The sequence below is a fragment of the Leptonotus elevatus genome, chromosome 21 (assembly GCF_054856555.1).
Source record: "Leptonotus elevatus isolate MCC_2025b chromosome 21, RoL_Lele_1.0, whole genome shotgun sequence".
Lineage (NCBI taxonomy): Eukaryota > Metazoa > Chordata > Actinopteri > Syngnathiformes > Syngnathidae > Leptonotus > Leptonotus elevatus.
In genome coordinates, this window is record NC_141259.1 from 6,802,430 (window position 1) to 6,863,377 (window position 60,948).

Genomic DNA, 60,948 nt, shown 5'->3' on the forward strand with positions numbered 1-60,948 from the left:
ATAGGGCATTGAGTGAAATACTTAGATTACTTCAGAATATTGTAGTACAATTCCAATGAAGTTGAGAACGTAAATAAAAACACAAATCATTTTCACTTTTCACGTTTTGTCACAAATTTTAAATGGGAAACAGGTCTGGACTGCTGGCGGGCAATTATAGGGATACTTGACTCATTGAGCTATTTTCAGCAGTAACCAAAAAGTTCAACTTTTGTCCAGAATTAATTTGATAACTCCATTATTTTTCATGTACAATGAACTGTTTTAATCAGTTTTTTTCCCTCAGACATATAAAAATAAAAATCAGGTGTCATTGATAGCCTTTTCCAGTAATCAATAATAATAATAATAATATTCATAATAATAATATAGACACATCGGTACATATGTTGGGACGAGTTGAGGAAGCCATCTTCTTCTCAAGGTGCAACCAGGAAGTAAACAGCTCTGGTCGTGTGATAATTTATCTCAAACATGTGCAAAAGCATACATTTCATACAAACAATGTATTCTGACAATATATACTGAGAATATTTTGAAAGATTACCCAGTAACATTTTTAGAGCCCTGTAAATGTGTGACTGGTGGGTTAAATTAATACCTTTTGAAAACAATTTTTTCACATGTGCTGAGGAAATAGGTAACGACCAATCCTGGCTCATCTGTTTTCTGGGTTTGGTCAGCAAACTGAGCCACGATTGGTCGTTACCTGTTTCCTCAGCACATGTGATGTCATCTTCAAAAAAAATAGTTTTTAAACAGAGGTGGCAAATCCAAATCCAGAAAGTAAAAACCCTGCCACAGTTTGTCTTTAGCCCCAGGTGCTAGCTAGCTAGCTCCTCGGGTGCGCCTTTACTTGCTAGCTAGGTAGCACAAGGGGCTAAAGCCAAACTGTATTCGTATGCTACGTGCAGTTTGTAAACTCAAATTGTTGTATGTTGGGAGTCGAAAACCACATGACTCAAACTAACATTATTCTTTTTGCTGACACATTTCAGAGCTATACTCTGCTCTATATCTTCTACAGAGTTTTATTGAAATATTAAACAATTAAAACGTTTGGAGTGTTGAAAAATCCTTTCGGATCTGTTCTCCTTAATCGTAATCGCTGACTTCCCAAGCGTATGGCTTGTTCTCAGCGCCTCCTCCACACATGCAGAGTGAATTAAAGGAAGTGTGGGACGCGTTGTCCAACTGCAGCGGCCTACACTGGGCATGGCTGCTCGGCGAGCTAAGAAACACTCAACCCCAAAACCGCATTTGGCAAGTGGGAGTGATGACATCACTGTGTCCACATTGCACTGCTTTGAGTTGCTAATGCACGGCCACTGGGAAATAGACATATCCAAGCTTACGGCAATAACAATGCAGTTAAAACAGAGAGCAGGAAGAGGATAGAAGTGGTGACCTTTTGTGACACGGAGCAGGTGCTGTTGAGTCTACGGCCAAATACTTTCAAACAAAAGTTCCCCACAGAGCTCCATTTGTGCTTTTGAGTGTCCGTTTTCTTTTCCAATTTGTTCTTTGTCTTATCGTGTGCTGCACCCTATCAGAATGCTTTGTTCTGTGTTCAACCCTCGCATGCTGGGATGTAATGTAATCATATATTAGCAGACACATGATATGCTTGTAAACGGTCAATACAATAAAAGATAATCATCACATTGATCAGGGGTCAGCAACCTTTTCTGTCAAAAGAGCCATTTTAGGCCAAATGAATAACCAAAATCTGTGTGGAGCTGTAAACCATTTGAAGATGTGATAAGGGAAACAGTATGTTCATGTTAGTCTATTGTAATGGCCCTCTCTCTCTCTTTATCTCGCTCTCTCTCTGTCGCTTTTTTTGTAATGATCCTTCTAGACCTTTCTCTCAAATTTTTGACAATTTTATGGATATATTATGGTCATTTTCGGTCTCTCTTCTTTTATTGGACATTTTTCTGACTTTTTTTTTTGCTAATTTTTTTTTTGACATTGTCCAATTTTGTGGACATTTTATGGTAATTTTGGGGATTTGTTCTTTTGTTTTGGGGACATTTTATATGGTTACTTTTTGAATGTTTTTTTCTGCCTTTTATTTAGTCCATTCTCTGACATTTTAGGCAATTTCATGGACATTTACGGCCGTTTTCTGCCTCTCCTTCCTTTTTGGACATTTTTCTGACATTTTTCTCTGTCGTTTTTGCTATCATTTTTATTTAATTTATTGCATATTTTGAAATTTGATGGACGTTTTATGGTAATTTTTGGGTTTTATTTTTTTGTTTTTTGGACATTTCATATGGTTATTTTGGAACGTTTCAAATCTCTGACATTTTGGACAAATTCATTGACATTTTCTGCTGATTTTCTGTTTCTCCTTTTCCTTTACCTCCTTTACCTTCCCTTTCCTCTACCTTTTTGGACATTTTGGGTATTTTTAAAAAACGTTTCCATCTACATTTCATCTCTTTTTTTGACAACTTAAAAATTTGTACTCTGATATTTTTAATATCTAATTATTCCTCTTTTTTTACATGATAATTAATTTATTTTAAGAATATTTAATCTACAAAATAAAAATAAATATGTAAAAAAAAAAAAATTGTACTTTCTTTGTTTTTGTTTTTTGGGACAGAACATTTTACAGAGTAGATTGAATTCAAAGGGGAATACTGAAATAATTTCTACTTTACAGGCTTGATCTGACAGCACCTTTCTTTGCTTTCAGGGGAATGCATTCATATGTAACATCTGTGTCAATATTATGGAGGTGTAGGGTCTTGGTCTTTTTAAGAGCTGGATAGGGAGTACAAGTGTCAACGTTGGACGTGTAAAATAAGGGTTTGGACGATCTTCAATGAGAGTACCAAAACAACATAAAATAGACAGTGTGCTGATGAAAGAAGTCACGCTTCACAAATTATAGATTTATGACAAGAACATTTCCCAAACTAAATGCAGAATTGATTTTTAATATGGAATAAATCATACTGACAAGGACACAGCCACAGCAACAATATGTAAACAGCAGAAAGGGTCCGGGAGAGGAACTTGTGAATTCTTAAAAGATGTCACAGTTGATTAATTCTGTTATGTAATACATATTGCATGCCGACATACACTCAGCGGCCACAATGTTGGGTACACCGTTGCATCACGGTGAGATCCATTTTGGTGCAGATGTGTGCTGAATCCAGTGGTGGCTGGCATAAACAATATAAGAAGCATTGACCTACATTTACCACCTAAATTGTATTATTTGTTCCAGGAAATTGTGTTAATTCATCATGTTATATATATATTTTTTGTCAAACCAGATTTATGTGTTGCCATGGCAGTCTGATCTGCCCAGGACCTTCGGAATCATTCGTGCTAGCCACTGTTATTTGACTATTAGCATTGGGATTGTTTCGTTAACCAATCATATTTTAAATGTGCCATCAGTATTTTTCCGTCCTGTGACTCATGGTTGGTTGGCGCAAAACCTGTTGGTCAATTAAAAATAAATAAATCTGTAGCAATCTTAACAGATTAATATATCTAATAATCAGAATCTCTGGTAAGTATATTGAGATTTATTGATGAGTTTATGCTTTCTTTATGTTGTATAACACACATTGATAATGAGCTGCTCCATAACGAGTGGCACAATTGTGTGTCATTAGAGTACAGTGGAAGGTTTGCAATTGCAACAAGTTGCCAGTAATTTACTTTTTTTTTTTTATTAGATATGGCTGTGGCTTGACTAAATGAAGCTCCGCCTCCTCCCTTCAATTTAATACCAATTTTATATATCAGAGCTGTCAAAATTAATTGAATAATCGACAAGTAATCGATTATTAAATTAATCGACAACTATTGTAATAATCGAGTAAATGTTTGGAGCCATTTTTTTATTTTAAATTGTCCAAATCCTCTGATTTCAGCATATCATCAGTAATTTTTCACTGATTTCCATAGTCCTTCATGAAAGAAGACTGATTATCATCTGTGTTTAATCAAAATAAGGCATTTGCAAACTTGTGTTTTTATTTTTACAAAACAATGACCGAACTGGTAATTTAGTACAACCTCAACCCTACTTTATTTTTTTTAATAACTATGAATTCGAAATATGAAATAACAACCAATCACTGGCTATTAAGTGCTATTTGGGGGGGGTATACTTAATGCAAAATAAATATATACATTTTTGCCAAACAGATATGCTTTGGGAAGTGAATAGGCGAGTTTTTTGGCGAATAACTTAGGGGTTTGCTTAATTGATATTTTTGTTTCGTTTTGTTGGTTATAGGCTTAATAGTCGTAAACGCAGCGTTTTTTCATCCAGGTTGTATACTAGTGTGCAGCTACCTTTTGATTGGCTACAGTAGTTTCACGGTCAAGGATGTGTGGAGGTTAATTATTCATTAACCGCTGCTGGTCTCCAAAGATCTCCCAGACGAGCTGTGAATCGATCTTTATACTACAGTAGCTGGAAAAAAAAGGTTAACAACGTCTAAACAGTTGCAGCATGGATAGATGAGGTGAAACGCTGAGTGTACAGTCATTGACATTAACAGTTGATCGCGGCCGCATCCATCCAGCTGCCTGCCCACTGGAGCGGAGGCGGGATGCTCCCTCGGTGCTGTGCTCCGTTCGTCGTGAGGGGGCTGTTCCTTCCCTTCCCTCCGCACTTCCGAGCTCGCTCATTCCGTCCGGAGCAGCGGCAGGGATGAGAGCTTGGCACCGAGGCGCCTGCAGCGCGACGACACGCTCCTCAGGTAAACACACACACGCCAAAGAAAAAACGAAAAAAAAAAAGTGCAGCCTTTCGTTGCGTTACATCATTTTTGTTGTTGTTTTGTGCGTGCTTGGGAGAGACGAGAGGCGTTCGGAGGCTGAGTCGCATCCGCGCGCCAGGCAACATTTCCAGCCGGTCCCTTCAACTTCCAATCCAGCCGCCTCCGCGCTCTCATGCCCGGCTGCGTCTGCATCTCGGAGAGGGGGGGGCGGACGTTCGGTTCAGTTTTTGGGTCACTTTTCGGACTCGACATAACGAGGCGAATGTGGAAGAGCACAACCTGTATTTATTGGATTACTAACTTGAGGAGTGACGGGCGGTGTGTTGTATTTTTATTTTTTTTTATTTTTTTAAGGGTACGCGCTCTTTTCCTATCAGCTGAAGGTTAAAGATTGCTGATGGAGCTAGCCAGGCTAACGTTAGCTCATCTGTTCCATGGAGGAGAGGCCAAAATTAGGCAATTTTCACTGTCCTAACACCCCGGCATAATACATAATGAAGGTATTTGACGAAATTAATGCCACACAACACTAATCCAATTTCGGTCTTGTGCATCCCCAGATATTGCTTCTGAACCTGTAGAAGTTGTACAATTGCATACGTGATATTTCATCCACGGTGGGTGGGCGACATGAGAGTTAAATCAACTGAGCCGTCAGTCACGTGTCTCCCGAATTGAACCAAGGACACCACCGATTAGTTTAACATCTACAATCTACGTCACGCTTTCCATGCATTCCAACCAGGCATCAATGAAAGTCAAAATAGCCAGACGCTGAAGGGAGTCTGGCGTGCGCGCGTGTGTTATAGTAGCAACCTGAGAAGGTGCCTGTCAGTCCATTTCATAACATAACAGTCACAACACACGGATTCGTGCATGTGCTGCTCCAGAAGCGACAAATGCATGAAATGGAGCTTGGCTGATGACAAATGGTGGCTTTTTGATGCTTGCGTGTTGTCACTTGGTCTCACCTGCAAGCACGCTGGCATTGATGACCTTCCTTCTCATGCAGCCTATTGAAATTAAACTAGAATTTATGTGTGGTTTCATTTCATAGTCAATTCATTTAAGTGTGATGGATCTGCACTTTGCTCTTTTGCCTGCCGTTAAATCATATGTTTGCATGTGCTGTTTCAATTTGAGAAGGTCTTGCACATACTGTAAGTTGTCTGGGACCTCTACAGACCATATTGTCACAGTCAATATGTTTAATTTTAGCGCATGTCTGTGTACAGAGTAACTCTAAACCTGTGGTTCTTAACCTTGTTGGAGGTAATGAACAACCACCAATTTCCATTTACCGAACCCTTATTTATTGAAAAATTATGTTTTTTTTTTCCTTCTTCAAATTCAAGACATAAGTATAAGTTGTTCTGGTGAACAAAATGAACAGGCAGAGTAGACTTTCATAGTAAATTCTGTAGAGTAAATTTTACACTTGGAAAACAGTTTTTTTTCTAAATCTATCTAAAATCAAAAAAAAAAAAACAGTTTAAAAAAGTCACTCAAGGGTTGAGGAACAAAACCAAAACTTCTATTGCCTGAGCCATGCCGCTCTTATTGTTTGTTAGTATATCCCTCGTGTCAAGTGGATTTTTCGTACCACCAACAGTAGGAGTGGCGTAACTCAGGTGGTAGAGTTAAGGTCGTGAGTTTGTTCTTCAACCCATGTGTGACTTTATTTGTTGTTTTTAAAAGAAACTAGTAAAATGTACAACCAAAAAATCCTTCTAAAATGTCCTTAGAATTTCTGAGTTAAAAAACTTTTACGAGGTTTTTGTCATGGGATAGATCAATTCTCTCATACACAATAAATATACTATGAGTAAAATTGACTCTGAATATTTTACCCTCTTCCAAGTGTAAATTTTACTCTGTTTAGAGTGTTACCAAATAGACTCTGTTTCGAAGTTACATTTACTCTACAAAATTTACCGTGCATTAAGAACCTCTTCTCGATACTGTATGCAAAGTGTAGTCAGTTACATTGTTGCAAATATAACGTCTTTCCCGGGTTAGTCATCCATGGCCTCAGGTCTGATTATTTTCAGTGGTGTTGTTTATATAGTATTTATGGTATTGCCCTAGAGCAATGTCTGTTGGTTTTTGACCTTTCATAGCTCAGTGAGTGCGCATTAAAAGCTAGTTAGTAAATGTCAGCAAATGTTCCAAGACTAGCTAAAAGGGAGAAAGAAATCACAAGTATGGTTCTGTAGGCATTCGTGTTGGTCTTTCACACATCCCTGATATTGGTCTGGCGTGTGAAGGCCCTGCTGGAAGTCCTCAGGGGGTGAGTATGGTGAGTTTGGGGAGGGGGGGGGGGAGTATTAAGTAGGAAGTAGCTCATTAATTCCTTCCAGCAGCGGAGGAAAGGTTTGCTCAGCGTATTTGGAGGGGCCCTTCACAGCTCCAAAATGAGTCGAACTTTTATGAGTGGGCCAAACCCAAGCCATTGATAAGCGTTCGGTGGGCGAGCCTCATACTTTTTTTTTTTTTGCAAGGCAGTGTGATATCCCTGAACTTCCCCTTCCCTTGGATTATTACTTTTCCTTGGTTCATTGAGCATGTTCTGACAGAATATCAATCCCCCACCCCCCTCCCCCCGCCTCACTTTGCCCATCTTCAGCATTATTTCAAGGCCGAGTGCACGAAGAATATTAGTCTGGCCATTGGCTGGCCGAAACCGTAGCCTTTTTGAAAGTCATCGGATGTTTGCCTAGCTACAGGGATCCCCTCGGAGCTCCTGCCTGATGTCACGTGTGATGTCAGAGCAGCGGTGACGCAGGCAGGCAGGCAGGATGAGGCGCATGCATGTCGCCGAGCAGAAACATGTGAACGCGACTGACATCTGCCAGCGCGCCTCTTGAGAGTGAGAAGCGAGAGCCGCGGCATGAAATGTGAAACGTTTGGTGTGTATATTGTTCCATTCTGATTGGATGCCGGCCATATGTTTGGGCCATCTGCCTGCTCCGCGCTTCCTGAGCGCCAATTAATTCCAATGTGGCAATCAAGCTCTGGTGAGATAAAACCTCACTACTGTATTTGTTTTCACTTGTTTACATCGCAGTTTTCCACAGCCATGCCTCATGATTGTGTGAGAATCCTTTCATCCCACCTGTTATCTGGTTCACATTGAAATTTATGCACCGAGCGACTAATGCAGTGTGGTCTCTTTAAGTAACATGCAGTGGAATCTCAAAAATGGGGACATGAAAATTACAAGTCACAAAAAAATAGCTCGGCAGCAAAAAATTACATTTAAAAAAAGCCTCAGCAAATCTTTCATTTTTTTACTATTTTTACTGTTTTTGCACTGGTAATGGCAAAGAAAAAAGTCAATACGTACTAGGCAGAGGTGGCATATCCAGGTCCAGAAAGTAAAAACCCTTTGATGCTAGCTAGCTAGCTCCCTAGCAAGTAAACGAGCACCATGGGAGCTAGCTAGCTAGCACCTGGAGCTAAAACTGTACATGCATCGGTGGTGACTCAAATTGTGATGCGAATTTGCCGTTAAAAACAATGCCGAATCAGATTTTTGGATTTGAGCCCATCTAGGCTGTGTATTAGCGCCAATGTCCTTACTTCGTTGTTGGCCTCTGACGACGTCCAAGCACGAAGGAAGCTTGCAATATGGACACATGGGTTAGTTTAGCGCTAGCTAGCTGCTACGACAATGCCGAATCCGAATTTTAGTAAGCCCAAGTAGGCTGTGTATCAACACTTTTGTCGTTACTTGGCTGTTGGCCTCTGACGACATCCTAGCATGAAGGTAGCTAGCTAATTTGGACACAGGGGTTAGTTTAGCTCTAGCTAGCTGCTACGACAATGCAGAATCTGAATTTTTAGATTCGAGTAAGCTAGGCTGTGTATCAACACCCTTGTCGTTACTTGGCTGTTGGCCTCTGACGACATCCTAGCATGAAGGAAGCTAGCTAATTTGGACACAGGGGTTAGCTTAGTGCTAGTTAGCTGCTATGACAGACACGACATGGATGGATTTAAAACTTTACTAAATCAGTGCATGGCGAGGAACCCTGGAGGTTAAAGTAAGTTATTTTAAACTAAAAAGGAAAACCTTTCCAATCCATAGGTTTTCAAAAAAGTGAATATGAGGCTATAAAACACTTTAGATAGCATTTGGTGTTGATAAAGCGCTATATAAGTACACACATTTAGTATTTATTTAAAATTATGATCAAATTGGAGTTTTTATTTTTTTGGACTGTGACGTGTTTTTCGGCCAAAGCACAATTAGTAACCCATTTAAATGGATTTGTGATTTATTGGTTAAATGGAGTACATCGTACATATAGTGACCATAGAACCGCATCACCTCCACTTCTTCTTTATTGATGACAGCTACCGCTACTAGAAATATGCACAGACACACACAAGCATGTCCTTGTCCTATAATAAAACACAAAAACAAAAAAACAGCAACAAGAAATAATTCAAAGTTTAAAAAACATTAGTGCTCCTCCCGCTCGCTCATGCATGGGCAAGTGTGTTCGTGTTATGATGACTAATGTGATCGCTCCCCCCGGCCAATTGTTAATGATAGCAGTCACTTGCACAATAGAAATAAATGTAATGTAGCGTTGTATAATGAATGAATGTTTAAAGAGGCAGGCCGGCAGGGGACAGAAGAAGGAGGGGGAATCGTACCGCCTTATTGCCATGTGGCGCTATCATACATAGCCTCAAGGAATGGACACAATAATCGATTAAACATTGAATTGCTTGTCAAATATTTTGTTGATTGTTTTGAGTTGTTTTGATTAATCATGATCTTGAAGCAATTCTGAAGAAAAATGGGGTGCACTACTTAGCTGCAACCAGCAGGGGCCCTGCACATGCTGAGAGAGAGAGAGTATCTCAAAATAAATAAATAAATAAAATCAATATATCTAATTTAAATTTCCCCCTTAGTCGAGAAATGGAAATAATAACAGATCATGTCCACATTTTTCTGTCCTGACTGTGCAGTACATAATTGCTGAGTTGTCAATGAAGTCTATCAGTGTTCCTTACCGGACCGTGTTGGACCTTTAACGTTTCTTGCATTGACCTTATCAAGCAAGGTTATTTGTTGTTCACCTTACCTTCTGTATTACTGGGCAAGAGCCACGCAGAGTCCGCTTCTGATTAGCAAAAGGCCATAGCATGCTAGCCCTTTGATCAGCCTGCTTCTGGCTGCTAAACATGCCACTGTCATCTCCAGCAAGCCCTGGACCTTGACAGACACTAATTAGGACACGGCATGGATTGAGAATAGCTAAGTGCAGGTGAAGCCTACTGTGGAGCAGAACAGTGTGTCCGTGGATTAGCGTGCCTAATGACCTTGCCTTTATCTTTGCCCCCCCCCATTTTAAAATGCTGGCTGCAGTGCAAATGCTCAGCTTTTTACATGTGAGTGCATTCAGCTGAAAATCTCCTGACGTCCATTGGCTGATGAGGTCAGCAATGTAAAATTAGTTCATTGATATGTTAGAAGTTGTTGTGCAGCTTTGCGCTCGGCTCTTGTCATACATTAAGCAAGGAGGACAGTTACTTGGCTGGCTCAAGTACAAAAATAATCAGGGCCAGGCCATAATGTTGTATCGTGTGATGTATTGGTGAAATTAAACCAATAAAATAGACTCCCGTCTTTAATTTTGCTGCCAGCGGAGTCCGACTGAAATAAGTTCTGAATTGAGGCAACAAGGGGGGAATATTTTAGCCGCCCACGCATGAGCTAGCACAAAACAACTGCTGCCATGGGACATGATTAACAAAATAATTGAAGTGTATGTCTTTTGGCCAATCTTTTTTCATGAGCTAACTGACTTACAATGCGCAGGGCGACGAAGGCCAACATGCAAGAAAAAGCACATTGGGCTTTGTTATGTAGTGTTGTTGTTATTGCATATCATTGTCATTCACACGACTGTACAATCTGCGCCTCTCCTAGCGGCACGTAGCTTACTGTTTCTCAATGGATTGAACTTGCTCGGGACTGTTTAGCAATCCAAACACGCAATGAACTATTCGACATTTTGTGAAAGTAGACCACAGACAAAAACAAGTATTGAAGCCGTAAGGATGACATGGAATTGGAAGAAGATCATAGCATTTACCAAAGCCACGTTTCCACCAAGTAGTGTTCAGAAATAAAGGATGGATCCTTACATGCAGATCAGATTTGAGTTTCCAGCACATGTAGGCGCAGAGTATAATTTTCCAGTAGTAATGTCCCATTAAATTGCACTAGTCTCGCGTCCTGTTGCCTGATAGATTTTCCAGATAATTATTAAAGATATTTGAACTTTTTATAACCCACTCGCATATCTTTGTGCTCTCTCTGTAATACCCGAAGATGCCCCAAAATGGCGCCAATGCCCTGTCTCGTAGGAAACTATCAATTAGTGTCAAGGAATTATGTTGAAGTGGTACAGCTCTACTGATTAGGATCTTTTTATGACAGGGAGGAGCCAAGTTTAGTCTGGGTTGACCCCCATTCATTGCAAATAGCAGGGCTTCGCTGTTGTTTACTCCCTCGTCTGCATACCAAACCTTCTTCCTGTTTACATTTTTGAGACATGTGGATGGTTGTGGTGCATTTTGGTTTGCTTGTATTTTTTTAACATGGGAAAACAAAACTGGGGAAGCGTTACCAAACACATCAACTGTTTTGGACCAGGGGACTCTAATAACAGCTCGTCCCCGAGTTACGACGTACTCGAACCTATGACGTTTCGACTTTATGACGCCCGTGCCTCATTTGTTTCGTTAACATTTCCCACAGTAATCATGTCATTTTAAAGTTATTTACAGTTGTGTTGTTGTTACCTCCAGCGAAACACGAAATATTGGTTCGGGCAACTTCCGAGTGCCGCAAATATGTTTCTTAAAAATTACATTATAATGTCTTTTTTAAAGTCAATTTCGGCTTTAGCAGTGAAATCCGATTTACGCGAAAAATTCGGGCTATGTCGCCAGCGTAGAAATGGAATTCGCTCGTAACTCGAGGACTCCCAGTATCGATTTTGACAGTGGGCAAATTGTCCATCACAGTGGCCAGCCCGCCATTCCGTCGTCCGTCATTATTTCAGACCGGCCCAATCAATTCTAGGACCATCAGTAAACATCTGTTTACAAGGGTTAACAGTTTGTTCATTTAAAAACAGTTTGAACCAATTTACACAAAAAATATCAGTCAATGTTTCAACGTTTTGTCTGTCGTCAGTTTGCCAGCAAAAACGGACCTTCTGTCGGTATGGACTGCCCACCACTGGATTTTGAAAGCATACCAACTGACCAAAGGGATTTGTTTTGTTGCCAGACCTGAACTGCTCATTGGTGCTCATTTACATGCTTTGTGAGGACTGCTTGCATGAGTCAGCAATTAGTTTGTAGCATCTTCATGCAGTGTCTGAAGGAACTGCAATGTCAAGCTAGCTGATTTTGTAGATCCATTTAAGAGAGTGGTTTTCATTAAGGTAGCAGGTTAAATCATAGACACGTGACTCCTAACCCAGAGGGGTTTTGGTAATGGATGGTGGATACTTGCTAGGTATGTCAACGCTTCTGAGTTAATGTGCACCTGTACCGGAGGTCAACATTTGTAAAATAAAGCCTAAAGTTTGCCTGGTTGTTTGTTCATCGGGCCCGTGTCGAAAACATGCCTCTGACATGTTTTCACTGGACAAACAGAAGCCTGCAGAGAGACTGATTGGAAACATTTGGGACACAGTCGGCGCTTCTCCATTCCTTCAGCGGCGCACTTCCTCAGGAAAAGAAGGGCCTTTCAATGAACACGGTGTTGTCACATAGATAAACAATCTTCAGATCTTTGCTGTTTGTTGAGTGTGATGGGCTGTCCTCCCCAAGAAGGGCCTGTGTGTACACAGTCCAAACAGATGCAGAACCAGAGAACAGCCAAGTACACACCCAGCTCGGGACTCTCTTCTTAGAACCGAGGAGACTGGGAACAATGTGGAGAGGTGCGGCTCTTGTGGAATATTTTTAGTAAACATGAAAAATGTGATTGTCTTTTTGGTTCAGTGTATTAGACTTCCTTGGATGCTTTATATTATTTTCCGTTTGGATGTTTTCTATTGTTTAATCACATCTTCAGGCAACATTAATCACTTTTACTCAATTTGTTTTGACCACAGAGCAGACAGTTTGCTGTGTCCGTACACAACCGCAACTGCTTACTACCCATTTTGGGGAGTCTTGTTTTTTGTATTTTGTTTTTTTATGTCAGACTAACACTTGTGACCAGTGCTGTGCACATGTGGGTGTTAATTCGGATATTTGTTCGAATGGGTGTGGCAAATTAATTTGCGGACTCGGATCACATGGTGTGCCGTCACCGGAACATGTGTTTTGTTTACATGGTAACTGCAAGTCCACTTTCTATGTGTATGGAGTCCATACACATGAAATCATTCCTGATCTTCTGTTCTTTTGACATTGCGCTGAATTTTTTCACGGCACCCTACAAATCTTCGCCGGCGTCTTGACGTAAAGCAAACACAAATGCTTGTGTTGATCCCGGGGCTTTTTTTCCAGCCTGGTTGTTAGTTTGAATGTTCGAAAGTGTGCAATAATCGACCCAGATTTATACTTTGGTAAACCATTTTAAACTTACAAAATTTTCTGTAGTTGTGGCAGAAATTAAAATTAGAATACAATTTCAAATAATTGAATTGCTCTGTAAAGTGCTATACATCTTCTCCATTTGCTATTTAGGTCAAATTTAATTCATTTTCGGGGTAATACGTATTTTTTTACGAAACCAACCAGAGTTCGTTCGCTGACGTCGGCACGATTATCGAATCAGGATTTTAGGAGCGAGTCCAACCCCTACCTGTGACATGGACAATTTAACAACCACACCATTGAGAATTTTGTGCCACCCTTGCTCTCCCTCATCTTAGTTTGCCCATAAATCCAGTAAGGAGGTGACACCAAACTGTCAACCTGCAAGCCGTCATGCTCCTACAGCCAGTCATCTGTGCACCGTCATTTCCCTGCCAAAATGTTTGTCATTGTTTTTAATAAACCAAGCCTGGCCTAGATGTTGGTTCATATGACCTCAAAAGCGTACACATTGTATCTTTGACTGCGTAGCGAGTAAAAATGAAGTGGCTGATGAGAAGAGAACACGTGGGGGTGGTGCGAGGGTCGTCTGTGGGGAAATGCCAGCCCTCATGTGGTTCTGTTTATTTTTAGCTCGCTTAGCAGTGTATGTTATCCATATAAACTATTTCATTAATGTCCCCCTTTCTGAGAGAGCGCCTTCAACAAAAATACAGCAGATCTGCACTTTTTTTCTTTCCAGTTTCCGTATTCAAGCAACCACAATGACATCCATTTTCCACACAAGAGCGCATTGTCACGGAACACAATGTTTTTGTGTAGTGGGGGGATGAACGCCGGCCATTGTTGCTCAGCGTTCCTTCAATCCAAGGTTTTATTTGATATAAAATGAGTAATTCCGTTGCGTAACAGCATTAGCAGTATTTAAATGCAGCTTGTCATGGGGAAGGAACAGTAAGGGCGGGGACTGTATGCAGGCAGATCATTTTACGGGAGGAAATCCTCACTTTAATTGATGATGGAGATAATCCTTATTTACTGGTGTCACTGAGAGCAATTGCCTCAGATTAGGGATTAAGTTGGATCAGATAGCATATGGATGTCCACTTAAAACAGGTTTATATGCAAATAGAATATTATCATAAGGTAAAGTGGATTATCATTTTAATTATCTTGGCCCTTGACCTAAATTTAATTACGGAGAAAAGAACACTGATACAACTCACACTGATTTCTGAGTTTGATAAATTATTCAGTGGAATCCCACCAGTTGCCTCTTCTCATTCACTGAACCCTTCTTTATTGACACCCCCCCCCCCCAAGTTTAAGATAAAGCTAAAGGGTTAACTGGTGAAAAAAATAAACAGGAAGAGTAGCCTTTTCATCGAATCAGGCCCTCTTCACCTATCTGAAAACAGCAGAGGCCCCAGAATTGAACCCTGTGGAACACCATACATCCCATTACAATGCATATTCACTTTCGTTTTTTGCTCAACATAGTACGACGGGATTAAAGATAGTAAAGAAATCGCACGACGTCAAAGTCGCGTGTCGACTACTAAATGCACCAACTTGCCTGCAGCACAGATAGGCCAAGCAATGTAGCGTGATCACCTGCAGCTAACGATGGCCAAGCGGGGCGTATCATCACGAATTAAATGAGTCGGGTGTGCGAAACCCTGGGGTTCGATCGAACCCATGTTAAAAACCACTGCGTTAGATGTTTTTAAAACCTGTGTCTAATCACAAAAGACAACAGAAATATTCATACACAGCCTTAAGTTTTATGAATCTATGCATACATAGTTCTGTTAATAATCCTAGTCTCAGTGTATTTACAACCTCAAGCGATAGCCTGATTTTCATAAACAGCCATAAATGGAGCTTGACATGCTTTAATTAGCTTATTTACATATAAAATTTGCTCTTAGTATTCTTTTAGTCTTAACATTGAAAATGAAGGACAGCGTTCGAGCGAGTGTTACATTATATTGAACTATTAAATGAAACATGCAAATATGATCTAGATTGTAAGGTGTCATTTTTACCGTTTCGTCTGTGAATCGTGATCTTCAAACAGACAAGGGTTGGGCAAACAAACAAGAGACATACAAAAAAAAGAAGAAGATTTTTGTCATTGTTTTGACATTGCTCACCACCGAACCTAACAATCTTCCAGCTCGTCTCCCCTTGAGGAGATTACGCAAATGGAAGGAGTGAAACTTAACTAAAGTATTAACTGGGTATGAGCCAAGAGTCAATCCGCCAAAGCTAACAGGTTTAAGGGTTTAAATGAAAAATAAAAATAATCTTATTAAGGAGCCATACATACAAAGAGCGGCATTTCACGGTCTTGGATCCTGTTAATCACTTCCTAGTAGGCTTTGCTGAGGTTCAGGTACAAGGAGCAGGAGAAGGGCCAAGGACATATAGTGATGCTGTAAATCCTTGTTTTTCATCTCTGTGCCACTATCGTGGCAAAACAAATGCTAAGATGCAAAACAAATGTGAATCTGTTGCAGATTAATCAATTTTTGGCTTGTGTGGAAACGAGTGATTTGGCCCTGCCGTTCAAAGTGCGATTGGCTTTTAAACTGTCTGAACAGCATTTGATTTTTGCGACAAGTCTCTTACTGCTGTTGCTGAATTTTTATTTATTTTTTTATGACGGAAAAGCCACATTGTTGGCAGTCTGCTCCACGAGAGAGTATCAATGGGCTGCAGCATCTGTTTTGTTTACAAGGCATCAAGTATGACTTCATCAAGGGCATTACATCATATCGGAAGCATCCTGGGTATTATCAGTTGGACTCTTCATTGAGCCTTGACACACATAAATAGTCATTGATTATGGGCAGAAATTAGATCTCTAGATTTCTGTGTGCCTTCACTAGTCTAAACACGCATTCTGATTAACATTGTGTTTGTGGAATAGGAACTAAGCAGAAAAATCCACCCATTTTTATCCATTTCAGGGGGCGGCCATTTTGACGCTTTCTATCGACTGACAATGACATCACAGTTGTTCAAGTAACAACCAATCACGACTCACCTGTTTTCTGAAGCTGAGCCGGGATTGGTTGTTACCTGAGCCCTGAGCAATTGTGATGTCATTTTCAGTTGACAGCAAGGGACAAAATGGCCGCCCACTGATATGGATAAAAACGGGTGGATTTTGCTGATCCTAACCCTAACCCTGAGCCAATAAACGTCAAAAATTCATTTGAACTATTTTTATTAGTTATACATTTTTTTTTCGAGAGTGAAAACCTAGACATTTTGTTTTTATTAATATTTTTTTCCCATTGAGTTGTACAAGTTAACCTGCAAGTTTTAGGGCTGCAAGTAACAATTATTTAAGTAATCAATCAATCTGTCAATGGCCAGTCTTGTGCCATTTTATGATCAGGAACTATAATGCTATATCTAGTTTTTTTTTAATTATCTGTCATTTTCTTTGGGTACATTTTAGGAAACTAACATAAACTACCAGGGCAAATCCTATTGTGCCAGATGGAGGATTGGTCTGAAAAAAAAATGCTAAACGAACATCCTTCATTTTTTTTACATCACCAAAAAAGCAAGTGGGGTGGCAAGCATGCCTTCACTATGCTGCTCAGTGCTCACATTTGCATGGTGTCTTGGGATTGCTGTGAAGTTCTAGCCAGCGTTAGAGTCCTCAGTTAATTTCTTTCTTCCACATTTCAGTTCGGTGACTGCATTTCCCGGCACTCGCTTGTAATTTCTTGGGGAATTCCACTTTTTAGTTTTAAAATATGCTGCTTATCCTCTCAGATGGAGGAAATGCTTTTGAGATGCAAAAGAGAGGCCGAGAGTGAGGATGAGGATGTGGAACAGAGTGGAATGCGATCCCTCATTTGTGGTCGTGATATACAGAAGTGCCGGTTTCATCCTTGACATTTCGCATCCTGCAGTTTGCTGACAATGGTGTTCCTTTGAAGGCTGTTTGTTTACTTCTTCGTCCACCAGAGTTTTGTATGTAGACAATTTTGGTGCTGGCGCGAATCAAGACGGATAAGAGAAGGGAGGGAAAGATTATTGATAATAGGGGTGTTAAAATTAAAAAAAATATTTAAAAAATAAAATAAAATTAAAAAAATAAATAAAATCTATTCTTACTTGGAGTTAGGGTTCACACTTTAAGCATGGAAGAATGTTATATTAATGGAACATTAAGCCATAATATTTTATTTCAATGTTGTTCAAACATGTAACAGATTGCAATCTGGTAAATACAGTGGCTCACAGTTGTAAGCCTGAAGTTTCAGATAAATATACAAATCTTACAGTGTACATGTACACGTTTGATTAGTAGTGATGGGGAAAAATGAAGCTTCATGAACCTTCATGATGCATTTGCATTTTTTTTTTTTTACTCCTTTAGATGGTGCTCTTGGCTTAAAGATAATGGCGATGGAAATTCATTATATTCCCACTGCATTTTTTTTAAACCAAGAGTGCCATTTATAGGAATAAAAAAAATATTAAAAGTGCTTCATGAAGCTTCATCTGTCTGTCTGTCTGGTTAGTTGTTTAGCTAGCTAGCTAGCTAGCTGGGACCTTTAAACCAAAAGTGCCATCTATAGGAGTAAAAAAAAATATATATCACAGGTGCTTCATATAGCTTCATTTGTCTGTCTTAGTTGTTTAGCTAGCTAGCACTTTTAAACCAAGAGTGCCATCTAGAGGAGTCAAAAAATGTCACAAGTGCTTCATGAAACTTCATTTGTCTATCACTAATGATGAGTATTTTCAAAATTTTGATAAAAAAAACAAAACAATAATTGATTTATAGATTTGTATCGTGATTAATCGGTATTGAATCGAATCGTGACCTATGAAGGTGTATATGGATCAAATCGCCAGGTACTAGGCAATTCACACCCCTAATTGATAAGATGTCAACTTGGACCCTTGACATCTTCCTCTTTCTGTTCTACTCAGTGATGGCTGCACAGTTGTGCCGGTGATCCTGCCGCTGCACACAGGGAAGAAGCAGAGACGCCTTGACAACCGACCTACCTTTCTCTCCCCCCAAAAAGTGGAAAAACGGAGAGGGGGGGAAAGAGGAAACACACCAGCATAATCAAATGCGAACATGTACAGCGTGGAGGACCTCCTCATTTCTCATGGATATAAGCTACCCAAGCATACCGCGGCCTCCACCACCCCGACCCCAACTCCTGCGTCCACATCCCGCCAGGCGCCCTCCTCTTCACCTCCATCTTACAGTAAACACCACGAGAGTTTGGGGAGCAGGCCCAGTAGCAGGACGTTGAACGGCTATGAACGAGGGTCGAGAGTGACTTACGGGAACAACTGTGGAAGCAGACACCCTCAAGTGTACGTGGCTGGAACTGGTTGCCCCAACAACGTCGAACCCAGGGAAAGGAGCCAATCCAGGCAGGAGGGTGAAATCCAGGGCCAAATTGAAACGCCTTCTTTTGGAGAGTCGCTGACCTCAGACAGCGGGTAAGATAAATTCTGTTTTGTGACATTAGTACGGTAATTTGCAGACCGATTGTACCATTTAGTAGGGATGTAACGATATCCAAACGTCATGAAATAAACATGATCAATTGCATGTGAATGTCTCGTCCATACAAAGCTAATGCTAACAAATAATTCAAATAGTACAAGTAACATTAACAGCCTTTATTCATTACCATGTCGAGAGGTAATAAAAATTTAAATACAATTGTTGTTCATGCTTTTTTTTTCTTTCTTTTTTTTTTTTTACATACAACGTTGTACAAAGAAGTCACTATAATACAATTTACAATAATACATAAAAAATATATGTTGTAGTTTACAATGAACACATTGGGCTGTCGTCCACGAGTTGCTTCATATTCCAAGTACCGGTCGTTCTGAATTTGAAAAGGAAAATATGCTGTTCCTGTCACAAGCGTCCAACATAAAACACTAATGCCAACCTGTGGCAATTTTTTTTTTTACCTCAACAAAAATCTATGACTCAACGTTTCACACTCCTTTTAACCATAACTGCTAACTGTAACGTCATGAATTACTAACTATACAATTACTGAATCAATGAGCTAAAAAAAAATACAACCACATTTGTATGTGGTAACCATATGTGTCAATTTTTATGTTAATAAAAAAAAGTATGAAAAACTTGAAACGTTATTTTGTTGTACATTTAGAATTAAAACAGATATCATGTGATTAATTACGAATAAAACAAATTAATCGACTGACAGCCCTAATATATCAACAGGATATGCATATATGTATGTTTTAATGTATATTTGTGCCTGTGTATATACAGTACAACGTGGGCATTAAATTAGTTTAAAGTTGTATTAAAAAGCAATAAATTAAATTCAACAATACCTGCTAAAACCCTGATTAACCTCAATGTACATAAATGACATACAATCACTAATAACACATAATATTGAGGCACTTGCTAATGCACGCATTGTAAATCAAGTCAATTTGAGGAGAAACTCAAATGTGTTAGGTTCCTCTTGATCTGGTGATTAGCATGTGTCTTAAACATCGGTGGCCAAAACATGCCTAATGAAAATTAAACTGCACTAATAAACTCTCCACCAGAGGGTGCTGGAACTGCACAAATGGAAAACAAGATGTGCTGCTTTTAATATTGTAACATGACGACAATGTCGTGGCAATTTGAATATCGCAATATTGCCGTTAGCGTTACATCCCTAACTTTTAGTGAATAATGATAGAGCATTATTTGCTGCACCAGATCCATGGCATTGTTTTTCCCCCTCCCCCTTTGAGTGTCCTTCGTCCTTTGTTTACTTCTTTTTTTTCTTCTTTTTTTAATACTTTTCACAACTCAATATTAGTGATTAAGAGGTGGTGAGACAATGTGTGCCAGAATCCTAATAGGCCACATTGGACCTTAGAGTCATAATCAAAACAGCTCAGGGGCAAGTTTGTGTGCTCCATTTAAGCAAGCCCCATGCCAAGTATTACACACACAGAGCCCTCTAGTCTATATATAACCAACTGTTTTATACTAAAACTCCCAGAATTCCACCTAATTATAGATTACACAGCCCATCAATAATACAGCATCTATATAGGGTTTAATACATAATGCATATGGAGAATGGGCTATATTTAGCTTAGTCTGGTGTTATGTAATTGAGGCCCTAGATTGTATGATAGGTCCACAGTACAAATAATGCTTTTTTCCTTTTTTTTTTAACAGAACAGTTTTGTTTTCCTATTTGCACTACCTAGTGTGTTGTAACTGACACAAAGTCAATACAGCTGCTCCTATGCCCAAACAATACGATGGTTTTGTTCATATTTGTTGTTCCTTAGGCTTTGTTTGCCATTTTTCAAATCCCCACCTGCCAATATAATGATCACATCTTTGACTTAAGTAGCAGTTTTGATTATCTGTTTTTTTTTGGGACTAATCGGAATATTCATATCACTACTTTGGCCAGTGGGAACCTAGGAATTGTTCTGCTCATCCGAATCATTTTTTCCTGGCCGCTTCAGTTTGGATAATAAATGTGCTCTCCTATTAGACAGTGACACAATTAGACTAATGATTGTAACTGATAATAAATATTATGCCAGTTTATTTAGCAGATTGGCATGGATCTCGCCGCCTTTTACGCAGCATACATCTCTGACCAGTGATGATCATAAATTGAAATGTCAAGTGCGGTCAATGGTCTCAGCCTTGGGGGGCGTGGACATATACATGCATCTTGTTTATGGTGTTGGTCGGTCAGTTATTTTGAAAACAGCTCAAATCAGACTCCATGGAGTTGCCACTGTGTCAGCCATTCAACCATCCTCACATGGATGTAATAGTAATTTGTAATATTGTGGAATGTTGAAATATTTAATCAGTTATGTTAAGTATAAATGTCCTAATTGTGGGTAAGTTTAACATGTTCTTTACAGGGCACCTCATTGAAAATAATTTTTCATGGTCATCTGTCTCCATCTAGTGGAAGGCGGATCCAACTTTTGTCATGAAAACGTTCTGTGTTAGAATAGTTTTTCCTTATTATCAGCAGTGCTACAGGTCAAGGTGTTTTGATATAGCACATTTAAAATAATGCTCAAGCATTCCCCCATATCTTATTGTGATTTTTACTCTCCACACTTTTTTGCCGTGTAACAAATCTAACATAATACTTCCGATTTACACTGTTCAAATTCGCTTGCTTCAAAAATTCACGCCTCTCGGGGTATATATCGTCTGATTCCACATTACTTTGTATTACTTTTAGTAATAGCACAATCTAACATTAAATATAAACTTTTCCCTATTTATTTTCAATGGGACAGACATTGAACTTTTTCTAAGTATTACTTTCCACGCTCACTTCCATACATATAACTTATCAGTGTCTGATGCTGCTCGGTGGCACAGTTGGCAAAGTGCATTGTCCAGTAACCACGAGGTCATAATTAATTTACTTCATAAGCATTCCACATGCATTCAAATCTTCGCACTCAGCTAATAGCATTTAGCTTTCAGCATTCCCACGCAATTTCTCCAGAAAGTTTAAAAATAACACTATAATAAAAATATATAAAAAACTGAGAAGGAAAAATACACAATAATACAATAAAATGATGCACAGAAAAATGTCTTCCAGGAATTTAATCAATGCTTATTTAATTAATTTAATTTTAAATGGTATAGTAAAAGACACGAGGAACCAATGAAATAACTGCCATGTAGGAGTAATGAGCAGAAGAATGGATAAAGCATCCAGGACATCTGAAATGAGATCTGTAGATCTGTATATCGTCATCAAAACAGTGAAAGAAAATTTGATATTTTCAAAAATTTTTTAGCCGAGTGTACACATAAGGAAAACAAAGTTGGGCCTAGTATAGAGCCTTGGGGTACTCCACTTGTGAGGCATGCTTTGGCAGACAAAAAAAGGGCCAATGCTCACAGAAAAATGTCTTCCAAGAATTTAATCAGTGCTGCTAATTACATTTATTTAATTTTGAATGGAATCCTAAAAGACACGGGGAACCAATGAAGTAACTGTGAGTAATGTGGTTAAAACTCTTTCTTCCTGTCAGGCGGTGAGCAGAAGAATGGATAAAGCATCCAGGACATCTGATCTGAGATCTGTCTATCTGTATCTCGTCATCAAAACAGTGAAAGGAAATTTGATATTTTATAAAAATTGAGCCGAGTAGAAACGTAAGGAAAACAAAACTGGGCCGAGTATAGAGCCTTGGGGTACTCCACTTGTGAGGCATGCTTTGGCTGACGAAAAAAGGGCTAATGCTCACAGAAAACGTCCTCCAGCAATTGATCACAATCTTCTTCATAATTCTCATTGTTGTGTTGTGCAAAAATTAGCATGGTTTAGCATAGTTGGCATGGGAAGTTTAACTCCAGATGTGACGTTTCCTCTTAGGTTCTGTGATGGCACCAGAGGTCAGCAGATGCAGTCCAAGGATGTCTCCTTCTGGAGGAGGAGAGGCCAGGACTTTACCGTGCTGCTGGACTATGCTGACCACAGAGAGTGCCGCGCTGGGGCACACGGGGAATATAACAGACCAGAGGGACCTCAACAAGCAAGAGGTCAAGAGTTGCCCGTCGAGGAGCGTCAGAGAGTAGCCCAGGAACGGCAACGCTGGGCAGCCCAGGTACAGGCTCGTGCTAAAGAGAGGGAGGCAGCTCTCAAGCAATGGAGGATGGCCACCGAGAGGAAGTGCCAGAGCCTGGGGACGGATGAGTGGCGTCCAGCTGTCAGTTTCAGTCGCCAGATGTCGCAGAGTGAGGGCGAACGTTGGGCACAGGAGCAGCAGCGGCTCCACGCCAGGACACCAGAGGGAATGGTAGTCCACCCCAGGACCAAAGCCAAATCCCAGTCCATGCCCAGGATGCTGCGACCTGAGAGGCTGCAATATGTGGACATGGATGTGTACAGGCGGGTTAACGGCCACCCTCTGTCACACCATGACCATTACAGGGCACCCCGCTGGCCGGAGAATGGCCGGCCAGCGAGTGCCAACCAGTTATCATTAACGCCAAAGCCCCGCTTCACTCGACCCCCGAGACCTCCCTCCTATGAAATGCACCAGCAGATCAGGGGAAGCTGTGAGTTGTTGTCTGGGAGAGACTCGGTTCTTTCCCATACCAGGGACAGGACTCCTCTTCCCATCACACAGACAGGCGATGCGCCGCTAGACTATTTTGCACAGGATTCTGGACCTCCAGGATACATCCCTCCCCCATCGTACAAGAGAGCCCCTGTGATTATAGGAGGGCGCCGGGGATATGATGAGATTGCAGTTGATTACAGGTAATCGGTCCTATTTTTATAGTTAAATATTGGGATGGGCGAGTATCAATATTGGGTTGATACCTGGCCTTATTTCAAGGTACTCGTGACAGTGACCAATACCAGTATCAATTATTCTCTAGTGGCTGTTTTATGATCAGGAGTATAAAAATAATAACCATAATCATAAATAAAAAAATAAAACATGAATAAAAATGAAAAATATAATGTCAGATATATCGATATGTGTTTTTTTTCTATGGCCGATACGATACCGAATATTAGTAGTCAAGATTGCTGATAACCGATATTTGGAACCGATATTCACTTTCACTTAAATAAATATTGGCACTGGCGACAGTTTTTACAAACAACAACAATCAACATGTCCTAAAAAGTTAAAATTTAAATATATGAAATGTTAAATTTTCTGCTTGTTTTTAATTTAAAAGAAAAACAAGGTGTAGAGAGTTCCCGGGATTATCATCATCATCATAAATAACTGAAAATGTTGCTAAATAGTTCTCTAAAGTTAACAGTTTTAAATGTATTTATCATCGGCCGTCAGATTTTTTAAAAGGGTCAATGCCGATGTTTGTCTAAATGCTGAAAATTGTCTCCAATAATCGCTCAATATCTAATCATGAAGTACAAATTTAAAAAAGAAAAGGGAAGAAAATTGCCCTTAATTTGATCCAATATTAATAGAAATGCTACATTGAGATATTCTTTCAATTAATCAGTTTTTTAGGGAAAATTTTATGTATCAAAAGTACTAGTGGTATTGGTACTTGGTATCAGTATCGGTGACTACGCAAGACTTGTGTACTCATACTGGTATAGTGTGGAAAAAAAAGAAGGGCTAAAAGTTTTCAGCCTGTTACATAATCCTGCTTTAAATACTTGAAAAAAAAAAGTCAAAGCTTTTCTTACTCTCATTATGCAAACTCGTGTTCCTTGAGGGGTCCCCTTCTTCTATTTCTGGATCAATCACCGTGCCGTCAGGTTAAATGACAGTCATAGCAGCAGAACCGTGCCTGTGACTGAAATTGCAGAAACATAAATCACTTTGTCAAAGACGCACCATAAGCAGGAAACCATGTGATTGAAGTGGATAGCTGAGCGTACTCTTTTGAGCCCACTTTTATTCTTAGACATGGCAGACTGGGGACTGCGTTCACTAAATGGTACAGCCACATGTCTGTAAAAATCTCCAATTACGTAGATCAATGCTAGCTTCACATGCACTAAAAAGATTGTGTTCCGTAAAGGATTTCTCTTACCTGTGCAGAATATTAGTAACTCTACACCTGGATTGCACCAACAAGGTTTCATTTTAAAACCAGATGAAATCATTTTTTCAATTTAAATTCTGTCGAAATTCTCTCAATCATGGCAGTGACAGAAATGCAGTCTCTTTTCTCTTTCACTCCAGTCGATCCGTTAAAACGGTCAGTGAGTTGTTACCAAGGAGTGTCTTTCTTTTTCTGTTGTCCGTTTTCTTGTTTTCTATTGTTTTTCCAAGTCGATCCATCAATTTGGTTAGCATGGTAATGACAAAGGAGGAAGAGTTTGAGCTTTTCTGCTGAGCCATTATAATGTAGCCGATCAAGGTTACAAGTACCGTTAGGCTAACGTTTTTGCTAGCTAGCATGTAACGTTTAATTGAAACCATTGACACTTCTATAGCACACTTCCGGTGATGTAGCCAATATATTTAATTGTATAATTAATTATTCATTTTAATTTCAATATCCACAATTATGCTTTTTCAATTAAATCAGTTTTAACTCAGTTTCAATTCAGTTAAACTGAGTTTTAATAAATTGAGAACATTTAAGTGGTGCAACAGAGCTCTGCTTGATTTCAAACCTGGATTCATTTATTTAAACCTAGTTTTATTCATCTCTGATTAGAGCTATTATACAGATTATATATAATAGTTGTTGTCATTTGAGCCTTTTTCAAAGGGAAATGACATCCAGAATAGGTGTTTTTTTTTACAAAAGCGTTATTTATATATATATAAATATAGACACTTTAAAAGTGTCAAATTAACACTGCAAATTTTGCTGTGTACACGTTTACCCACGGAGCAATCCAACTGTTTTGTTTTGCTTTTAGGTACAAAGGTGATATGTATCAACAGATACATGTGGCTCCAGATGGATCTCATTGGATCACTCGACATCCAGCAGGTTCTTGGTCTGAGTCATCCAGAGAGAGGTGCATTGCAGGCCACAAGCAGCTCCATCCTGTATGTACTTCGCAAGAGCATCCAGGCGGTGGAGTGCAATATATCTCCTTTGATGATCCCCGCATACGGCACATTTCTTCAGCTCTTGGTGGTAATTCCCTGACAGACGCTGACAAGATACGTCACATCCGCAATGAACTACCCAGCACCACCACGTCGGAACCCGCGTCCGGCAACAGTGCCTTTTTGCCCCCATCAGCGGGGCCTTTTATCGCTGCCAAACGGGCTAGTGATGCTAATCAGACGTCTTCATGTGACTTTGACAATGACAATAAGAGGTGGCACAGCAATTTGCACAACGCGACTGTCGATAACTTCTCAGCAACTGACCAAAATTGCAACACATATTCCAAAAAACGTCCTCCTCCATCGCCATCTTCAGCCTTTCAGGCCCCAGTAAGAAGAGCATCGTCTCGCCAGGGGTCCAGTTTAGATCATGTATTTGCAGAAACCATCACACAGGTGAAGAAAATTGTCCCGGAATCAGGTTTGGAGAAAAACAGAAATACAAAGAGAAGAGTTAGCGAGACCATCTTCTGCCTTGTGTCTGTTCCCCTCCACACACCAACTAACCTTAACAAAGATGGATCAGCAGATCAGAACAACAATGACACAGCACGAAGTCTGACGATGACCAATACGGACACATTTGCAGTTGGCCTCAAGGAGAGCCTGCGAAGCAAGTCAGTGAACGAGATGCCCATCAGAGTCCACTACTCACATTTTCACACCACCAGCACTTCCTCCCTGAGGAATTACAAGAGGGCTCCTTTAAGGAAGGAGATCATAGATGCTTGGGCACTCCAAGCCAATGAGGATAAGGAGATGTGTTATTCCGGGTCGTGGCCAGGAAACCAATACCGTAACCAGGAAACCCAGACTGGTTCACCCTTGACAGTGGTTAAAAGTCCAGAACCCCAAAGCCCACCCAGAGGACAAGACCCTGTCCATTCTGCCTCGGATACAACGACTGATAGCGGCGTAGGAACAGATAATGGTTCCTCCTATGGCTACCCCATGGCTGGACAGAAAAACCTCCATCCCTCCAGCAACAGCGCCTTCTCCCGACTTAGCAACAGTCCAACGCCACAGCAATCATCGCAACCTGAGCAACACATATCCTCACCATCCAAACAACAGGATTTAGGAGACCAGAACTCACCCTCTCCAAAGAGGAGCAACTCCAGTCCTCCCGAGTGTGCCGAACAAGTGGCCTTTGGTCAGTTTCTCCTAAAGCCAGTAAACCGACGGCCATTTGATGCCATTGGTGAACTGGAGACCATCAATAAGGAGATGGAAGACACAATCAGCAAGAGGCGTGTTGGTCTGTCAATTGATGATTTAGATGGTATGAATAAAAGAAATTGCCACTATAAGTCAGGCGTGCATTTTACAACCGGCCGAGAAGCAATGAGTCTTCCACCCATACTCGCAGAAAAACCTGTTCTGAAAATAAGATCAAAATCATTTCCTTCTGCCAATGATTTGGAATCCATGACCACACGACAGAATTTCTCCAGACCACAGACCGACATACTATTAACAAATAAGATCTGCGTAACCTCAAGTCCTGGTGGGAGACGAGCTGTGTCCTCACTGCCTCAGCACAGTAATTCAAACCGGCTTTATAGGCAGGATATTCCTGTCCCTCAGGAGTCATTGCTAAGGGATGTCGGGCTAACTGTCTACACGGAGACGCCCAGTGATCGCGGGGAGACAACACAACACTCACTTCTGGTTTCACATCAACTTGACCACGAGGACCTGGCAGTGCAGCGTTCAAGCGAGAATGGCAGACAAGAGTACAGTTCTAATCTAGAGCTTCAAGATAAAGTGAAGACTGAGACAAAGGCTCAAGGCAGGGGTGAGGGGAAACTGTCCAAGAGTCAAAGTTTTCCACTTGACACCCATTTGACCAAGGAAGTTTCCTTTGTGTTCAAGGAAAATGGTAATGACAAACACTGTGACTCTGAGCCTCTAAAATACAACACAAACGAGTCAACAATCGCAGACATGCATCTTAAGTCGTTGCTTACTCAAGAGAAAGCCAACTCATTACCTGCAGAGGACTTTAGTATCCTGTACGAAGTTAAATCTGCGGAGGGAATACCTGAAAATGAATCAATTGAGCAAAGAGCTGCCAGAATTTTGGGTATTACCGTTCTAATGGAAACCTTGGGAGTGTCAGAGAAAAGTGACGATGCAGAACCCTCTGCAGACGAGAAACCCCATGTTCCCGGTGACGACGAACAGAATGTGACTGAGGAGCCTGATCAAGTCGAACAGGAATCGCTCATTTTACTGGAAACAGAAATGGAAGAGGTCAAAGTGTCAACAATAGAGGAAGACCACAATGAAGATAGCAGTCAAAAGCACAGTAGCAATCACAACGATGGCGAACACAACACATATGACATCACTCAGTCAACTGTGGCACTGGACCTGCCTGAATTCCCACCACGTAATCTTTCCCTATCCCTGCCCACCACCCCCGATGAAAAGCTACCACAAAGGAAAGGAGAAAAGAAGGGCACCACAGTACACCCTTCGAGTAAATTCATTGAAGCCCTGCAAAATAAGCTAAGCTCTTCTGCTAATGCATCTGCCACATCTCTGGGCAAGTCAACCACAGACAGAATAGCCCGACTCAAAGAACTGCACTCGGTGTCTCGGATTAGACGCCTCAGCCTGAAAGGTTCTGATTCCAGTCGAGACTGTAATTCTGAGAGTCGTGTAGGTAAACAGGAAGAGCCGAAGGTTGAGGTCGAAGAGAAACAAGAAGGTGAAGAAGGTCTGAATGCGCAAAACGGAAGGAGGAAAGAGGAGGATGTGGATTCTCCAGTCGAGCCTGAACCCCAGGACGAGATAATAGTTCCCAAAGAAGAATGTCAACCTGGTGAAGACAATGAAGATATATGCAAAGGAGATGGAAAATCAGAGGAGGTAGAACAGAGGAATGATGATTTTGCACTAAAAGCAATAAAGGAAGTACCCAGAGAAGAAGTTGAAGCAAAGACAGAAGAGCGAGAAGGAAAAGTGGAGCTTGACATTGTTCCCAATGCAGACAAACACGAAGCAGCAGAAGTTAGTAAAAGTGAAATGACAAACGACGTTAAAGTAGACAAGTTGCCCAAAGCAAAGCGCCGTACGAAGCTCCAGAAGCCTCCACTGCTTCCTAAACCTCGAAGTGTTCCCAAAAGGGAAATAACCCTACCACTCAGCTACAGCCCTGGGACCTTTGCTCCTGCAAATATGGAGGATGAGGAACTGCTAAATGTCTCAGGTAGGTCTTTCATATTATTTTATAGAAAATGAGTGTAGAAAGAATTCAGCTGGGGAATGAAAACAATAAATGTGGCAAGGCGGCTCATTGGTAGAGTGGTCGCTCCCAACCCAGAGGTTGGGGGTTCGATCCCCGGCCCTTGTGATCATGTTGAAGTATCCTTGAGGAAGATACTGAACCCCCAGTTGCTCCTGATGCTGTCAGTGGAAAACAACAAAGACCATTATCTCTGAGTCTTTTTTTTTAATCAATCATTTACAAATGTATTACCACAACTTTTGATTTCTGTTGTCTTTCCTTTTCTCATCAGACTCTTACGACCCCAGTCGAGTGGAGCGAGTCTAACCTCTGACTCTGCCTTTACCACTGTGGATAACAACCTTTTTGCCAAGAAAAAAAAGGAGGCTTTCATGATTTCATCTCGCCCCACGGCTTAGTCAGCTGTGATGCTTCCAGTTAGTGATGCACAAATGAAGCTTCATGAAACACTTGTGAGATTTTTTGACTCCTCTAGATGGCACTCTTGGTTTATGCAATGGAAAGCTAATCAATTTCAATTGCACTAGCCTTTGTACTGTATTTAAACCAAGAGCATCATCTACTGTAGTAAAAAAATATATCATAAGTGCTTCATGAAGCTTCATGAAACACTTGTGAGATGTTTTGACTCCTCTAGATGGCACTCTTGGTTTATGCAATGGAAAGCTAATCAATTTCAATTGCACTGGCCTTTGTACTGTATTTAAACCAAGAGCATCATCTACTGGAGTAAAAAAAAAATATCGCAAGTGCTTCATGAAGCTTCATGAAGCTTCATTTTCCCATCACTGCTTCCTGTATTGTTACATATCACCCCTCACAAATCGAACTTCCCTGGTGCTGCGGGAACATTTTTACAGCCAAATAAAATGGTGGTCCCAATTCTCAGAGCTCTGCGATTGGCTGGCGACCAGTCCTGGGTGTACTCCGCCTCTCACGCGCAGTCAGCATGGTTAGCCTCCAACTCACTCACGACCTTGATGAAGTTAAGCGGTCTAGAAGACAGAAGGATGGCTGGACAGTTCTCCAAGCCTTTGCTCAGTCTCGCCCTTCCCCTCCAGACACCCTTCAAATATTTCTTTGCTCCACCAAGTAAACTTGCCTTCCTTTGAAATATTCCTGTTTTTGCTTTCGTTCCAGCGCATGTCATTATTCCCTTCCGCACTCGGCCTCCTGGCTCAGTGATGAATTATGAATGTAAAAGTGCTTCTGCTCTTCAAAAGAATTGTAACAGGTAAATTCAAAACAAAGGCAACAGTATTGCATTACAATCAGTATTAAACTTCAAGAAATGTAAATATAAGAAAGAAGTGTAAAATGGTATCTAGATTATAAAAATCAATTTAAGAAATGTATATTTTCTTATATATGTTCAGAAAATGATGGATTTTTTTTTTTTTAAATATGGTATTTGAGTGTTACACTAATAATGGAACCCTCTATTCTTTATTCTTCTACGTGTATGATAGCGAATGTACTCAGAGAGTCTGGGTTGCAATGAGAAACACTGTGGTCTTTGAATAGTTTCACTCAAAAGCAATATAGTCACTGTATCTTTTTCGGGTCGTTTTTTGGGGATATATTTGATTTAGTATCGGAGGTGATTCTCATTTAAATGTCTTCGTTGAAGCTTTACGTTTTGGTACATGTGTGTGATTTTTTGCAATTCTGGTTCTTTGCAATTATTTGCGTCGTGTTCATGAGTACCAATAATCTCTTCAGATGCAGTCCAATTTGATTTCTATTTGTGCAACGCCGCGCATCACTTTCAGCATCAGCATTAGCAAACGCCACATACTGCATATCAGAAGTTTGCTACTTTGCCAACCATTCTAAAATTCATATTGTATTTTCAGGCAGGAAGAGGTCTATATTTAACTGCCGTTCTTTAGTCTATCTGTGATTTCAGAAGTGCTTTTCTGCAGGAAATGATACATATTATATACGTAGCTATGTCGAATGAAAGGTGTGCCTTGTCCACACTGTTTCGGTGAACTTGTGTGTAAACTATCATTTCACCATGAATTAAAATTGTGCATCAATTGTTTTCACTAAAATGGTGACACTGTTGGCAATAATGATGAGGAATTGTAAACTATTGTTATGAATGAGTATTAGAGCTACACTGGGAGGTGGGGAACGGTACATTTCTTAAGTCCTATTTTTTCAAAACAATCCTTTTTTTTTCAAACTCATGACTAAAGTTGCAAAATTAGTAGAAAAAATATTTCATTCTTTTTTCTTTTTTTTTTGATTATAGACGAGATTTAATCCACATTTTTTCCCTCTTCAGTGTTGCCCTTAAACTACTTTGTATATTCTTGCTAATGATGTACAGATCGTCCGTGATTATTTAACAGGTTTTGGGCAGAACTGACTTTGCTTTTGGGATAGCAATATAAGACATTTGGGAATATATATACCAAACCAATTATGCTATGCATTGGACATCGACATTTACTGGGTTTAATACCAAAATTAAAAGCTGCAACTTCCTTGTGTCCAGCCATTGCCATTTTTCCCCCTTTGTCAGTACAATACTTTTGATCCATGATATTGTTGGTCTGGGAAAATGGGTTTGGTTGGCTAGTTTGTCCGGTTTTTGACTCAGTACATGTCCTTCCTTGTTCCAGGTCATTCTCGTTAGTCTTTTGTACTGCAAGTTATTTGTAACATATCGACTGATCGGTGCACATCTTGCTTTGATATTTTCTATTTTCATACAGACAATATATGTATAGCTTCTTTTTTATGTGCGACATCTTTAGTTTTTGTGTGCGTGTGTGTGTGCATGAAATGCGTAAATAAGTTACGGAGAAGTGTATTTGCATATATAGTACTTGCATTTGGTACTATGGTATATAGTCTATCCAATAAACAACTGTTATATTTCAAATAATGTATATTTTATTTTCAAAAGGTATTCTACATATTTAAAGCAGAACATGCTATTTTTAGATTGTGAAAAGGGAACTAATTATAAAAGGCACAATGTTTGTCTACGTTAGCATAGATCATTTAGAATGATCATAAATAGAGACAAGTGTGTGCTATTGTACAGTATTACAGACTATTCATAAATAAAGTATTTGCATGAAGAATGGGGTCTTGTGTGTTTCTCTTCTGCGCGGATGGGAGACAGTCAACACTTGCATCGATACAAATTTGGAGCTACAAGTTTTTATTTTTTTATTTTTTTTAATGACATTTGTGTTGTCTGGGGCGTAGCCTCCATCCAAGAAATAAATATATTTATATATATATAGTAATCTCTTACTGCAAGATTCCACCATTGACTCCCCGGTAAACTGAAATGACAATATAATCCAGAAGATGGCGCTATTGTACTTTGAGATTCCTTTACATGGTTACAAAGAAAACACGCGATACTACATTCACTGTACACTTTTATTTAACGCAACATATTAATAGCGCGATTATATGTTATTTTATTATTATTTTTAATACAATACGATGAGCTTATATGCCTTTGTGCATTTTTTTTTTAAAATCAAGCGTGTGCAGTTTTTTTTTCTTACATTAGTCTGATGTTTGTTTTGTTTACAGCCATTGCCGGTAAAGATTAGCGGCGCGATGTGTACGAGCAAATTATTTATTTTTAATTGGTTTAATATAGATTTCCTATTCTCCCTGAATATAGAGACTGCATCTTCAAAAAAATATATATAAAAAATGGGGTGTGAGTATGCTGCAAATTGCTAATTGTCAAGCCTTTGTAATCATTCAGATGACCCATCATACACAATTCGCTGTATTATTATGCATGTTTGTCTCTGTTAAGCATCCATAACCCTGAAAACTTTGGTGCAGTTAGAATATGAAATTCCCCTTTGGAGATTAAATTATTATTTTATCTTAATATTGTGTGCACACATGCTTACTCTAAATTGAATTGGAATGAGTCGTACCACTTTACTTATTCTGATAAATAATTATTATGGGCTCTAAAATAATATAGGGAGCAAAAATGTATGTTTAATAAATAATATGTATATCTTGTCAAATTATATATATTTATTAAGTATATATAATTTGACCCAAAAAATATAGTGTCCACAACAACATTTTAAAAGCCAGAACAACTGCAATTTAGGACAGGTCAATCAGTGTTGAAATTACATTATGGGCAAGCAAAAAAACAAACAGAAAACCCGACTTGGCTCCCTCTAGTGGTGATTTGTTTAAAAGTTTAAGAAGGGTCGATACGGTTGGTCCAAGGGGTCATCCATTCACTCGAAAAACTCCTTACTTTGTTAAAATGTGCTTTTTACATTTTTTGACCTCCACAAATCACAATGTAAAACACAGATGTACAGTAAATGCATAGAGTATATTAATGAACATAGTATTCAGAGATTACCATTGCCAAAAATGTAAGTACAGCACAAGGCCTACACACTCCATAAACATTTAGATTTATAGCCACCACAGAGTATTTCACCCTCATCCTTTCATTGGGTATAAATGAGCATTTAGCCCCACACTGACCCTTGACCTCTCAACAAGCGGCTGCCTTTTCTATCTTGTCACCCAGGGCGTATTCACATGACACAGGGGACCAAAAACATATTGATCCCATGTCATGTTGAAGGTAACCCTGCTGCGGACAATGACGACCTCCTCCTCCCAATCGCGCCTCTTCGTCTCTCTCGCCACCCTCCTGCCATCGTGTGTTCCCTGCTTGAGGGCCATTACTCCTAGAAGGCCACCACCCGAGCATGACTTCAAAGGTTGGCTTTGGAGCTGCTGTCTAGCTGTACACAGCGGGGAACTCAAATATCCTTCTGTCATTTTTCTAAACTATTCTATACATCTGTGATTGACATGTTAAAAGTGAATTTCCGAGTTAAACCTACGGTTAAGTGTGAATAGTTGTCTCTATCTTATATCTATATTGTGTGGAATCTGTTTTCTTATGTTCAGAGGTGGCAAAACCAGGTCCAGAAAGTAAAAACCTTGCCACAATTTGGCTTTAGCCCCTATTGGTAGCTCGTTAGCTAGCTCCCTAGCAGGTAAACGAGCACCACGGGAGCTAACTAGCTAGCACCTGGGGCTAATGTTAAACTGTGGCAGGGTTTTTACTTTCTGGACTTAGATTTGCCACCTCTGTTTATGTTGCCTTTTCTTGACTGTGGCAAATCCAGGTCCAGAAAGTAAAAACCCTGCCACAGTTTGGCTTTAGCCCCTAGTGCTAGCTAGCTATCTTGCTCTTTAGCAGGTAAACGAGCACCATGGGTGCTAGCGAGCTCCCTAGCAGTTAAATGAGCACCATGGAAGCTAGCTAGGGAGCTAGCTAACTAGCACCTGAGGCTAAACTGCCAAAATGTGGCAGGGTTTTTACTTTCTGGACCTAGATTTGGCACCTCTGGTCTGTGGTGACTGTTTGTATTTGCGTGTGATGCTAATCATTGCGCTTGTCTGTCCAGCATGTTTGCTTGGTGCTGACATAAGCGGGACCGCCGCCGCCGCCGTTTACGCTAGAAACACAAAGCTGTTTGGAATTTGTATGGGAGAGGACGGCACTGAGCAAACAGACTCTTCTTCCACTGTCATCCTTGTTTACTCGCAATTGTGTGGCAATGAGGAGAAACAAGAGATTGATGTGTGTGGTGACAACAACAAGTGTTTTGGGCGCCAACAGACTTGTTCATCAGTTGGCGTCCTGAGGCACAAGTTCTGCCGTTGCTTTGTGCTCGTGTGCTCAGTGTGGTCATTATTTTAGCCATTAATTTTCATTGTCAACTTTTTTTTAGAGCCTAAAAATGCAAATATTTGAAACCGATCTCAAAATGGACGTTTTTGAAAATGACACTGTAAATCTAAAAAGAAAAACAAACCACAACCAAAAAGTACATCTGCCATTTTGGTTTTGAAATGGTTATTGACTGCATGTAAACATACTGAATGCTCAGAAATGTTGCCAAACTGTTAAAATGCCAAAAGAAGGAATTGAGGACTTTAGCATTGGTTTCAATATTTTAGCATATGATATCACATGTAAAATAATAGCTCACCTGTTCTAATCAAGTTGCATTTTTCCCCCTTGTTTGTGTTAAATTCTGAAACCAGATTGCTTATGTCTCTTTGTTACATTTCGGTGCTTAAAGAAAAAAAAGCTAACTTTAAATATGAGGACAAATACATTTTTGTGACTTTCTCTGAAAAAAAAAAAAATTATCCAAAGACTAGAATAATTTTAATGAAGTCAACTTTCTTCCCATTTCCTACGCAGCATCTGATATTGTTGATCTTGTTTTTCTTTGGTACTTCCTGAAAAATGAATAGTGTCTCTGTCATGTCATGCAGTGTGGGCTTCTGGTTGGTCTGCTTCCTGTTGCCTGCCTTATCTCGCGCAAGCAAAGAGTCTGGCCTACTTTGGTGTCAGGCCTCACTCGCTCCCCCTCTACGGAGAGACGGATAGACACGCAGACAGAGTGGGGGGGGGGGGGTGTTTTAAGTTAGGCGCCTCACACTTTTATTCGCAGCCACCTCCCGAAGAGTTGAGCAAAGACAGGAAGCTCCGAGGAGCTCCTTCCTTCCCCAGACGGAGGCGCACAGGAAGCATTTTGCATGATGGTTGTTGGTTTTTAGATGTACAGAGGTAAGGAGGGACGGTGGGAAGTCTTTGTGGGCGTTTAGCGTTTGGGGTTAGTTACTTGAGGCCTCGCCATGAGGTCCTCATTTCTTCCCGGTGGCCATTACTGTGACAGACTGTTTACAATTACAGACAGATTAGGTTTACTTTGGGAGCGATGTTGTTCTTGCAGTTGAGAAATATAAACAACACCACACTGTTATAGATTAATGTTGCCTACTGGGGTCGGAGGGTTTTCTCAACACTGGCAGAGAAAATGTGTTATTTTATAAACTGTGAGCAGGAAAAATATACTGTCACATTCCCTGAAAAGTATGAAGACCGAGAGGGTGCTACCAACACGGACTTGACATCGGCCCCTTTTATCTTGACCCACCTCGCCAAAAGGTTTGCATTACCAGGAGCCAGGCATAAGGCTCCAAACCCCGGGTGGCGCACTTTGAAAATAGAAACAAGTGATTAAATATGAGTAGACATTCATTTTTGACTTATTTTCAGTCTGAGAGGGAGCATAATGGCACATTTCATCCAGACTGTCGGAAAATACAAAGAAGAGTTGTAGGAGAAAACTCTAAGGAGGCTAAGCTAACTGTTAGCTTTTCCGGTCACTACATTTCAGTGGCAAACATTTCTTCTTTTAGTAATCTACCTGTAGTAAATGACACAGTGATGTATTGAATGATAATGTTAGCCTTCTTGCTAATTAACTTTTCTGTTGCACTTATTAATTGCACAGACTATTTTACAAATAAAACGACTAGCGCGCTGTAGCCTACCAGCAGGTTCGCCATTATGATTTGCTACTGAAAGACAGCCCCAACAAACACTACAAAATATTATGTTTTTTGTTTTGTTTTTAGCTGTTAATTTCAGTCTGAGAGGGAGCATAATATGTCACAACATGCCATCCTGACTGTGAGAAAATACAAAGAAGAGTTGTAGGAGAATACTCTAAAGAAGCTAAGCTAACTGTTAGCTTGTCTGGTCGCTACATTTCAGTGGCAAACATTTCTCCTTTTAGTAATTTAACTGTAGTAAATGACACACCGATAATGTTAGCCTTCTTGCTAATTAACTGTTGCTTGTATTAATTGCACAGACTATTTTACAATGGAATGGCTAGCGCGCTGTAGCGTACTAACAGGTTAGCCATTATGATTTGCTAAATTACTGAAAGACAGCCTCAACAAACATTACAAAATATTATGTTGATTATTTTTTTTAGCTGTTTATTAATCCCACAGAAGTCCGTCCCCCCCCCCCCCCCCCCATTTTAACCACCACATTAACACCACAAAACAAACATTCAGCTAACACTGTGGCATATTCACGTCTCTTGTCTTTTGTACAAAGGTTGTGACCTCCCCTGACAATGTGTCTCCCTGCCTTTTATTTCAAGTATGAGGGGTGGGGGTCACAAGGCATTGACACAGAAGGCTGTCTTCTTTCCACGCCATTAGCAGACATAAATGCACATTCACATGTGACAACACACAGGACTGTTTGTCTCATCCGTACATGCAAACAACTGCCGCCTGTGCGCAGCAATATATTTGCGTTTTCATTAGAAAAATGAGGCAGCTGATGAAGTCATTTATTCAATCTGTTTATTTTAGCTGATTTGGCTATTGGATATATATATTGAATATATATATATATATATATATATATATATATATGTGTGTGTGTGTGTGTAGGGGGAAAATAAAGATTTTGTGTGTGCGTGTGGTCAGAGATGGAAACCATTGCCTTGTTTATTCAGTCAATCCTAAGAACACAAGAAACTATGTTTTATTAAAGGCTTGTCTGTTTTCCTCCGAAAGGAAGCTGGGAGAAAGCGAGGCAGAGGATGTAAAGAGGGAAGCGTCTTGGGCATACACAGGAACATGTCAAGCAAGCCCTTGTGAGGTGTTTGAATGGGGGTGAGTAGTTACTAAATACAAGGCAGACAGGAACTCTTCTGGCTCAGGAGATTGTGGTGTGTGTATTTGTGGATGGCTCATTTCCGTATCAGGTCTTCCTTTGGTGTTTTGAAAAAAGTTACCGGTAGACAACACAAAAGTTCTAAGAGTCCAATCAAAACATTGGTTTAATTAATCTCATGTCCAGTTTCCACAGTCTAAAAATTGAAAAACATACATTCTTAAAGTCCTTTGTTATGTTATTTTTCTAAAAATGATCTGTGAGCATTGCTCTGGATTTTACTGCCACTTTTATCCATCTCAGGGGGCGGCCATTTTGCTACTAGCAGTCGACTAAACAGGGTTCAGGTAACATCCAATCACGGCTCAGCTTCAGAAAACAGGTGACAACCAATCTGGGCTCAGCTTCAGAAAACAGGTGAGTCGTGATTGGTTGCTGCCTGAGCCCTGAGCAACTGTGATGTCATATTTAGTTGACAGCAAGTAGTAAAATGGCCGCCTCCTGCGATAGATCAAAACGGCTGGATTTTGCTGCTTTGCTCATATTCCACAAACAGAATGTTAACCAGAATACCATGAAAGAATTGTTTTTGTTTTTTAGTTACTATATGTCCTGATATTTCCTATTTAAAAAAAAGCTATAAAGTTCTACTACCGCGTGAATACGTTTTAAAGACATGTTCAACATGACCTCCAACCTACCGTGGGATTTTAGCGGCACACACACACCAAATGGAATCATGCCCCTGAGTGATGGCATCAGCTGGGCTTGTCTCAGCAACATGATGGGGGTCTCCTCCATTTTTCTTTCTACCCTTCCAATCTTTTAATAAGGTCTTTGTCAGGGTGTCAGGAGGAGATGGCCCCCTGAAGTCAGGTCAGGTTCTCAAACAATAAAAACAAAAATTGTACTTCATATTTGCTTATTGGATCATTAAACTGGACCATTAAACTCTTCAAACTTCCAAGGGTTTTTTGGCGATGCTGTGTTTTGGCTGGAAAAGAAAATACTTCCACTCGTTCATATCCACTCTCAGTCTCTTTTGGCTGTAGCTCCAGGGAGTCGTTTTATTAGCAGTAAAACATTAGTCGAGTTGAAAAGGGTGGGGACCGTTAAATTCCTACACATCTGATTATGAACTTTGAATTGATTAATATAATGTAGGTTACTTAAAAAAAATTCCAAAGGTTTAGAGCAGTGATTCCGAATCTTGTCGGAGGTACTGAAACTGAAAAATATGTTTTTTAGTTTTTGATTTATTTATTTGTCAAATTAAAGACAGAGGTAAAGGGTTTACTGGCAAATTGAAATGAACAGCACGCATTGTGTTCTTGTATTCCATGCTTGACTAGAATTGCTCAACTTGGCATTGCAAAACATGCAGTTTGGACTCCCATCACTCAACTCAAAATTTATAAAGCACTTTAAAACAACCACCACTGTTTTGGAACCCAGTTGCGGCAGATACAAAGAAAACAGTAGAGGCCTCGAAATGGAACCCTGTGGAACACCATACGTTCCATCATACATGTAAATTCATGTTGCACACATTTAGAGATTATGTTGCTGTACCTAATGAAGTGTCCAAAGAATGCCGGTCACAGGACAGGACTTGACGTGATGGTGTTAACGGTTGCCATCAATTCTGCTGGCACCCAAAAGGCAGCATGTTAAAGGCGATGAGCGATAATTCCCTTGACCTGGGGCCAGTTTAATAAGTATACTCTTAAAGGAGGAAGTCACACTGAGGTGGAAAATGGGATTTCTGATACTTAAAAAAAAATGCAGGCTATAGTAAAATGTCAAGGATCAGTGCATAAAGCACAGCTGGAGTTTAAGGGAAATCATCTCATGATTTTGTAGGAATTATCAAACACTTTTCCACAACTGCAGCATTTCTACACAAAGAGCAGCTTGTCGCTGTCAAGTTTTCTCACGTAATTAGAACAGCTCCCTCCTCTAATGTGATCAACCCCCCCCCCCCCACCACCACCACCACCACCACCACCACTCCCTTAATCTAAGTAATCACTCAAATAATATTTAATATGCACCATCAGCGCAAAACTCACATGCCGCCATCAGCCTCCCTCACCGCCTGCGCTTTAAAACAACATACACGCCGTTGTTGAGGAATGCATCCATATCTCCCTGATAAACCCCGGCTTTTGATTTCCCGCCTTTCTTCTTGTGGAAAAAAAACGCACACTTTACATGGAATGTCTCTCAGCATTTGTCCACTTCATCATACGTGACCAATGTGACTTTGGACGCACACAAAAATGAATGCAGTCATTGTTGAAGAGAAAGAGGCAAATCTGTCCAATAACGTTGGTGTTGTGTTGGCAAAGTCTGCTCATGGTTACCGTTGACCTCTCGGTCCTCGAGGGAAAAAAAAGAAGAAGCTTTTAACAGAACAAGTCTGGGTTTATTATGCGAGTAGAATTGCAGAGGAGCCAACTTCATCACTTCTTTATCTTTAAGCATCACTATAAGTATCTTGCAGAAGTCACAAGTGTGAAGACCGAAGCAAAACTATCTATATTTTGTCCTGAAAACAAACAAGACATTCACATATTGGCAAACGAAATGGCCCCTCTGAACTCTTTGGAAGTCGTTTACAGTGTAACTAAATCTACATTCAAAGTGTCGCTTTCTTTACTCTCTCTCTCTCTCGCTCTCTCTCTCTCTCTCTCTCTCAACGGTCCTCGCCCCCCCCCCCCCCAAAAAAAAATGACACATGCTCCAAGCAGCACTGTCATCTCCCTGTTCGAGTCCTTTAAATCCTCTGCCATCCTTTCATGTGAAGAAAGTGCCCATTGTGTATGCAGTTTGTGGTCAAAGAGGCAGGAGGTGTGTGCGGGAGTCGGCTATTGAGAGAAAATGCAATGCCATACACCTAATAACATTTTGAATACAATCTTTCATACATAAAGAAGTCTTGAATACTAATATACGTTTACATTATAGGCCATTTGCCTGTTATTTTGCCGTTCAAAGATGGATGTCCTCTTCTTTATTGCGGTTCCAGCCAGACGTCTTTGAAAAGTGTACTCAATCACCAAGGCACTTCATTTTACACACGCTAGCTTTAAACACGCTAGCTGTGTCACTCTTAGGTTAGCTTCGCATTTAGCATGGCTTCTCGATCCGTCTTTTATCGTCATCCTTTCGTGACTGTGACACTTGTTAGAAATGTAGCATATTCGCTGCCACGCTGACTTAGAAGCAATTTCACAACATGTTTAGGCGCACTAATAGCCAGCCAACGCTTTTGCTAGCTAGCTTCCGACTGTCCGCAGTAGATGACGTGGGCCCAGCAAAGCTTTTCTGGAACAGTCTCAGTGGTTTTCTTCTACTTTCGTTTGATGGTTTTCTCTGCCTTTGAATATCAATTTTGCTAATCAATGTGTATTAATAATGGGTAAAATGCTAATTTGGACTCACGCGCATGCCCAAAAATTATCATTATCAATTGTGTTACCCCATACTCCATAGTACCTTCAGTATTTTTGCAAACAGAGGTTCATTCTTGTAGCGTTCCATTTACGTACTGATCTGAATCTCACCTGCGATGCCATCGTCCCCCGTTGCCCCCCCCCCCCCCACTCCATTTTCTCCACGGTGGTCTTTTCAGGAAGAGTGCCTTTGAAGCCGAGGCCCTCTCAAACGACGCCCAACTCCGGCTGAGTGACACAAGCAGCCTGCCTGGCACACATCAAATAGACAGGACGTCCAGATCCGACAGTGATTCGAGCACTCTGCCCCACTCCTACCCCACAATCCCCTTTTCTGTACCTCCTAACCCACCCGTCCACATAAACTTGAACTATCCTTTGAGCTTGTAATTAAAACCACACTGACTGCAACGCAGTTGAGTTGTTTGGGCTACAGACATGCTGCTGGGGCCAAAGGCCAGGGTGGGTTTTGTATGCTTTTTGTGGGAAAGGAATGGCCTCATGATGTACTAGTAAGGCTCACACAATTTCCTTTGCCAATAAAGGTAATTCTGATTCTGCTGTGCTGGGGCTCTTTATATCGGATAAAAAGATGAGAGAAAGCTCCTGTCGGATGCTTGTAGACATTTTACGACCATTTTAACCATGAGTATTCTGTTCCCAGGTCAATCATCACCATGAACTTGAGTCTGCACAGTTCATGTAACTTCTGGTTCAAAATTGAAGACTGAAAGGACTTCAGTGGTTCCAAAGGATGACACAATGAAAGGAAAAACAATGACATGTCATGGCACCAATGGACTCATCCTCCAATCGAACCTTTTAGGCACACTTTATGAGGAGTTTTAAAGGGACTCCATATTGCGGCATGCATCCCTTGTCACTAAGTAAGTAAACATAACCCAACTGTCTTTGGCCCTTTTGTTTGTTTGACTCGTTACAGCATGACATTTATTAGCTTGGTGTTCTTTTTCATTGGGGCTTTTAGCTCCATTAGTCTCCTACGTTGGGCCTTTATATGTCTGGGAGTGTTTATCTATGTTGACTGGGGCACACGGAGGGAAGGGTTTTGAGAAAGGAGGGGAAATGAAGCACAGCATGCCAGAACTAGTCACTCAGCAGTCGATTAGTGACAAGCCGTCCTGTCGAAAATGTCAGAGAAAGCCTCTTGGCTGTGACACACACACCCCGATTATCTCCAGTCTATGAACGCTGGTTGGTTACGTTCACTCGTCTTCTAATTGCTAATTCTTCTAATGGATGTGAAGTGAATTGTCTTTGTGTCTATGGGAGTTGCTAGGGGGAAGCGTTGAGGGGTGGAGGTCACATTGTGGAGACCTCCCTCGGGGGAATTTCTGCTCCGTCTGAGCACTTTACAGGATTATTTAGGCTAACTTTCATCTCCGATGCTGCTTTAGGAGTTTGCAGAGTGCTCTGACCTTCTGATCTCTTGCCTCTGTTCTCTTGCTTTCCTCTGAGGGAAAATTCCAAATGAAGTGTCTCTCTCAACCGCGGTCTGATGGGTATCATTCCGGCTAAGCTCACTCCCAGGTTTGGCCCACAACAAAGAGACTGGGTGTCATTACAGGACTAAGAACCCACAAGGTCAAGTTTGCACAATAGGTTTTTTTCAGAGAGGTTAAGAGAAGTGGATGGGAAGGTGGAGTTTTTCTCTCAGTGGGGCGCCATGATTGAACTATAAATGTTAAGTTTAGTACAGTACAGTTTATTGCCCCTGTACTTTTTGGATTTGGAATTGGAAGCAATTTTCAGGAAAAAATAACGTCGCACAAAACGACATGGTTGGGGTCATGTGAGGTTTTTGTTTCATTTGTTCCTACAGTGATGGAAGGATCCCCAAGGATGATTAAATTTGGATTCAGATGATGTCGAAGTTGGCAAAAAGAAGACAGCAAAATGCATGGTTTGTGGCTCAAAGATTAAAAACATAAAAACTACTTTCATTCATCATTCATCACTCCAAAACCCACAATAACAAGTAAGCTAACACACACACAGTTTTGCTAGCAATACCAAGGCGATTTTTCAACCATTATGTGATTGTAAACATGTAAGCACAGCTAAATAACGTAATAAGAGGTGGGACGTTTTATGAAAACAGTCCGAGCCTTTTGCTTCCACTGTTGCGGTTTGGTTCTTACACTGACGCTGATTTTACTCCAGAGAGGAATTATTCACATGGCCACGTCCAGCTAACCTATTTAGCACACGACTGCACAACGTCTGCATTAAAGTCTTGGTGAGCTGTTTGAACCGGAGACCTCTAGATTGTGAGGCAGACATGCTAACCACTATTACACCGAGCTGCCCTCTATAGGAACAATTGATTTGAAAACGTAGAATTAGCAAGCTGCCCTTTGTTAGCGTACCTCCCTGGGCGTGATTGGTGTCTGCCCGTCACTGTGCCTGCTCAATCAATCTGGACAACTGATTACTAATGTGCATACGTTGTATAAAAAGCATGTCTCTGTGAGGCACGCCTATGGAATTCAGTCACTTGGCACAGGGCCAGTCTCTAATTGCTACACGCAGCTCTTATGATTATGTTAACTTCCTGAACTGTACTCTCATTTCCACTCTAATTTTTTTACAGCGGTGTTCGGCATGTCATAGCCACTCCCACCACACATGGAGGTACTGCTAAGCTCAATACACTTGTCCTGTTCTGGTATGTCCTGGACAGTCCTGTTCTGTCCTTCAGTGTTTGCTGCTCATAGCGTTCCTTTCCTCGTAGGGTTTAGCGCTGCCGCTATCAATTTCCAACTCCCTTTTAATGTTATTGTTGTATCTCAAGATCTAACATATTGCATGACCTAGCAGCCGCACAGGACAGGCAATGTCTTTGAAGGGCAATTTGGTGGCTTAATGACTGCAGTCAAGTCTTGAGATCATCATACTTCCTCACACCCTAACAATATTACTGTTACCTTACAATAACCTTCTTCAGTTTTTATACAGTCCTAACTAATTAACACACAGTAATCAAAATGCAACTATTCTTGTCTTTCGGCAAGGTTAGTCAAGCTTGCCTCTGTTCCTCTCTTCCCCTTCTGGGCCCTAGTGTTGACTGGCCAGTCGGTGGCTGGGAGAAAGAGAAAAGGGAAGCAGAACACGAGGGCTGATCAAAGTTTAGCCAGTGCCCTGCTGTTCTCCAAATAAACCCCCCCACTGCTGAGCTCTCAGTGCCAGCCTTGTTTCAATAAGTCTCCCTTATTGTACGCGCAGCCAGAGGTCTTTGAGCCGCGCTGTCCTCTGTGAGCTTCGCAGAGGATTACATGTCTAAATATACGCTGTGAGAAACTGTACGTGTGTTTGTACATGTGTGAGAAGCGTTTAGTGATTCTGTTAAATTAAGCAGAGTCCAATAGGATCAGTATGTTAAGGGCCTACCTCACACCGGCGGCTCTTGCATTAGTGGGAATTTAGCAGCAATACCACTGTGCACCTACTGTGCATGGATTCAATTAAAATAACTTCTACAAACCACAGTGTTACAATGTAAGAGAATACTTTCAGCTTAACATTTGGGGAATTAATGGTTGGCTATCTTCTTAATACAGTATTACAAAAAAGTCCATCACAATACAACGCAAATTTGATTTGTTATTCAATTCAAATCCTGGAGCTCTATTTTCATTTGCCAGTGATCTGACCCGATTTGTCAGGTACTGACATACGTGCTCTGAACTGTCCTATCTGCGTTGCTTGTCATGGTAACAGTATTATGTAAGATGGTGAAAACAAACGAGGCCATTGAGCGTAACCTCAAATGGACCATCGAAATCCCTGATTTGTCTGGAGCAACCTGCTGCCCGTCAGAGGTGGCAAATCCAGGTCCAGAAAGTAAAACCCCTGCTACAGTTTGGCTTTAGCCTCAGGTTACTAGTTAGCTAGCTCCCTAGCTAGCTCCCATGGTGCTCGTTTACCTGCTTGGGAACGAGCAAGCAACCATGGTGCTAGTTTACCTGCTAGGGAGCTAGCTCTGTGACAGGGTTTTTACTTTCTGGACCTGGATTTGCCACCTCTGTTGTCCATCATAAAAGTTAATTAGGTTGTCTCCCTAGATGAGGTTTATTTGGTTGACTTCTAGAGTTTCTGAAAAGCCAGACTGCTCTGAAGACATGGCTACCCACAAAACAGTGGTTCATGTTCCCAATGTAAAGCCTGATGGAAGCCAAAGCCTCTAATGAGTAATTTCATAAATATAGTGGCAGGTGGGACTTGTTGGACATGCCTACTCTCTCCTTTACAAATGGTGGGTAATGTTCCTGACCTCCTCACCTCACTGGGGGCCTCAGCAGCTGGGGTGCCTCAACCCATGCAACCCATACCATTGACTCCCTTGTGTGTGTGTACTGCGTGTGTGTGTGAATATGCGTTTATGTCTATCAGTGTATATACATTGCCACATGGTTACCTGAGTTTCCTTGGTCCCGGGCCATTTTTCAGCTGTGGCATATGCACACAAGTCTTGTGTGAAGTACAGACAGTGCAGCTGCCTCCCATTCACAAGAAAACCCTTTGGCAGCAGTTCTTTGCTAATGTCCCCCATTTACTACTTTGAACAAATCAGCCTTGTTCTAGTTATCTAGAAACATTTCGTGACAGCACCGTCGGTCATTGTTGTGCCTCCTCCGCCGAGCGGATAAGTCGCAGTGCCATGTCATATAAACATGTCAGGAAAAAAGACTGGAGGAGGGATGAAGAAATGCAGGGTCACTACCTGGGTGTGTGTGGAGGGTTATCAAGATCAAGAATGTGTGGTCAGAGACACACACCTGGTTTTAAGAGATTTGGGGGAGGTGACATGTCCCTGAGTATGAAAAGTTAGTGCAGTCTTGATTCTCACCATGATTCTGGTATCTTCTTGAGCAGTTAGTGAGTGTGCTGTCCCAAGTTTTAAACACCAATTTCCATGCACTTGGGATGAGTTTGTTGGTTTTACCAAAAATTCTGAGCAATTTATTTCTTGATATTGTTTGTTTGCTTCTTCCACTAACACTTCCAATTCCATCACTTTAACCTTCATTTTGTGCTTGTGACGCTTTCCCAAACGCTCTTCACAGGAAGACCTACATTCAAGTCTAACAAGTGGGCACCTCCGACTCGATATCTCAGTTGTCGTATTCTGCCTTAACTATATGCTACTAGAAAGTACCAATATGTCTCAAATCTGTGTCTACTAAAAGCAACTGGGTTCAAGTGACTGTTAGGTGTTTGAGGAGATCAGTGCTGCAAGGGAGGTCCTGATGCTGCAGCTATAGTACCTCAAGGAATGATTCAATGGATAACAGATTTAGGACAGTAGTCATTGCTCACTTTCATTCTGTTTTGTTAAAAGACAACATTTTGTGTTAGACAAGGAATTAACTAGCAGGACAAAGAACAAACTTTTAAAAATCCCTGCGTCTGGACAAATTAACACAATTATATATATATATATATATATATATATATATATATATATATATATATATATATATATATATATATATATATATATATATATATATATATATATATATATATATAATATATAATGGAAGTGTCCCATCATGCATGCATGCAGTTAAAACCCCCAACCTGCTGGGGGCAGCCGTAAGTACAGAAGAAGTAAGTACAGTCGTGCCTCTCAACCAGTGAGAGACAAAAGGGAATTTTTCAACTTCCATATCACTTGTAGAGAATGCACATATATTTGAATGTACAGGCAGCTTTTTTCTTTGATTTGACAGGCCAGACGTCTTTCTGGCTGACTGCTGTTGTTCATAACAGACATTGGGTGGACGGTCTAATGGCCTATAATTACTTCTGTAATTACACTTTGTAGTGTCAATCATGTGCTTCGTAAAATGAATTTTTGGGTTTGAAAGATTTAAAAAAAAAATCTCTCTTGTCTTATCGATCAAAGGCAGCCAATCCTCACGCTGTGTCTCTGGGGATTTTATCGAGGAAGCGATGACCTCTGATCCCTGACTGACTGCAGGACCTGAGACAGGAAAGGGTCAAGGGGTCGCAACAGAGGCTCATTCACACCTCACACTGCTGCACCACAGGATGGAAGCGCTCTCCCGCCTGCGAGCCTCCGGTAGCCAAACAGCCCTCACATGAGAAAGCAGACGAGAGTCGGAGCGACGATATCAAAGAAGGTATCATGTTTGTCTGGAGTCTAGACGGTAAAGTATGTGCCTCAGAGAACTCAGTCTTTCTTGTTATCTAACGGGGCTAATGGGCTTTGTGAATGCGGTATTGCCAAAACAAGCGGTGTGTATCATACTACATTTGGAAACACCCTTTGGGGCAAAAACTGTGAGTATTGTACGCTTAGACAATTTCAAAAGTTTAAAATCCTACAATCCGGCCAAAATGGCCAACCTTGTCGTAATAGTTGTAGTAAAGTTTCTCCAGTACTCCATGTCAAATCTGCCATCATGTGCTTTATGTGTTTGGCACCATTTTCTGTCTCTATTGTGTAGCATATGAATAGAAATTTCAGGATCCTTCACATGGCAACAAAACCAGTGATACAAAGTGTCACGTGAAAGGTATCGGTTCAAAAAATAATAATCAGACTTTGTCATCAGTCCAGTGTCTACTTCTCTTTGTGTGCTACAGTATCAAAGCGACACAGTGGAGGATATTACAAAAGCATAGCTTTGATCCGTTGACGGCTTGTTGTCTGTGGAGCTTGACGGCAGACCTTTCATCTGGTCCAGAAGCTGGGATTCACTGTGGCTTGAGTAATAACATGATTACCAATAATAAGCCCCTGAGAGAATTGGAGGGATGGTCCGGAAAGGCCTCACAGAAGAGATGCATGTCCCCTATAGGTTAGGATTTTAAACTTGTCTGGCCTGTTCGATATTTAATCTCTGGACAGTTCAGTACTATTGGTAGAATTTAATGAAAATCTTTGCTTATCCAATAAATAGTTTAAGTTATTCATTTACTGCCATATTAGATGCACAATATTATTAGGCGGAAAATCAATGAATGGGTTTATTAAAAAAAAAAAAAAAATCATACATAAGGTAGGGTGACCAGATTTTCAAACGCACATTTCGCTGAAAATCAAATACACAATAAATTCTCACCAGGAACTATTTACAACAATTTTAATCTGCAATCATTTTGGTGACAGGTGGTTGAGTGATTACTTTAGCTAATGCTAAACGCTATTTTGGCTGACAGTTCAACAGCGCTAAACACCATTAGCTAACCTTTTTTGCTCAGTCCCGGCAGCTATTGGAAGCTGGCTATGCCGCTTACCTCACAACATTAGGCTAGTAGGACTACATTTCCCAAAAAGACAACTGTGTGATTCATATATACATGGCCTAAACAATTGTCTTGGTGATTGAACTAAAAAAAACAACAACAAAAAACAGGCGGGACCTGTGGGAAGTCAACCGGGACTTTGGACACAAGTCAAAACCGAGACTGTCCCTGTTAAACCGGGATGTCTGGTCACGCTAACAAAAGGCACACCAGGTTATAAGGCACATCTTTGTGAAGCATTGTATGTTAAATAGTTTATTTGAATTGTAGGCTACTGTGTATTTATCTGATTTAGTGCTAATATGCTAGGGTCAGACCCGCCATAAAAATATCGGGTAGCGTCGTGCACATGGAGATTGCTTCGAGCGCAGGAGGGGGGTCCTCTAACGGACGAGGAGAAAAGGTTGAACATCGCTAGTCAATCTTTTGACCGGTGGTTGTGTTATCCCTTTGGCTAATGCTAAATGCTATCTTGGTTGACAGTTGTATAGCTGTAAACAAGCACATGCTTACCATTAGCCAAACTTTTTTTGCTCAGTCATGGCAGCTATTGGGAAGTTGTCTGTGTGTCACCATGACATGCAGTCTCACATTGAATTAGAAACGCACTACCAGAAATACTCAGCTAGCGATAGGCTAGTAGTACTACATTTCCCATGATTCTTAGACATGGAAGTAGGAAGTAGATCTATGTCGAAAACATAGACGCCTGCCAACATCCATCCATACATACATTCATTTCTTAGAAAATGCATGGGCCGAAAAATACAGTACTTTTTTAGGAATGGAAAGAAAACAAGTATGGTATGTGTTGTGTTTCCATCAAGAGTTGTCAGCAGAGGACATGAGGAAGCAGTAAGAGCAGGAGGCCAAAGCAAACCCTATTGTTCTGTGTGTCGTCTCTTTATTTGGACACACACGCACAGCACGCTGCAGATAAGTCACAGTCCACAGCTATGCTTGCATTGCATACTTATTTACTGCAGTGTTTGGAAAGAAAAAAAAACGATCCTTCCTTGACCACGCACCACAAGAAATGTGGGTAAATATATATCATAAGAGCTCCTACCCTGTAGTCTTATGGCCCCAGAGTCTTAATGGATGCTGGAAGGGGGGGGGCCCTCTACAATCAACAGGCTGAGGCCTAGGGCTGAAATTATAATCAGCTTCAGTTTACACTCGTGTTTGTTGTGGGCCGATTAGGCTGTCCTAAGTCAGACAATGCGGTCGTACTTTCCTGCAGCAAACGGCCTGCATCCTGTGCCTGAGCGCTGCCAAGAAAAGCCTCAAATAACATCGCAGCGAGGAGGAGAAGATGTGGCTTCTGCGGGTCTTGCCGAAGAGCAGGCCTCAACCTGGCAGCGTGTTTGTCAGCGCAGACGAGCAGATATGGCCTCATTTCCTCAGAAACCACCGCCACACATACACTTTTCTTACGGTCTTATTTTCTTTTCTTTTTTTTTTGCTTTTCCACCCAATGATTTGCTGTGATTATGCGCGGAGATTCTCGTTAATTTGGAGTTTTTAAGGAAGAAAGTAGAAAAAAAAAAGACAGAACGGGGGGACCATCTATTATCTCTGTGCAACTTGGCACGGACTCAAGTCTGCTGATTGCATCTGATGTGACGCACATGAGCGCACAATATTTATCAAAATATTTGTCCTTCTCGCATTCTTCCTTTCCTGTCTTCATCAAACGGCCAAACTATACCGCCATGGTCACCCATCTTGAGCGCATTCCATTCTCTTCTTCGTTTCTATGCCTGTATAAAACGTACAGTAACAGACAAAATACATTATCAGCTTATCCCGCAGCCTGATGTCTGTGACGCAAAGATGAGAACTGAAGAAAGAATGTCTAATCGAAGCACGGAACTTGATCACATGCTGTGGGGTATCTCTAGCGTGTGTTGCGCAGCAATCTGACGCTGTATAGCCAGGCTACGTTTCTTCCAAAGAAACACCCAAAAGGATTAGTCAAAGTTGCTTGAATTCTTACAGGATTAAAACATTTTCTTGCCAAGCACAAATCTAGCTTCAAGCGCAGTCTGTCTACTTCTGTTTTTTGGGTGTTTTGTAGACTATTCACAGGTAGAATCGGGCGTAATTTGCACTGTTGTGGGATGGAATGCAGCCGACTAATCGAAGCGGCTCCCTTCATTCTCATTAAAATCACAATCAAATAACGCAATACGTTATTTTAGCTTCTCCATCTCAAGCAGTGTCATTATTTTGCAAAAAAATAAATAAAATAATTGTAGTGTAACGGCAATTCAATACCCCACTTCCAGGATATTAACCGGTCCAATCAGGATGCAATAATGATTACTAATGTTCTGTTGTACAAGCAGGACAGACACAAAGAATGTGTTTTTTTCCCAAAACATTTCCTTTTTGTTATGATTTCTGGCTGATTCCCGGCTTGTTTTTACAAAAAAGTTTGCTTAGTATCCCAGCAAAGTGCCAAGAGTGTAGAGAAGATACCAAGAAACATGACATTACACAAGTAGCTAGAGCTGTAGCTGGGAAGGCAGCGACCCAGGAGTAAGGCTACTTTCTACTGCTTTCTACGAGAAACAACAGAGGGAGACGAAATGGGAAGCCTGGCGGTTCATTAAATTAGTGTCCCATTTTTCTTGGATGGAAAAAAAAGGAGACATCAAGAAGGAGGGAGTGGAAAGAAAACAAGGCCCAAAGTGTCCTTCCAAAAATGTGTGCGCGGACCCCAACTGGCACCATGCAGCTTGACTGGCATTTCCAGGGGAGACTGCCATTGGTCCACAGATGGTGGGTCAGTCATGGCCTGGTTAAGCACATCCTCGACGTCCTCCCTCAGATCTAAATCCAATCGACAGCATCTATGACATCATATATTCCTGCATCCGCAGCTGCCATAGCGTACTGCAGACTGCTTAGGGATCTGACTGATGTTCTGATCCAGGTCTGGGAGCAGATCATGTCGGAGACCGTCACCGTATCATCATCAGCATGCACAGACAATGAAGGGCGTGCGTTCAGGCATGTGGACAACATACACTCCATTGAGCCAACTCTCGAAATGTCCTGGGGGAGATTCAAGTTGGATCAGCTTCCAAGCTAATCTTTTCGTTTTGATTTTGACTATGATTCTGAAACCAGTTCCTGGTGGCACTAGATCAGGAAAAGTTGCTTGCTTGCCTTTTTTTGGCATTGGTAGGGTAAAACCCCATGGCATTATGGGGGAAAAATTCTAAATTTTTAGCATTTAGCAACAACACGGGCGCAGCCTCTTAACCACGTAAAAAAGTGTATCCCCTCCCGCGGTAACAACGCATGTTTTTCAATTAATACCTGAAAACACAGACGTGCTTTTCAGTTTTAGAAACAAGGTTTTGAAACAAGAAAAAAGTTTTTATCGCGGAGAAGCAAAAGAAAAGCAAGCACTCGTGCTGCAGCAAAACTGTTTTTCGAAGAAACTCCACTTTTCTGTGGTAAAAGTTCTAAGATCCCGCGGCAGGGAATATAATTCTTGTACGGGGGTAAATACTTTTGGTAGATCGCTTCCCCCTATTTTGGTGTTAGCCTAAAGTACTTCTGAATTGTTCCAGTGTGCTTGTGTCGCGTAATCCGTATCCACCGATATTTATTATTCATTTATTCCACGGAGTTCTGTCCATTTTCTAAATTTGAGTTAAAAAAAAAATAAAAATCGCAATAATCAATGTATAGATTCGTATCGGGATTAATCGGTATCGAATCGAACCGTGACCTATGAATCGTGATACGAATTGAATCGCCAGGTACTAGGCAATTCACACCCTTAATAACGATGAATGTTATTATTGTGCATGTACTGTCATGCGCTATTAAGCTACGCTGCAACACCGTTCGAGGTGTTTCTCATATTTAATTAATTATTTATCAACAGGGGGTACAATTGATTTCACTTGGTGTTGGCTCCTATCCCAGGGTCTGTGGTGACTGGGTATGGACATTTGCCATGTTACACTGTGTCTTTGCCACTGTTGATCACACACACACACACACACACATGGAGCCCATTTGGAGCCTTGTTTCTCATTCATATATATACGAGCATGTGGTGTCAAATTGTTCACATTCTGCATAGGCAGGCAACTCGGGGTCACCTCACGTTTCGCTGTAGGTAAACAGGCCACGCCACTGTAATTGCGACAAGGGAGTTTTGCAGACTTGGACATCTAAACGCTTTGGTTGGAAAGGATTCCCTCCAGAGAGGTGAAAGCAGCGAGGAGAGAGGGGGGGAAGCCTGTCTATACAATAACAAGCAGTGAAACTGGATATAGTGCTGTGGGGCCACGGGTGCTTTATTGATTTGATTTATTAACTTAAAGTTGTCAAAAAAAAAAAAATCTTGTCTGTTTTGTTGGACAAACGAGTCCCTGTGAGATCGAAGAATAATGACGCTCTCTCTGCAGACGGCTTTTTTAAAAAAAAATGAATTTGATTAAATATCCACGTCTCGGTTGTCCTCCTCTCAAGGTCCATTCATAAAAAATAACTGCAGACGGCTTACGTCATTGCTTGATGCGTGACCCTGTGGCGTAGTGTTTGTGTGTTTTTCGCAGCGCATGCTATTACATTTACCTGTGGGAGGTAATCGTATGCCTGAACACATGGTTAAGATTCTAACAAAAGGTCAAACTTACAGTACATAATAAGCTCAGATGACATTCTCCTTTGCCTCACTTATAAACATTTGATTTAAACGTGATGCATTTACATGGTCAAACAAAACGATTACTTTCAAAATCATGAGTGTGGAAAAAACAAAAACGTTCATCACATTTCAATCAGGACCAGAATGTGCTATTATTCGCACTTATTACTCAACCCGTCTGTCCCTCTGCGGGGACAAATTCTGACGGGAAATGAAGTAAATTGCAGAGCAGTGGTCAAAAAAATGAATAATCTTTATCAAGGCTGTTGCTTTTTTTTCTTCCGCACGGCGCCAACTCACTTACTTGTCTTTCCATGCTCACAATCGCATGCTGTGTCAGCGCTGAGTAAACTGAGTCATGCAGAGCGCTCACAGCATTAGCCATGCACTCAGTACGGTTAGGACGTTTTGAAGCATTTCATTGTCACCATCCTAAAATACGATGGCGTATTACGAGAAATAAACTTGCAGATTTGTGATGTTATGAAGTGACAAATTTGCAAGAATTTTTATTTTTTTTTACAAGAAGAATACATGCAGATTTGCGGGGGGAAAAAAATCGGAAATTTGCAAGAAATAAATGTAGTCTATTCTACACTGTAGTCTAAATGCCTACGGTGGAAGAACTTGTTAAATGATACATTTTCAAATAAGGAGATGAATTGCTTTGAGTCTTTTTTCTTGCAAATCTGCCACTTTATAATGTCACAAACCGGTGAGATTTTTCTCGTACGTTTTTTTCTCTGAATATTATCCCTCCCCCTCCATTATATATATATATATATATATATATATATATATATATATATACATACATATGTGTACGCGTGGCCCTAATATGCCGTCATACTAAAAATGATGGCCCAAATCATATTTTCATTTTTTGAGAACACATACTGTACACAAAAAATAACAAAATTTGGAATATTACAAATTTCATTCCAGAGGTAGAATTGCACGATGTGTTCAACTGAGGATGTAAGGCAACACAAATGTGAAATTGAACACATTTGGACATAGGGAGATTTCCGCCCGACAAGTGGCAAAATGGCAAATTAAATTAGATTGCACATTTTACGGTTTACAAAAAAAAAAAATCTCTTTTGACGTCTTACTTGACAAATGGACATGTCCGGGCAAAAAAGAAGAAGACATTTGGTGACACGAGCACATGCCATTTGGCCGAGGATACCATGACAGCAATATTTCACTTGTCTTCAAGTCGAAATACGACTAATACCAATTGAATGTCCAAATGTCCTCTTAAATAGCAGTTTATGCAATTTAAACAACTCATGTTGCTTTTCTTGGATTCGCCAGCACAAATCTTGTGAATGCTTCTTGTTGCCATTAATGACTTTGCGAGACGCCGTCCAAAAATCTTCACATAGAATGTATCAACGCAGTCGATGCTTGCCTGGGTGATTATGCAAGAACTAAAATGTTGAATAAATAAGCAGACCTTGTAAAACCCAGGATCACTTTTTAAACTGGTCTATTTCCTGTGATGCTTTATGAAAATATACCCGTCATCGCCATCTTTATTTAAGCAACATTACATTCTGCTTTCCTGTTAAGTGAAGTTCTTGGCTTCTTTCTTTCAGCCTCCTCTGGTGGCCTCATTCACTTTGCCGATTTGCAGGGAAAGGCGCTGCGTTCACCTTCGACAATGTATCCCAGTTAAGTTGCCAGGGGGAATATGATATCCAAACACATGGAGAAAGGGAGTGTTGACTCGGGATATTGCTAATGCGTTGAATTAGGCAAAACAAGTCCAAGTCTGTCCTGGTTGAAAAACACGTCAGCCAATCAGCACAGGAGCGAAAGACAAAGTGGAGGTCGCGCATGCTTTTAATAGTGCACAACATCACCATCAGCCAGGCTAAGGAGCCAGCCGGGCTCCTAACATGGGAAATTGAGGTAACCCGACAATTTTCCAGGTTTGATAAGAAATATGGTCATTTTTTCAAGTCGTATCGTCACAGGACTGAAAATAATGCAGGGTTCTATGTTGAGCCAAACCAAATTGTGGCGGCCTTGCCAGAACCAGCATTGTCCTTGGCTTGGTCCAATACCTCACATATCATAATTTGGTCAATTTAGGAGTACTGTACAAGTTCAACACAACCTGTGGTGTCACAGTTTGAACACCGGGTGGCGCACTGGGTAATGACATAATTCGCTGAGACAGCCGAAGAAGAGAGTCACGGCTGATGAACGGATTTTAGCATCGTGTACTGACTGATTAAATATAAATAGAAGACTGATTGCTGAGATCGGACTCAATGTCTGCTACAAACACAGACGGAGGCTTTTATCTGCCGTGATTGGATCGCAACGAAATTACAAACTACGCTACCGGCCACAGTGAACAAGCGGTCTTGGGATACTCATCGCAAAATCATTGTGTTTAAGCAGTGCTAAGTGCTAACGGTGCCGCCTTCTTTCGATTCAGTCACCAAAAGAACAGGGTTTTTATAGCGTGTGCTGTCACGGGTCTGTGTGCACTCTTACACTCGCAATCATTTTCAGGTCGCCATCCGGGCCAATGGTACCGTAAACTGAGATGCGGATTTTAGTCGTCATTGGCTCAGCCCTGTTATGCTGTTCATGAGATAAGGAAATTGAAACTCAGATAACCCTCAAAAACAGAAGCTTTTGAGTACATGCACACTCAAGAATGCAAGAGGATTAGGCCCAGTGAAGAGGAGAAAAAAAAAAGGTTGGCACGATTCTGACTTTATTCTCAGCATTGTGACTTTAAAATTCTGACTTTAATCGCATAATTCCCACTTTAAATTGAGAATTCTGATTTTAATCTCAGAATTCTGACTTAAAAGTTAGAATTCTGACTTTATTCTCAGAATTCTGACTTCCCCCCACAATTCATAGCTCTACGTCACAAAGTGAGAATTTTCACTTTATTCTCAGAATTCTCACTTTAAAGTGAGAATTCTGACTTTAATCTCAGAATTCTGACTTTAATCACAGAATTCCTACTTTAAAATCAGAATTCTGACTTTAATCTCAGAATTCTGACTTTAAAGTTGGAATTCTGACTTTAAAGTTGGAATTCTGACTTTAAAGTTGGAATTCTGACTTTATTCTCTGAATTCTGACTTTCTGACTTCCCCCCACAATTCATAGCTCTACATCACAAAGTCAAAATTCTCGCCTTAAAGTCAGAATTCTGACACAAAATCAGAATTCTCACTTTAAAGTCAGAATTCTGAGAATAAAGTGAGAATCCTGCCAACCATTTTTTCCCTCTTCACTGGCCCTAATCCTCTTCCCTACCCATGTCACCACAAACAGCCCATGTACTTGCAAAAAAACGCAAACACTCACTTAAATCAACCAAGACCGTTTTAAAAAGTGAATGAAGGCTTAACTTTGGTCAGGTCAAATGAGTGACACACAAGCCTATAATTGTTCATACTGACGTCTGTGCGACTGCTGATGGTCAGCGTGGAAAACCACATCCCTAATACTGTGTCACCAGGCAGAGCCTTGACCCCCTTCTCCCCCGCTCCCTATGGACAAATGAGGAGTGAGCGAACAAGAGAATCAAACAGAGCAAGATGGAGTGCAGTGTTAGAAACGATCGTCCCCCCCCCTCCCCTTCAGCCTCACTGGAGCCAAACTGCCGGGTCGCGGTGGCGATGGCGCATGTGGTGCAAGTCTGCATGCTTGTGTGTCTCTGTGATACTTTGTGTCTAAGGAGGGAAGACGTAGAGGCCGCGGCATACCTTGGAGCCATTAGTCGACTCCCTGTCGGTCACGACATTAATTGGCTTCAGTAGCTGTGAGATCACAGCTTCCTCAACCAATTTGTAAAATGAGTAAATTGCCTGTCCTGTCGGTCCTGGGCTCCAGTTTGCTCATGTGAGAGCTGTGTTTATAAGCCTTGAGAGGGGAGGATAATATATATCATGTGAGCCAGACCAAGCCTTTGTGTAGGTGGTAAAAACATAATTGCAAACACTCAAAGTGTTAATGTTGGGTCCAAGTACATCATGATGTGTAGAAGTGTCAACCTTTGACTTTGGTATGATATTTGGGGTCGTAACACACGTTTGTTAGAAAGGATGGGAAATCCTGGTCCACAAAGTAAAAAACCCTGCCACAGTTTGGCTTCTGCCAAAGGTGCTTCTACTCAACTGGCAGGTAAATGAGCTTGTTTATTTTGGTTTTGCAGACTTTTTAGAGCAAAAGCACCCCATATAAAAGTATTAGGAAAGACAGACAGACACAGGGTCCATTTTACACAAGGACGTCAATTTACTGGAAACATATAGAAATAGTTTATACTGACAGTTGGGTTTGTCAATATGACAAAGGAAATTTGCTGCCTGAAAAGTAATCGATTCATCCATTTTCGACATTGTTTGCCTTCATTAACAGCGCAGATGAGCTGCAGCCGAGCCCAGCTGACTTTGGGTGGGTTGTTCCATGCCAAATCATGGATCGATTGGAATGAAATTTGGTGGACTTGTTATTAGTGAGGGCACAACACTAAATCTCTTATTTGTAGTTAATCGGAGGAGGGGTTTGGGAGCTACGTCCCGCTGAATTTGGACATTTTCGGCAAAAAGACCGGGGCCTACATTCTTTAAACCAGCTTTCCCCAACACTGGTCCTCGAGGGCCCGAGTCTTGCAGGTTGTAAAGGTTTCCGTCCTCTAATGCGGTGGTTCTCAACCTTTTTTCAGTAACGTACGTAATATTTTTTACGGTCCACTTCCGACACGGTCAGCTGTAATGGAAACTGGTTTCGCACGGTGCGGTGCTGGGCTCCAGTGGAAATACAGATTTCGCAAACAAAACCGAACTTTAACAGAGGCAATCATCTAGCAATTGAATACCTACTGTGCATGAAAACCAAAATGGCCAACTAAGGGAAATTTAAGGGCCAAACATAATGCATAGATACAAAGGAAAATTCTTCCCAGAGCACTAAAATCACCGTACAATTTCACCACAAAGGACTAGAAGCAGCCAAGTGAACTCTTTGAATGTTTTTATAAACTATATACACATTCCAACTTATGTTTGCAGTGCTGAAATGACCCCAGTCTTGCCTCTAAACAATGACTGAAACATAAAAGTTTCCCTCGTAAAAACACTGCTCTTTTGTTTCTGATGTTTTCCTGCGGTGAATAAGGAGGTCTGGACGCTGAAGACGATTGAAGCCAGCACAGCTCCCCCGAGCCCTAAAAGTCTCCAATTCATCAGGCCGTCCATCCGCCCTTCCTCTCGTGCATCCCACACACGATCATCAGGCGTGTGGATCAGCACAGGGGACGCCCACAAGTCCTTGTTTCGGTACACGGGGGGATTCTCTGCTACGGTTATCAGGAGTGTGTGTGTGTGTGTGTGTGTGTTTAAATGTGTACCGGATCCTCTGCCTCTGTGGTCTCGGAAGCTTGGAAATCTTCCCGGACATTTGTGATTCATCAGTGAGTTCGCATGTTAAGTAACTTTCTGATGAAAAGGGTCGAAGACTCGCTCTGTGTCATCACCTGTGTCCTTCTTGCTTCCCCATTCCAATATTTCCATCAACAAACTAAATGAACCGCACCCACCAGGTAAAACAATACATTTGTTGATTTCAAATTCAAAATCTCAGACTTGTTTCCTCATGTCTGCCCCCGCTGGTGCCGCCTCCTCTCATCTCCTCCATCATTACTTCCTTTGGTTTTGTGTGATTTCTCTTCATTTCCTCTCTAGTCTCTAAATAAATCCCCATGTAACCAAAGTCCATGTGGAGCGTTCCTTGGGCTGGTTTGCCACATAAAGGACTTTTGAAATGGGAGCCTGAATGAGACATAGATGAATGCATGCAGTAAGTCAAACGATGCAAATTGATATAAATTCCTTTTCTGCCCATTAGTCATTTGATGTTCCAATTCCGGATATCTTGCCTTACGAGAGGTCCAATTTACGAGTTCAAATTATTATTATTTTTTATTTTTTGTTAACAGGACACATTTAGAAGAAATTTTACATTTTGACTTTAGCAGACTTTGGTGCAATATTTGCATATGAAGCCTCTAACACGACGTGCCCTTGACTTTAAAAAGAAAACAATTACTCGGGATGGGGAAGAACTCGGAAAACCACAATTAGCCACCAATTGTCTCTGTTCTCCATGCAGACAGAGAACACTGCCATGTATGAGCAATATCCCAAAAAGCCAGAGTATTTTTAGAATACTAAAAAACTAAAAACTGTGGAGAGTAAAGGAGATATGACTTGCCGTCTCCTCGTCTAATCATTTACTGCATCGCCACGATTGGTGACCCAAACGTGATTAACTCATTTGCTCCCCAAAACGTATTAAAAACGTTCTATTTTAAATATCGCCATGGTCCCAAAAACGTATTTATACATTTTTTATTCTTTTTTAACGCTACACTAAAACAGTTGGGTTACTTTTAACCCAATTATGGATTAAAGTGGACCCATTATGGGTTAATTTGATAAATTTTTCTGAGTTGTTTTATGCAAAATCACCCAATTTTTTGACCCAAGTAAATGATCTGACCCATATTTATGAGTTGTTTTATACTAAAAGACCCATTTCTTAGAGGATCAATGCTTCTTCTTTTTTTTTACCCATAGTTGAGTTATTTTTGACCCAACTGTTTTTAGAGTGTAGAGCATACAGTAGGCTTTGAGGCAGCCTCTGACCTGAAGAGGATGCTTAACAATGATAGTTATTACAACAACAACAAAAAACGGTTAGCAGGTGGCAGCAGAGTATAAGAGATCAATCAGGGCCATATTGCAACAACCTCTTTTCCCCAGATTTGTGAATAATGATGAAACTTAGCTCTATTCTAATGCAAATTGCTGCAAAATGGAAACAGATAGAAATATACTTTTTTTTCCTGATGAAAGACTCTAATCTTTATTTTGATAGGTTTCTAGAGCCCTTAATCCTAAAAGAGCCTCAAAGGGCTTCACACGCCCACAGTGGACAAATATTCAAATTAACTCATTTGCTCCCAAAAGCGTATAGAAACATTCTATTCTATAAAACGTATATAGACACTTTTTATTATTTATTTACTTTTTTTTATGCTAGAGCATACAGAAGGCTTTGATGCAGGCCCTGACCTGAAGGGGTCGCGTAGAGCAATGGTAGTTACTACAAAAAACGTCCACAAGGTGGCAGCAGAGTATAAGAGATCAACCAGGGTCATGTTGCAACAACTTATTTTCCCCAGTTTTGTGAATAATGATGAAACTTAGCTCTATTCTAATGCTAATTGCTGCAAAATGGAAAAGGATACAAATATACATTTTTTTTCCTGATGAAAGAAGAGACAATAATCTTTCTTTTGGTAGGTTCAATGTTTTTATAGCAATAGAACACAATATTCTGTGGACCTTGCAAAATCTGTCAAAATCCTGCAAAACAGCCAGGAGCGAAGGGGGTTGCTTCAGTGAAAATGGCTGGGAGTGAATGAGTTAATAATGGCAGATCTCAATGCAAACGTTTAATAAAAATAATACAGGTTAATACAGACTCCTATGTACAGTACAAAACTATTCCTATTATGGAACGTATATGCCATATGGTGGGCAGTATGTTTGCATTTGAAAAGCATTTAACTGCCTTGGAACTGGGAGAAAAAACTGACTAGGTATTTTCATTTTTTTCATCATGCGTGTGTTATTTGCACATAAATATTACAACACCAGCATAGCTTACTGCTTGTGAGAGAAAGCAGTTAC

At 40.7% G+C, this 60,948-nt stretch overlaps 1 protein-coding gene and 1 long non-coding RNA gene across 2 annotated transcripts; both read left to right on the forward strand.

Annotated features, from left to right (window-relative positions):
* The first annotated feature begins 4,481 nt into the window (after nt 1-4,481).
* Nucleotides 4,482-32,327, forward strand: jcada (junctional cadherin 5 associated a). Its single transcript, XM_086066469.1, has 5 exons — nt 4,482-4,745; nt 18,318-18,845; nt 22,784-23,674; nt 25,778-29,193; nt 29,504-32,327. The coding sequence occupies exons 2-5, from the start codon at nt 18,472-18,474 to the stop codon at nt 29,536-29,538; spliced, it is 4,716 nt and encodes a 1,571-aa protein (XP_085922595.1). The 5' UTR covers nt 4,482-4,745; nt 18,318-18,471; the 3' UTR covers nt 29,539-32,327.
* A 3,362-nt stretch (nt 32,328-35,689) lies between these two features.
* On the forward strand, nt 35,690-58,880 carry LOC147155704 (uncharacterized). The gene is made up of 5 exons (XR_015092130.1): nt 35,690-35,854; nt 37,672-37,770; nt 41,894-42,116; nt 47,162-47,399; nt 58,370-58,880. It is a non-coding gene; the product is annotated as an uncharacterized LOC147155704 (long non-coding RNA).
* The last annotated feature ends 2,068 nt before the right edge of the window (nt 58,881-60,948 follow it).

Bases quoted from the DNA above. Each gene is read 5' to 3' on its own strand.
- jcada (XM_086066469.1), top strand. From the start codon at position 18,472: ATGTACAGCGTGGAGGACCTCCTCATTTCTCATGGATATAAGCTACCC. The intron at 18,846-22,783 runs GTAAGATAAATT...GTTTCCTCTTAG, and splicing joins TCGCTGACCTCAGACAGCGG to GTTCTGTGATGGCACCAGAG. The intron at 23,675-25,777 runs GTAATCGGTCCT...TTTTGCTTTTAG, and splicing joins GAGATTGCAGTTGATTACAG to GTACAAAGGTGATATGTATC.